At 41.7% G+C, this 65,706-nt stretch overlaps 2 protein-coding genes across 2 annotated transcripts; both read right to left on the bottom strand.

Annotated features, from left to right (window-relative positions):
* Positions 1-13,845: 13,845 nt before the first annotated feature.
* On the bottom strand, positions 13,846-14,739 carry LOC121766844. The gene has a single exon (XM_042163080.1). It carries the CDS (start codon positions 14,737-14,739, stop codon positions 13,846-13,848), a length of 894 nt encoding a protein of 297 aa, XP_042019014.1.
* Positions 14,740-29,365: 14,626 nt separating this feature from the next.
* On the bottom strand, positions 29,366-41,541 carry LOC121766843. The gene is made up of 8 exons (XM_042163079.1): positions 41,199-41,541; positions 40,777-40,856; positions 40,300-40,677; positions 32,887-33,047; positions 32,177-32,439; positions 31,550-31,606; positions 30,522-31,090; positions 29,366-29,380 (listed from the first exon to the last, which is right to left on the bottom strand). The coding sequence occupies exons 1-8, from the start codon at positions 41,539-41,541 to the stop codon at positions 29,366-29,368; spliced, it is 1,866 nt and encodes a 621-aa protein (XP_042019013.1).
* Positions 41,542-65,706: the final 24,165 nt, after the last annotated feature.

Here is a 65,706-nt window from a genome sequence, read left to right as displayed (position 1 = left end):
AATGTATTTGGCTTGAGTGTAAAATTAGAGTTGTCTATTGTTAGGTAGGTCTAAAAATGCCACCTAACTTGTTTGTATAGGCTATATTAATAGTACGTATCTAGTGAGTACATCTTTTATTTTTTTGCTAGTCAATTTAAAAGATACTAGTACTACGTAGGATAGTTATGGTAAGGCCATCTGCAGCGCTGTCTCTTATCCGTCCCTTAATCGCCTCTTAAATTATTATTCTTGGGCCCCACTGTTCTTTTTTACTCCATCTCTTAACTAAGGGACGAAACCTGCAACCCTCCATCTCTTATCCGTCCCTTAACCGTCTCTTAAATTACTATTCATTCAATTTCATTTTTTATTTTTATTTCCAACAAATTCAATTAATAAAAACACACTTCATTAAATAAAATAAAATTACAACATAAAATAAAAATACAATTTAAAATTCAAAAAAATAAAAAAATACATAATTACAATTCTAAAAAAATAAAAATTACATAATTTAAAATACAATTTTATAGAAAATAAAAAAAAACTACTCCACCGGCGAATCATCCCCCGAAGGCGGTGGAGGTGCACTAAAGCCACCTGGAGGCGGAATACCAAGTTGTCTTGTCATAAACTCAATTCCGGCAAGATATACTTGGTATTGGAGAGGCGTCATGCGGGAAGTGTCTGCCATTGTGGCGGTCATGTACATGGACATTAGGGAGTTCGAGGGTTCCCCCGAGCCTGCCTGGCTTGATTCGGCTCGGCCCCTCCTCCATCTAGCCGCCTTCGCTTCATTTCTCCCTTGCGGCCGACGGCGCCCACGGGAGGACCCCCCGGCATCATCTGCCGTGCCCTCAACCTCTTGCGAGGCAAACTCTTGTGTGGCGCTGCCCGAACCGCCCTCACTAGACGAGTATTGGCCACCCTCCGTGTGCTTCGTGCGCTTCGAGGTCGAGCCCGAGCTGGACCGGACACCGCCGGCACACCTTTCCTCGTCTTTGACGACCTCCCAAACATCGACATGTTTGAATTGTTTGCCGGTGTCGTCGAAGTAGACTCGCAAAGTCGACCTCAGAATGTCAGCTCCCGTGGCTCTGCTTTGGTAATGAGCCGCTTCACTCTTGTAGATGGCGCAGAATTTTTTGACCTCTCTGTCGACTCGGTTAAAGTGAGCGCGGAGCATCTTAAATGTGCGGCAGCGGGACCCCTTCGGCTTAATCTCGTGGTAGGCCTCGATGACCTTTTCCCAGAAGCACTTCCGGGATTGTTGATTCCCGACGATGGGATCGTACGAGACGTTGATCCAGGCATTGTACACAACCAGCGTTTCCTTGGGGATGTACGGATGCCGGCCTAGATCCTCCTCCTCCTCCTTGTCCGCCTCCGCTTCCGCCCTAGAGCTTCCACCGCCTCGGTTGCCTCCACCGCCTCGGCGGAGTGGGTTCAGCCGAATAATCCTCCCGAATCTGGGATAATCCCTGAGAATACCTCGGGGCGGAGGGACAGGCGTATGCATCCACATCAAAATGGGGTGGTTGGTACCTCCTCGGCGTCGACGAACCCTAGACATTGTACATGTCCCCCAGTCGCCGAACGCGTTGATGTCAAACCCGCCGGAGCTGCCACCGCCAGAGTTTCCTTCGCCGAACATTTTGTGATAAGAGGTTAGATGAAAATTGGAGAGGAAACGGAGATGATTTGGGAAGAATAGATGTGTATTTGTGTGTGAAATGAGGATGAATTAGGAGTATTTATAGAGTAAAAAATTAAATAATAAAAAAATGGTAATAATAACGGTAATATTACCGTTTTTCAATTTTTTATTTATTATTTATTTTTTAAAATTCAAATTTAAAAAAAATGATTTATTGCGTCAGCGTGACGATGCCCACTCGCGGGCCGGCGAGTGGGCGTCACTCATGGCGCCGGAGCGTGCCACATCGCGCTAGCGCGTGGCGAGACGATTCGCCATCCGTCTCGGCAGAACGGGACGCTCGGCGGGCTGGGGACGAGACGGGACGCTGCAACACGTCTCGCCGCCGTCTCGTCCCGACATGACGGGTTACGAGCCACCCACGTGACGCGTTGCAGGTGGCCTAAGAGAGTTCTTTTAACGGTGAAAAAATGAAAATACAATAATGTACGTACTCTCAAAATGCTAGTACCTTAATATTATCATAAGATTGGTGCAAATCGGTTTCATATTTTCGATTAAAGAAAGTTTTCATTTGAATTTTCCAGTCATATATACTTCCTCTATCCCATAAAAATATGTATATTTAAAATATTATAAAAATTAATACATAATTAATAAAGTAATAGAGATGAAGAGAAGGGTAATTAAAGTAGTGTTAATTGATAATAAGACTCAAATTATTATAAGTGTTTAATGAGTTGTAATAGTGGATCATAGTGGTATAATTTGTAAATAAATTAATGTATATTAGTAATAAGTTGGGATATTTTTTACAAATGAAATATCCATATTTTTATGAGATCGGACCAAAAATGGAAAGTGTATCTATTTTTATAGGAAGGAGCGATTAATATATAACTATAAACTATATATATATAGAGTTATATATAGTTTTATACTATATTTTAATTACTCCTTAATGATGTCATGCATAAAATTATTTATTGAGGTCATGTAGGTGAAGTGTAACCCCTCAATGATGGCACTCAAGTTGTTTCTGTTCATTGAATCGGGTAGATGACATTTTAAGTGTTAGAAACTGTTTTCAGCATAAATCAGAATCTTACGACAAAGCAATAGTAAAATTTAATCATAAAGGATTTCATGATGATGCCAACTTTAGTGACAAAACCAATTTAATCATTTAATAATACCTAATCAAGAATAAATACACTTTAATTTGTGATGATTCACAAGAGATGATTGAGATCTGAATTTGTTATATTTCGGATAGAAAATTAATATCAAAGTGACAAAACTTAAGTTATCGATAATTAATTAAGTAATAGTTCCAAGTTTATTGATTCATACTCATTTTCAGGATGACCTAGATTAATTAATTCACCTTTTTAATAAAAAATTATATCTCTTCTTTTCTAGTATATTTTATTTTTTACTTTCTCTCATTTTATTTTCTCTTTAATTTATATGCTCAAATAAACCTCTTCAATTAATCCGAAATGGAGAGAGTAACTTATTTATATGAGTAATTATTTTTTGTATGACAAGTTTATCGTTTCAAACTTAGCTGAAGCATCTGAATCGAGTTTGTCATATATAATTATCCATAATAATTAACTCACTCGTAATTTTTTCAACTTTTGTACGATGAATATGAACATAGTTCAATGCATATGTATGACTTATGAATATAGATTTTTCTGATATATTTGAAAAACCAGAGGTAACACTTGGTTAATGATGGATCCGCGAATTTTTGATGTTTGTAAATGCAGGTAGAGAATAAAGATCACGACACAATGAATTTACGTGGTTCGATTTACTGAGGTAAATCTACGTCCACGGGAAGAAAAGAGGGCAGAGTTGTATTGCTTGATCTGTTTTCTACAGCTTACAATACAGACTTGCTATTTTACATTTGATCTCTAGAGAGCGAGAGAGTCCAACCCTATCTATCTGATCTAGGATCTATTTATACAAAGGACCAAGATCGTGGCATGCAGCACCATTTACTAGGTAGTGGATGTCGTGGAGATCGTGGCGATCTTGCATGGGTCCACTATCCTGCATGAGTTAATGACTGCTTGACACCACTAAATAGATCGTGGGTGTAGTGGAGGTGGAAATCCTGCATGAGTCCACTATCTCCTAGTTCGGTCGAATACTGAGACCGAACTGCTGAATTATTGCCGAGCAGCTTTTGCCGATCTGAGAGTAGAGCTTGATGCCGACCTGAGAGCAGAGTTTGATTGGTTGGCTTTTACCGAGCTGTAGGCTGGGGCCGAACTCTTTGGTTGTGCCGAACTGAACTCTTTAGTCATGCCGGACTGATACTCTTTAGTCATGCCGAACTGATACTCTTTCTTGGGCTTTAGGCTGATGGGCTTTACTGCTGTTGGGCTTGTTTAGTACGTACTCCATCACTACCCCCCCCCGGAAAGCGAAGTGAATTACTTCGGCATTCTGGATAAAGGTACGGGGTAAGTTGATGTTTGTCCTCGGTCTTATGAAGTGAACTCTTCTTTGACCGGACTCGTCTTTGGTCTGATGAAATAAACATCTTTGACCGGACTTGTCTTTGGTCTGATGAAATAAACATCTTTGACCGGACTCGTCTTTGGTCTGATGAAATAAACATCTTTGACCGGACTCGTCTTGTGTCCTAATTTGGCGAGTTTTATCGCTCGGATCGGACTTTCCGTTGTCCTAATTTGGGGATCGGACTTTCCCTTGTCCTAATTCGGCGAGTTTTATCGCGTGGATCGGACTTTCCCTTGTCCTAATTCAGGCAAGTTTTATCGCGTGAATCGGACTTTTGTTGCAGTTCGTTTCAGACGAAGTGCTTGATTCTTAAGCTGAATTGTGGTCTTGTATCCTCTTTAGAAGCTTGGACTTCACAATCGTTGGCTTATTGCAGTTCGTTTCAGACGAAGTGCTTGTTTAAGCTGAATTGTGGTCTTGTATCCTCTTTAGAAGCTTTGACTCACAATCGTTGGCTTATTGCAGCTCGTTTTAGACGAACTGCTTGTTTAAGCTGAATTGTGGTCTTGTATCCTCTTTAGAAGCTTTGACTCACAATCGTTGGCTTATTGCAGCTCGTTTTAGACGAACTGCTTGTTTAAGCTGAATTGTGGTCTTGTATCCTCTTTAGAAGCTTTGACTCACAATCGTTGGCTTGTATATGTTCTAAGAAGGGGATCAGCCTTCGAAGAACAAGATACCTCAGTAACATTTGTAAGAGACGACACGCACAGAGACAGACAAAACACACATAGACAAAACGCACATAGACAAACAAAGACCAAGCAAACCAAAGAAAGCACATTGACCGAACAGGACTCAAGACTGACTGACCGGACTGTCTCTTACAAATGGAACTTCTTGAGGTTGGAAATGTGCCATGTTCGGGGTACCTGTTCTCCTGACATGTAAGCCAATTTGTAAGACCCTTTGCCGAGGACTTCTGACACCCGATACGGACCTTCCCATGTGGGTTCGAACTTGCCCAGCTTTTCTGCTCGGCTTACTTCGTTGTTTCTCAAGACGAGATCTCCCACTTGAAATTGCAGCTTCTTCACCCTTTGGTTGTAATACCGGGCTACTTGCTCCTTGTACTTGGCTGCTTTTATGCATGCCAATTCTCTTCTTTCTTCGGCAAGATCTAGCTCGGCTCTCAGTCCGTCGTCATTCATTTCTGCTGAGAAATTTAGAGTTCGGGGACTGGGTATGCCGATCTCCACCGGAATCACGGCTTCAGTGCCGTACACAAGACTGTACGGAGTTTCACCGTTGGAGGTTGTGGGTGTAGTTCGGTAGGACCATAGGACTTGAGGGAGATTTTCTACCCATTGTCCTTTGGCTTGTTCTAACCGAGCTTTTAACCCTTTCACCAGGATACGATTTGTTACCTCCGTTTGTCCGTTTGCTTGTGGATGAGAGACCGAAGTGAACCGCTGTTGAATATTCAGCTCTTGGCACCAATTCTTGAACGTCTTGTCGGTGAACTGAGTCCCGTTATCCGAGATGAGGATGTGGGGTATGCCAAATCGGCACACTATGTTCTTCCAGACGAAGTCCAATGCCTTTGAGCTCGTTATCGTAGCTAATGGTTCAGCCTCCACCCACTTCGTGAAGTAGTCCACGGCAACGATAAGGAATTTCATTTGCCGAGGAGCTTGAGGAAGTGGTCCCACTATGTCTATGCCCCATTGCATGAAAGGCCAAGGGCTTTGCATAGTGTATAGATCGGTCTGCGGCATCCTTGGGACATTTGCATGAATTTGGCACTTCGTACACTTCTTGACGAGCTGCACTGCCTCTTGTACCATGGTTGGCCAATAATATCCCCATCTCAGAACTTTTTTAGCTAAAGCTCTGGCTCCGATGTGGCTACCGCACGATCCTTCATGAACTTCTCTGAGGATGTAGTCCGTCTCTTCTGGTCCTACGCACCGCAATAACGGCTGGAGGTAAGACTTTCTAAAGAGGACTCCTTTATGAAGTTCGTACCGAAGTGCTCGGCACGTGATCTTCCGAGCTTCTCTCTTATCCTCGGGCAATTGTCCTTGATCCAGATACTGCAAGATCGGCGTCATCCAGTTCGGCGAGCTGGATACTGAATGTACCTCGGCTTCATCAATGCTTCGATGCATTAATTCTTCCACCTTTGAGCTCGGATCTGAGGCCAACTTACTTAAGGTATCTGCTCGGCTATTTTCCGCTCTGGGAATGCGGATTATCCGAAAATAGGAGAAACTTCGGCTGATGCTTTGCGCTTTGTCCAAATACTTCTTCATTCTCTCGTCACGAGCTTCACTTGTACCCAACATGTGATTTACTATGACTTTTGAATCACAATGGACTTTGAGAGATTTGACGAGCAGACTTTGCGCTAACTGGAGTCCGGCCAGGAGGGCTTCGTACTCGGCTTCATTATTAGTAGTGGGGAATAGGAACCAAAGTGAGTAGGTTACCTCGTGTCCGTCGGGAGCGACAAGTAAAATACCAGCTCCACTTCCCATCTTGTTTGAAGCTCCATCTACGAATCCGCTCCAGCAGTCCGGCGGCTCTTCTTCGGATTCCAAGGGCTGTGCTAGTTCGGCATTGGCAGAATTTTTCTGTTCGGCAATGACAGGGATTGCTTGATCGAACTTGGCCTCTGCAAGAAAATCTGCCAAGGCTTGTCCCTTGATGGCTTTTCGAGGTAGGTACTCGATTGAGTGTTCTCCCAGCTCTATGGCCCATTTGGCGATTCTGCCTGATGCTTCTGGCTTGGTCAAAACTTGCCGAAGTGGCAGATCAGTTAAGACGCATACCTTGTGAGCATAGAAGTATGGCCGCAGTCTCCTTGCTGCATTTACTAATGCCAGAGCAATTTTTTCCAGAGGTTGATACCTTGTTTCTGGACCTCTTAATGCTCGGCTTGTAAAGTAGATGGGAAACTGCTTTAGGCCTTCTTCTCGTACAAGCACCGCGCTAATGGTTTGATCGGATGCCGCTAAGTATAAGAAAATCACTTCGGCATCTGTTGGAGCAGAGAGAATTGGAAGCTCGGCTAAATAACTTTTGAGCTCGTCAAAAGCCTTTTTCTGCTCTATGACTTCAGAGACGATTTAGTCTTCCCGGCAGGGAGAGCGTCAATAGTTAGGATTACTCCATCATATTGCGGCTCGTTATCGTCTTCGGGATCCTGTTGCCTTTTCGGATCCTGAGGGGCGCAGTTCGCACCTCCCTGCTTTTTGTTCTTTTTCGGCTGCTTGCTTTGGTATTTTTTTAACGTCCCTGCTTTCACAAGGGCATCAATACCTGCAGCCAAATGTCGGCACTCCTCGGTATCGTGACCGTAGTCTTGATGGAAGGAGCAATATTGATCCTGAGGTCGGCGCGCGGCCGATTTCGTCATCCGCCTTGGCTTTTCGAACATATCGGAATGCAGTTCGAAAATTTCCGCTCTTGACTTGTTCAATGGTACGAACTGAGCGGGCGGCTTCTCAGGATTGAGACGTGGTCCCAATCTGCCTTGTACCGGTGCCCTTTGAATTCTTTCAAAAGGAGTTCGGCGAGGAATCCTCTGATCGCTATGATCGGGCTTCTTTTCGTCTCCTCTAGATGAGCTGTCTAAAGACCGTTTTCGACGGTCTGCCTCATTGGCACGGGAGAACTGGTCCGCAATGTCCCACATCTCTTGAGCTGTTTGCGGACTGCATTCCACGAGCTTTCTGTAGAGAGCTCCGGGCAGGATTCCATTTTGGAATGCCGAAATGACAAGTAGATCGTTGAGATCATCTACTTGTAGGCATTCCTTGTGGAATCTCGTCATGAAGTCGCTGATCTTTTCGTCGCGACCTTGACGTATAGAAAGCAGCTGAGCCGAAGTGATCCGGGCTTCCGCTTTCTGAAAGAACCTCCTGTGGAAAGCATCCATTAGATCTCGGTAGGATCTAATGCTGCCTTGAGGAAGGCTGTCGAACCACCTTCTGGCGTTCCCGATGAGCAGCTCGGGGAACAGCTTGCACATATGGACCTCATTGAGACCCTGGTTCGCCATATTATACTGATAGCGTCCCAAGAAGTCATGAGGATCCACTAGCCCGTCATAAGTCATTGACGGTGTCTGGTAGTTCCGCGGCAAAGGAGTTCGGGTGATATCGTCCGAGAACGGAGTCTTTAATGCTCCGTACATGGCGAACCCGATATTTCTTCGGTACGGAGGAGATGGAGTTCTCCTGTGGTTCCGGTACCGAGGAGGAACAGGAACATGTCGGGGTTGAGGATTCTTTCTCCTGGAAGACACGTCACTACTGCGGTAGTGACTTTCATGTCTGGATGAGGAGGGAGAATCCGCCGTTGTCTTCTCCGGCTGTTGGCTCTTTTGCAGGAAGGTTAAGAACTCCTCCTGCTTCTCGGCTAAGAACAGCTTGACAGCTTCATTTAAATCGGGCTGCTGGGAAGACTCGGTGCGATGACTCCTGGAGTGGCTTGTTCCTTTTTCGTGAGAACCGGAGGTAGATGTCTCCCGAGGCCGTTTTTCAGACCTGCGAGCTGGACTAGCTTCCTCACGGTTTTCATGAACGGTATTACGGGTAGTGTGTGATCTGGTATGCATTTTTTTTGGGGTGGAAAAAAGGTCAAAAATTCGCTTTATCACAAATTTGGTTCTCTGTTTCCCACAGACGGCGCCAGTGATGGATCCGCGAATTTTTGATGTTTGTAAATGCAGGTAGAGAATAAAGATCACGACACAATGAATTTACGTGGTTCGATTTACTGAGGTAAATCTACGTCCACGGGAAGAAAAGAGGGCAGAGTTGTATTGCTTGATCTGTTTTCTACAGCTTACAATACAGACTTGCTATTTTACATTTGATCTCTAGAGAGCGAGAGAGTCCAACCCTATCTATCTGATCTAGGTTCTATTTATACAAAGGACCAAGATCGTGGCATGCAGCACCATTTACTAGGTAGTGGATGTCGTGGAGATCGTGGCGATCTTGCATGGGTCCACTATCCTGCATGAGTTAATGACTGCTTGACACCACTAAATAGATCGTGGGTGTAGTGGAGGTGGAAATCCTGCATGAGTCCACTATCTCCTAGTTCGGTCGAATACTGAGACCGAACTGCTGAATTATTGCCGAGCAGCTTTTGCCGATCTGAGAGTAGAGCTTGATGCCGACCTGAGAGCAGAGTTTGATTGGTTGGCTTTTACCGAGCTGTAGGCTGGGGCCGAACTCTTTGGTTGTGCCGAACTGAACTCTTTAGTCATGCCGGACTGATACTCTTTAGTCATGCCGAACTGATACTCTTTCTTGGGCTTTAGGCTGATGGGCTTTACTGCTGTTGGGCTTGTTTAGTACGTACTCCATCACTCCAGTGATGGATCCGCGAATTTTTGATGTTTGTAAATGCAGGTAGAGAATAAAGATCACGACACAATGAATTTACGTGGTTCGATTTACTGAGGTAAATCTACGTCCACGGGAAGAAAAGAGGGCAGAGTTGTATTGCTTGATCTGTTTTCTACAGCTTACAATACAGACTTGCTATTTTACATTTGATCTCTAGAGAGCGAGAGAGTCCAACCCTATCTATCTGATCTAGGTTCTATTTATACAAAGGACCAAGATCGTGGCATGCAGCACCATTTACTAGGTAGTGGATGTCGTGGAGATCGTGGCGATCTTGCATGGGTCCACTATCCTGCATGAGTTAATGACTGCTTGACACCACTAAATAGATCGTGGGTGTAGTGGAGGTGGAAATCCTGCATGAGTCCACTATCTCCTAGTTCGGTCGAATACTGAGACCGAACTGCTGAATTATTGCCGAGCAGCTTTTGCCGATCTGAGAGTAGAGCTTGATGCCGACCTGAGAGCAGAGTTTGATTGGTTGGCTTTTACCGAGCTGTAGGCTGGGGCCGAACTCTTTGGTTGTGCCGAACTGAACTCTTTAGTCATGCCGGACTGATACTCTTTAGTCATGCCGAACTGATACTCTTTCTTGGGCTTTAGGCTGATGGGCTTTACTGCTGTTGGGCTTGTTTAGTACGTACTCCATCACTCCAGTGATGGATCCGCGAATTTTTGATGTTTGTAAATGCAGGTAGAGAATAAAGATCACGACACAATGAATTTACGTGGTTCGATTTACTGAGGTAAATCTACGTCCACGGGAAGAAAAGAGGGCAGAGTTGTATTGCTTGATCTGTTTTCTACAGCTTACAATACAGACTTGCTATTTTACATTTGATCTCTAGAGAGCGAGAGAGTCCAACCCTATCTATCTGATCTAGGTTCTATTTATACAAAGGACCAAGATCGTGGCATGCAGCACCATTTACTAGGTAGTGGATGTCGTGGAGATCGTGGCGATCTTGCATGGGTCCACTATCCTGCATGAGTTAATGACTGCTTGACACCACTAAATAGATCGTGGGTGTAGTGGAGGTGGAAATCCTGCATGAGTCCACTATCTCCTAGTTCGGTCGAATACTGAGACCGAACTGCTGAATTATTGCCGAGCAGCTTTTGCCGATCTGAGAGTAGAGCTTGATGCCGACCTGAGAGCAGAGTTTGATTGGTTGGCTTTTACCGAGCTGTAGGCTGGGGCCGAACTCTTTGGTTGTGCCGAACTGAACTCTTTAGTCATGCCGGACTGATACTCTTTAGTCATGCCGAACTGATACTCTTTCTTGGGCTTTAGGCTGATGGGCTTTACTGCTGTTGGGCTTGTTTAGTACGTACTCCATCAGTTAAATAAATAGTTGGATCTACATCTTAGAAACGAATAAAAAATATCCTAGAGTATAAGAAAAGAAAATAAAGAAAATAAAGAACTTTGATGGATGAAATATTGAGCAGAAAAAGACAAGAAAATAGCTCCTTTTGGTGTGACAAAAGGTTTCCCCATGGTAATCATAGCATACAATTAAAAAGATCATAAAAAAAGAATTGATCATAAAGTATCTATCTTTTGTAACCCTTTTTTTCACTTTTTAATGATCACATTTAAAATTTAAAATTGAGGGAACAGAAATTTAAAAACTTGAGAGAGAAAAATGAAAACAGAAATTTAAAAACTTGAGAGAGAAAAATGAAACTTTAAAATTATCATGCATCAATCAATGGTATAGAAAAGATGACTACCTTTCAGAACAATATCACTAGCAAAGATTGACATTCATCTTTTCATTGGGTGGTTGCCTTTTGCTGCCTCACTCATTTCTTTTCTGTATTACTTTTGCTTAATTTTTTAATCAAATTACAGTGCTTTATTTGATTCCATATAAGTTGTCATGTGAAAAATAAAATCAAAACATAATAAAATAGAGAATAATTTACATTCTAAATGAACTACATAGTGGTAATAAATGTACAAATATAGATTTGAAAATGAGGACAACAATATTGTTGCTGTGAATCTTGATTAATATACACATGTTCTTTTTTTTGAAAAGTTCTTCCATTATTCAACTTCCATTAAGTGAATCTCGACAAATCTACATATTCATATAGATTGCACACAATCATAATAGTACTATATATGCATTCAATTCCGAAAATGTAATTGCACACTGTGTAATAGTACTTGTATGGAATTGGACATATCATTTTTACTACTACTAATTTAATTCAAATACCTAAAAATAACTTTAATTATAGTATCAATAAGAATATAAGATAACTATAATAGAAATTATTTTTAGGTTATACTCCATATTAGCATTTTAAATGGACGGTAGTCCAAATATAATTATGATTAATAGCATAATTATTAACTGCTGCAATTTGAAAAAAAAAGGGCCATCCTTTGCTGGAATACACATTTATGACAACCTTCTGACCATCATCCTACTATAGACTTCACATATTAAAGAGACATTATTTTTCCTGTATATTTTTAAAACTAATTTGGTTAGCAAGATAACCATGCAAATTGAAATTATTTTTCATTGTTATGGTTGTTTTGTGTTGGGTGAGCTGTATTATCAACTAATTAAGATTTCCCCTAAAAAGTAAAAACCAAATGCATCCCCTACAATATCGGTATTAAACAAGATTGCTCCACTAATAATTAAATAGTGTGAAATGTTAGAAATAAGTAGTATTCAAACGATTAATCAAAGTCAAATCTTAGTACTTCATTTAGTAGTAGCCATTAATTACATATTTATCGAACCACAAAAAGTTAGAGATAAACATTGTTGATTGTAATTGTCGATTAATTTTAGTATCTACGCCTACAATGGTGATGGATCAATCCTAAATTACACCAAACACATTTATTCACATTATTATAGTAAATGGCTACATAAATAGAAGTAGTAGAAATTAAAATGGTAAACCATTTCATTAAGTTGCCCCTAATCCCTGATTAGGTAGTTAAGCTATATTTGTCCAAACCTAGCTAGTTTATAAGGCTATCACTTTGCCCAACTCTATTTCATAGTTTATTGTTTTCTTTATTGTGGAAGATTAATTTAATTGGTAATTAAAGAATCATTCTTAAAGTTTTTGACGTATATAATTTAAATGACATTTTAACTGTTTACTCGAACTAAAATATTTTATATAGTTACCATATTCACTTACATCATTTTTTATGAATATTGATGAAAATTAATTATAATAATGTCGTCAATTCAACTGTTGGAAAGAGCCAAATAAAGTAGATAAATTGTAATGCAAGAAATGTACTATGCCATAAATGATGCTCATGTTCGGAAACATTTATTGGGATTTGAAAAATGTCAAAAAATAAGTATAGAAATCTCAAATATAAGTATTTATATATTTTTATTTTTATTTAGTTACGTAAGATCATTGTGTAGTGTCATCATATATGAAAAGAAGGGCTGAAGTGAAAATCAAAGAAATTCCTAACTAAGAATAACATCTAAAAAAATGGAAAAGATAAGTAGATGTAGATGATTTTTCCCTGGAAATAATTAATTATTTACCTCTATAAATATAAATATCACCAGACAAACCATTTTCACCCCCTTTGCACTTAAAGTGATGATTTGCCCTCAACACAAAATCATCGCCAAATCTCAATAAATTTTGCCTTTTAACCTTTTGCAATATAAAAATGATTTCACAGATTCAAATCAATCAGTCAAGAACATTCAAATAATAAAGATTAATCAATATTCTCCCCTAACAAAAAAAGGAATATAATATAAAAAAGATGAAGAAGAAACTAAGAAAAGAATCAATATTGACATCATACATATATATAATGAATAATCACAAATAAAAATCATAGGAGTATTTTATTTTTTAACATTTCAATAACTATACCAGAATTTTATTTTTTAACATTTCAATAACTATACCAGAATTAAGCCAAGAAATTGATCAATTTTTCTTCAAGCATGGTTTAGTATGAACCGAATAACAATAAAGAATAATTGTGGGGTTGAAGGTATGAGTAAAAATATTTTTCTGATTCTAATTTCTTTTATATATTCATATTAAACCCCAAATGTGAACACAATCAGCAAATACTATATTATGTACACATAATTTAAAGTTTAAAAAATACCACTAATACTCCCCCCAGTTTTTTTAAAAAAAGAAGGTTAAAAATGATGATGAAATATCACTCTATTCTCTTTCATTATTTGAATCATCATCATCATCATCATCATAATATTTCATCATTGCTCCACCACCACATTTTCTACACTACAATCATGCCTACTACTCCGATGAGCAAATCCACGATTCCACCATACCTTCTCCCCTTGTCGCCGCCGCGGCGATGTTGCTCTCCGGCGTGCTGATTTTCCCTCCAATTTCGCTTCTCTCGAAATCGTAGCTGATTTTCCCTCCAATTTCCCACTTCGCCACGCCGCCGCTGTGGATGTGGCTGTGATTGGAGGGGATGAGGCTGGGAAGAAGGCCAGGGAGGGTTTCCGATGCCTGATTGTGAAGGCTAACGCCGAATTGATCGTCGTTTTGGATAAGATCAAATGAGTTTTGGGGTTTTGCTGACGTGGAAAACGGAAATTTGGGGCTTGTTTGGAGGAGAGACGTGAGATTGTTTTGGTTTTGATTTTGATTTTGATTTGGAATGTTGAAGAGATTTGGGAGGTGGTTGTTGATTGTGGTGGTGGAGGAGTGACGGCGGAGGTAGGGCGGAGGCTGGGCGGATCTGGAGGTGAAGAAATCGAGGCGGCTCCTCGGGAAAGAAGAGGAAGTGTTGAAAGGAGGCGACGGAATTCCGGTGAATTCCTGCACCATGGCTCTGAAATTGGTGGTGTCCGTGGTGAGCACGGTGGTCGGCGCTCGCCTCGACGCCCGGGACCGCTTCTTCGGGTTCCGCGCCGCCGATTGCTGGACGATCGGCTGCGCGGCGGAGCCGCCCTCCGCCGCCGCGAAGGGGAAAATAGAGTGGGGCCCGATCAGGTTGGGCCACGGCAGATTGGTAGAAAATGGAATCGAATTTTGGTGCAGCTGCTGGAGATCTATCTCCAACAGCTGCGCCGCCACGTTGTTGTTGCTGGTGATGAAGACGGAGTCGGCGGCGCGTGAGTCGTACTCGTCGTCGCCGCCGCTGGATGATTGTAGGCTTCCACTATTTGCTGATTCCATTGGATTTTTTCTCTTACTTAACAAAACAACAAAAAACGGAAAAATCCAACAACAAAAACTCCAAAATAGTTGGCTTCGATGGGAGGAAGAAATTAGGGTTTGTAGGGAGAACAAAAGTGGAGAGAGCGGAAAAGAAGGGCAGAAGGATGGAGGTCAGTTTTTGGCACTAGAAAAAGGAAAAAGGAAAAAGGAGAGAGTAGGGTCTCCATGAAAGGATGCTACTGTGTTTTTGAGAGAGGAATTGATCTACTTTTGGTAAACATGTCAAACTTATAGAGTCAGTTTTTGTTTTTATTTTTATTTTTAATTGTATGAGGTGTGTGAGAGAATTTTCTATTAATAAAAAAAAGAATACGTCTCACCAAATTTAAAAATACATTTCAACGGGATGTATATATAGGAACGAAAAAAAAATATTTAATACATTAAACGGGAATTCCGCGGGCGTCAACGCAATGACGGACGTCCGCACAGAATTCCCCGCGAAATTCCGTATCCGTGGAAGGGACGCATAGTGACGGACGTCCGCCACGGAATTCCCACACGCCGGTGAGAATTCTGCGTGGACGTCCGTCATTGCTGATGCTCTAAGAAAGATGGAAGAACAATTCATCTGTATTAATTTCTTGGGATAAAGTGGTAGAATAGAAAGTGCCAAATTGGAGAAGGATGGTTGTTGAATGGCTACGAAAGAAACACGGTCTAACATCATACTGTACTGTTGTACTACAAATACACAATATAGATATTTATTGATATTGATTTATTCCATCCATAATCAATAATCACGTTAACACAATTAATACTCCCTCCGTCCCGGACTACTTGCACTTATTTCTTTTTTGGGCGTCCCAAGTAATTTGCACTCTTTCCATTTTTAGTAAAAATTTTCACCTACAGCCGTAATATTTGACTTTGCTATACATTCATTCCTTAATCTCCGTGCCGAAAAGGAAACGTACGAGTAGTGCGGGACGGAGGGAGTATCTTTTTATAATTGACGAATGAAATAGGACGCATATTACTCCATCCGTCCCTCATTAATTATTCATTTTTCCTATTTTTATTCGTTTCCCATAAATTATCTTCTTTTCCAAAAATGATAAATAGACCATATATTTCACTAATTTATTCAACTCACATTTTATTATAAAATAAATAAATAAAATGAGACTCATATTCCACTAACTTTTTAACCTATTTTTTTTACATTTCTTAAAATCGGTGTCGGAACCAAAATGAATAATTAATTGAGGAATCAGGGAATAGTTCTTCGGAGTACTATTCTTTTAAATGTAAATAATTCAAAAACAAAACTATCTTACTTAGAGTACTATTCTTTTAAATGTAAATAATTCAAAAACAAAACTATCTTACTTAAGTCAAATACATGAAGTCATGAACTCACTTTTCTTTTCTTTTTTCATAAATAAATCATCTACTAGAGTGTACATATGCTCATCAGAATATTCACAATAGGGGGAGCGATCTATCATTAATTGATCGGCGATTTGATTGTTCCCCATTGCAGCACAACCGTCGATCAACGACCACTCCCCAATTCCCAACATCTCGTCCGCCCTGACAACGATCAGTGCCTATTGCAACACTGACCGCCGATTGCGGTTTTATCTTTTTTAAAATTTAATTTTTAATTTCTAAATTAACACTATAAATACAACTTTTCTCATTTCATTTCATCCACACTCACACCCACTTCACTCTCACAACACACTTCTCTATCTTTTTCCAACTCTCTCTAATCGAAATGAACACAGACGACAGTTGCGACGAGAAAATACACTTGCTCTTAGAGCCAGCCATCCTGGAGTACACATTGTGCGTAGAGGAACGACAACAGGAAAAATAGTTACCGTTGTATCTCCTTAGGCCTATCGAGCTTTGACAACGGGTCTTCCGCTAGGACACCGTTGCGGCCTAATGGTTGTACTCGAACTACTTTTCCGGGGAGCCACGATGGGAGCCGACGATTTTCAACCAGCGTTTTAGAATATGTCGAGATATTTTCTTGCGCATTGCTAACATGTTGGCGGCACGTAAACTTTTAGCAGCGCCCCGACGCCAGCGGCAGATCCGGACTGTCGAGGCTGCAGAAGTGCGCAATTGTACTTAGACAGTTGGCTTATGGAGAAGCGGCAAATTGTTGAAAGAGATAACAAAGTTGGTCAAGCCGCTGCATGCCAAGTTGATCAAGTTGAAAGAGATAACAAAGTTGGTCAAGCAGCTGCTAGCCAAGTTGATCAAGCCGCTGCTAACCAAGTTGACAAGCCGCCATCTGCCGAGTTGATCAACAAGCCGCGATCCGTGATCTCAAGCTGCAGTGCGTTGTGCGCAAGACAGAACAAACACGAACTCCATGAGAGCTGATGCTGAGAATGAGACAAAGAAGAGTAAGGAGTGTGCGGCACAAAAGGAGCCAATGATCAAACTCGCACGTGTTGAAACCGCGGATAAACCCGCTAAGATGGAGGACCACATGTGTACTTGGCGCGACGTGGTGTTGCGCAGTTTAAAGAGGAAACATGTCTTGCAGAGTTTGTTAAAGTAGATTAGTACAATGTTTTAGGTCTTTTGAATGTAGTATATATGTATTGCATCTGGTTACATTTGAAGTAATGAAAAATGTCGATTTGAGAGAACTCTCTAAATATATCTCCAGTGTGTGTGTTCATTGCTTCCGCAGCTTTCTTTCATGGTATCAGAGCAGGATTTCTCTGATCCTGGCTCTTGATCTTGTTTTTTGTTCCTTTTTCTTTACTACTCAAAAATGGCAGAAGCCAATGGAACTATTCTGGTGGTAACACTGCTACCAATCTTCTCTCAGTTGCCCCCCATCTCGGTTAAACTAACTGATAGAAATTTTCTTATGTGGCAGCAACAAGTTGATGTTGTGGTGTATGGCTACGGCCTTGAAGGATTTATCACAGGGGACACTGATCCCCCTCCACAATTGATTCCAGATCGAGATGGAGAGTCTATGGTTTCAAATCCAGTTTACATAAGTTGGCAAAGACAAGATAGGAGAGTGGTTGGATGGCTCTTGTCTTCCTTATCCGAAAATGCTCTAACCTTAGTGGTAGGGCTCAGATCTGCTAGAGACATATGGTGTGCTATAGAGATAAATTTTGCAAGCCGTTCCACGGCTAAGGTGATGCAATATCGACAACAAATGCAGAATTTGAAGAAAGATGGAACGTCAATGACTGACTATCTAGGCAAGATGAGAACATATTTTGATTTGCTTGGTTCAGTGGGGTGTAGAATCTCAGAAGCTGAACAAGTGCTCTACATTCTTGGAGGACTTGGGCAGGATTATGATGGTGCTGTATGTGTGCAGTGACTTCCAGATCCGATCCTTGGAGTCTTGGAGATGTTAGTGCATTTCTGCTCAGCTTTGAGTCAAGAATGGAGTCAACTAGAGCCAATTTCGTTAGCTCAGATGGATCACAACCATCATTAAATCTTGTCCAGCAGCAGTCTGGGCAGAAGAGGGAATCTCCAAATTTCAACAACAACAGATTTGAAGCAGGGAATGGAAGAGGTTTTGGAGGAAGATTTCAGAGAGGAGGAAGAGGTGGCAGAGGTTTTGGCCGAGGAAACAACAAGATTGTCTGTCAGCTATGTGAGAAACCTGACCATTCAGCAGCAAAATGTTGGCATAGGTTCGAGCAAAACTTCACACCACCTCAAATCCAGTTCAGGGGAAGTTCTCCACAACAACACAATCAAGGATTCTTCAATCCTTCAGCTCATCTTGTGCAGTCAGTGCCTAGGTCCCCTTCAGCATCATTCTCTGTTGGGACTCCATCAGAATTCAGCTATGGATCAAATGCGTCATCCAGCTGGTATCCAGACTCAGGAGCAACGCACCATGTGTCCAATGACTTGAGCAATCTCAACATAAGCACTGAATACACATGAGGTAAGAATCTCTTGCTTGGTAATGGATCTGCTGTTAATATTGCAAATATTGGAGAAAGTGCATTTAAATCTCACTCAACTAAATTCTCTAGAAAGCTTCATTTCAAAATTTTTTTGCATGTACCTAATATCACCAAGAATCTACTGAGTGTTTCCAAATTTGCTCAAGACAATTATGTCTTTTTTGAATTTCATCCAAGTTTCTGTTTTGTCAAAGACCTGAGCACGGGGAGGTAGTGGTCAAAGGAACTCTTGAAAGGGGCCTATATCATTTCCTAGTAGATCATACTCCAATCAAGCGTGGCCCTGTCCCCTTTTCTTCCTCCACTCCAGAAAGTCCAGCTGTGCATTCCCTGAGCTTGAGCAAACAATCCAACAGTAGTTCTAGTCAAGTTTCTAGTTCAGTCTTGTCTTTATGGCATAGTAGACTAGGACATCCTACTCTAGATGTTGTTAAACATGCTCTCAACAGCTGTAATATTCCTTATAATTCAATGGAAACTACTTCACTTTGCTATCCTTGTTGTGTGTCTAAAGCTCACAGATTACCATATCCACACTCTGCCTCACAACACAATGCACCTATGGAACTTGTCCATAGTGATCTTTGGGGGCCTTCTCCAGTTAAATCTAGAAATGGATATTCTTACTATATCTCATTCGTTGACCATTTTTCTAGATTCACCTGGATTTACTTACTCAAAAATAAAAGTGATCTCACTGTTGTTTTCAAACAGTTCAAGCTTATGAGTGAAAACCTCATAGGATAAAGAATTAAGATTCTTCAATCAGACTAGGGAGGTGAGTATCAGAGATTAGTTCATTTTCTGAAAGAGAGTGGGGTAGTTCATAGAGTATCCTGTCCATACACACCACAGCAAAACAGTTTGGCTGAGAGAAAGCACAGACACATTGTGGAAATTGGTCTAGCCTTGTTAGCTTAATCTTATCTTCCACAGAAATTCTGGGATGATTCATTTGTCACAGTTGTTTATCTCATTTATCTTATGTCATCCAAAATCATCAATAACATTTCCCTATATGAGGCTCTTTTTCACTCCAAACCTGACTACTTAGCACTCAAAGTCTGGCTGTTTGTGTTTTCATTATATTAGACCCTATAACAACCACAAACTTCAATTTATGTCTGTTAAAGGGATTTTCCTAGGATATAGCTCCTCTCACAAACGATACAAAGTTCTTCTGCCTGAAGGGAAGGTCATGGTGACTAGGGATGTCATCTTTGATGAAACTGTTTTTCCATTTCAAAATTCTCCATCTCCTACTGCCACTGTTGCTCCACCACCATCATCATGTGATCATTCTTCTTCCTTGTCTCCAATCCTTGCACCTATTGTTTCCCCTCATAGAGAAAATACTGCACCAGATCACTCATCTGGTACAAATTCTGTCAGCAGTCCCTCATCACTGTTATCACCTGATGTTCAGTCACCTGATTCCTCACCTCATGATGTCCCAACAATCATTCCAGCAGTCACTCAGGCAAGTCACTCAATGACAACCAGATCAAAATCTGGAATCTTTAAACCCAAAGTCTTCACTCTTTCTGTGTCATCTCATCTTCCTAAATCAGCTCTAGAAGCCTTACTTATTCCCTACTGGAAATCTGCTATGTTGAGGGAATTCAATGCATTTCTTAACAATAAAACTTGGATATTAACAACACTTCCTCCAGGCAAGAATCTTATAGGCTGCACTTGGGTTTTCAAGATTAAGCTTTACTTGTCTGGTGTTATTGCTAGATATAAAGCAAGATTAGTGGCTCAAGGATTCTCTTAACAGTCTGGTTTTGATTTTAATGAGACTTTCAGCCCTGTGGTGAAGCCTACTACAATAAGAATTATCCTTTGTCTTGTTGTGTCTCTCGGCTGGACAGTGACTCACCTTGATGTGAATGATGCCTTTCTTAATGGTGAGCTTAAGGAGGACATCTACATGAAGCAACCAGTTGGTTTTGAACAAGGGGGTCCTCACTTGGTATGCAAACTCAACAAAGCAATCTAAGGACTAAAACAAGCTTCCAGAGCATGGTTCTTCACAGTTCATTCTGTCCTGATCAAGCTTGGCTTCTCCCAGAGTAAATCTGATGCTTCCATGTTCATTAGGCATAGATGTGGGGAGGTTATCTACTTGCTTATATATGTAGATGCTATGCTCATCACAGGGACTTCTCAAGACTCCATTCAGAAGGTGATATTTCAGCTTAACTCTTGCTTTTCATTAAAAGATCTTGGGGAGGTGAGCCTGTTCTTGAGAGTTGAAGTTGTCAAGACTACTGATGGAGGTCTACATCTTTGCCAATCCAACTACATCAAAGATCTTTTAAAGAAAGCTAACATGACAGGAGTTAAAGGCTGTCCAACTCCAATGATTTCCACCTCAGAATTGAGCAAAAACTCTGGAGAACCAGTTTCTGATGCAAAACTCTACAGAAGCATTGTAGGAGCTCTGCAATATGCTTCTATTACCAGACCAGACATCAATTTTGCTGTCAACAAGGTAAGTCAGTACATGGCTGAACCATTAGACACACATTGGAGGGTTATGAAGAGGATCTTAAGATATCTTTCAGGGACTTTAGATTATGGAATTCAAATTAGAAAGTCTACTGGTGAGGTTTGTGCATTCTCTGACTCGGATTGGGCGGCAGACCTAGATGATAGGAGATCCACCACAGGAGTGTGTGCCTATCATGGAAGGAACCTTGTCTCATGGTATGTTAAAAAGCAAACTGTAGTTGCTAGATCCAACACAGAAGCTGAATATAGGAGCCTAGCTCAAGCAGCTGCTGAAGTGAGTTGGTTGTCTTCTATGCTTAGTAAATTGAAGATTAAGAAGAAAGGAAGTCCAGTGATTTGGGTGGACAACTTGAGTGCAATTGCACTAGCTTCTAACCCTGTCTTACATGCAAGAACTAAGCACATTGAGATAGATATCCACTTTGTTCGAGATAAGGTTCTGAGCAGGGAGGTTGAGCTTAGGCATGTTCCAACGGGGGATCAAATAGCAGATATATTCACTAAACCCTTGAGTCTTCAACCCTTCGTGAAGCTGAGAGAAAGGTTGGGAATAATATCTCTAGCCTCACTCGGATTGAGGGGGCGTGTTGAAAGAGATAACAAAGTTGGTCAAGCCACTACATGCCAAGTTGATCAAGTTATTGGTCAAGCCGCTGCATGCCAAGTTGATCAAGTTGAAAGAGATAACAAAGTTGGTCAAGCCGCTGCTAGCCAAGTTGATCAAGCCGCTGCTAGCCAAGTTGATCAAGCCGCCACCTGCCGAGTTGATCAACAAGCCGCGATCCGTGATCTCAAGTCACTGGACCGTCAAGCTGATCAAGCTGCAGTGCGTTGTGCGCAAGCCAGAACAATCACGAACTCCATGAGAGCTGAAGCTGAGAATGAGACAAAGAAGAGTAAGGAGTGTGTGGCACAAAAGAAGCCAATTATCAACCTCGCACATGTTGAAACCGCGGACAAGCCAGCTAAGATGGAGGACCACATGTGTACTTGGCGCGACGTGGTGTTGCGCGGTTTAAAGAGGAAACATGTCTTGCAGGGTTTGTTAAAGTAGATTAGTACAATGTTTTAGGTCTTTTGAATGTAGTATATATGTATTGCATCTGGTTACATTTTTTTAATCAAAAACGCCCTTTGTGGGTGGGGGGTTTAGGCAGACCCCCAACCCGTAAATAAGATCAAAATGTAATGTTCCAAAAACATGATCTTAGCCCAAAAGTGACTAAGATCTAAACAAGAACATGAAGATGCAAAGTAGAGGTCCCACAAGTCGGGATCCTCCATTCTATCAAGTGAAAAAAAGATGACTAAATACACTAAAGGGAGAAACGAAAAAAAGACCAAAACCAACCACCAGAAGTGCTAGATCAACCCACATCTCTACGTCGGAAACGGAAGTTAGGATATCCCAGCTGGTCCATCCTAACTAGCGCCTTCAGGTACTGAGGCACAGAGATTGGATCAAAATATGTAAGGGCAAGGGTCTGGACCCCCCTACCTGCCAGAAAATCAGCAGCCCGGTTTCTTTCTCTGTAGATGTGTGAGAATCGAACCTGCCGTTGAGCTATCATGCTCCGGATCAACGCCATATGATGTCTAAAATCCATGGAGCCAAGGTGTCCAGATGACAACAAACTAACCAGAGCCGCTGAGTCCAGCTCTATCCAAATGTGGGTAGAAAGCTCCATAGCCATCTCCAAACCCCGAATTAGAGACAAAAGCTCCGCTTCAAAGCTCGATGATGCAGCTACCAGAGCACAAAAAGCCCGCAGAAGGCCTCCATCAGAACCACGAACCAATCCTCCCTCCCCCGCCGCTAGTGTCGATGTAGAGAATGCCCCGTCTGTGTTCAGCTTCACCCAAGGTGCATCAGGAGGATGCCACAGGACCATAAGCGACCGCAGAACACGTTGTCTGGAGGAGAAAGGCATGAAATCAACCGACGACGAAAATCCCCTCCAATGAGTTGAGGTGATCCTGCCGGCTAGAACTAGCACATGAAGATGATAGGTGACCTGTCAAGTAACATGTGAATGACGAAAAAGACGACCGCCATGCTTGCAGCCTTTCCTCTCCGTCCAAAGAAACCAAACAATCAAACAAGGAACAAGAAAACTAATATGCATGGCGGGAGCCCTCTGGAAAGAAGACCTCCACCAGTGACTAGTCTAAGTGCAATATCGGTGCTCGTGTGAATCGGTGTGGGCGAGGAAGGAAACAGGCATCGAAATACTCCCATGCAGAAACCGCCGACTGACTCGAAAAAAAGACATGGCTGAGAGACTCGACCGAAGGAGACCTACAACACTGACACCTAGACGCTAACTCAATCCCCCTCCTCTGCAACTTTTCATCCACCGGAAGCCTACCAAACAGTAACCTCCAAATGAACACCCAAATAAGACCAAAAATCTCCCTCTTCGGCAGTCTAGTCCGGATGCTCTCCCAGGCTGAGGTCACAGAGAACTCGCCATGGCTAGTCAGACTCCACCGCCTCACATCCTTCGCCCTCAACTCGATCGGCATGGCTCTGATCTGGTCTATCACATCGAGAGGTATGCCAAACCTAAAAGATAAACTATGCAGCATATCCTCATCCCATGCATGCTCATGCCAATATGATTGGAAGGGGGGAGAGATTCATAGAGAGACGCTCTTTCGTACGTATGCACAGAAATTGATCAATGCAAGCGCTCGGTCAAGACACCATGCTTCTTAAGTCCACTGGAGCACAGGGTCCAGGAACTCAAGAGAACATACAGTGCTTTAGTCGTTGGACACTCTCAACTCCCCTTTCAAAAAATAATATAAATCCCTCAACCCGAATACTATGAATTAGTATAGGGAAGTGGGGTCGATCCCACAGAGATGGACTCGCAAAGTAGTGCTCAGAGGCTTTGGACAAACAAATGGCTGCTGCCACGCAAAAGGGTTGAGAATTTTAAACTAACTCTAGACCTAGGCAGGAAATGTAAATGCTAGACCTAGGACATGTTAACTTGTAAATTCAGACTTCGACAGCAAGAAACATAACCACTTCCTGGACAGTGTAAACAACTACCTAATCTAGCTAAACAGAATATAACTGAAAGTGGGGACCATCATTCAAAAAGTGGCAAGTACAGAAAGGACTGCAGACAACAAACTTTGACGCTAGCTCGTAGCACAATGCATCCTCTCAGCTGGATTAAACTTGCAGATGAACAAAACAGAACACAAAGCGAGATTCGAACAGAATATAGAAATTTGCTCGTCGGAAACTTGCCACAAAATGGAAACACATCAGATCTGCGTACACTAGACGGAATGAAAGAAAAACACGTAAACTAGGCATAAAAATCAGATCGAAACTACTTCAGATTCACGCCAGAATACTTGATCCACTCCGGATCCAAGACATCCGAACTCAACAACAAACAAATTCAGCAGATCAAACACGGATTCCTCTACAATCCAACTCCAATCTCCCAGATCTGACCATTAACCTGCAATGACTCAAAAACAGCTGCGAAACGCATCCAACTCAGACAATTTAAAACACCAGAATCTCAACAACGAAACAATCAAACTAGAAATCAACACAATTGCCATAACAGAAAATCAAACTTGCATTAAAACCAGAGATTCTTCGGTAAAAACAGCGAACCGAGCTTCGAACAACGAAGCTCGGCAGAGTAAGTAAAATCCGGAAAGCGAAAGAGAAATTGTTTCTTCGCCCCAATTAAGAGCGGTGTTACACACTATCGAAAGCTAAGATGAAACCCCGGACGTGTGAACTGAAATCTCCGCAAATTAGTACCAAGTGTGTGTATGGAAAAATGAACTAAGCAACAAGCTGTGGTGAGGTCTCCACCGAGAAGATCCCTCCAGCTTGCATGCTTCTGCCTTTTATAGATGCGGACATAGCCCTCGAGTCTTCGTAGAAATCCCTATTCTACCCTTCAACTCTAGAGCTTCCTCCGTCGAGCAATTCTCTTCATAATCGTTCACTAAATCGCCATTTCCTCGACCCTGTGATTTTTTGGTCTTCTTTCCTGGATCTGGCGAATTCCTTCACACACCTGGCTTAAAACGTGCGTTAGCCCCAATAAAATCACGAATTAAGTCCCTAGACCCATGCATGAAATTAGCCTTATCAAACTGCTCACACTTAAACCATGATTGTCCTCAAGTATGAAAGACAAGAAAAAGAAATAAGGCAAATTTCAATGCACGGCCCCCCCCAAGTACGATTCCACAAACAAAACAGACTCCAAGACCTAGACAACTACAAACTAAAAAAAAAACGAGAACAAACATAACAGACAAGCATGAACTAGTTCGACTTTTAGGCGACCGTCCCCACAAGCTTGAGTCCTATCCGATCGTCTACATTCTCCAAATCTTCCCCATTTTCTCGTCCACTTCAAAACGGTTTGTCGGTTCGTCAAGAAACCCCCTTTGATTTCCCAGCGGTTAGGTTCGCTCGATCACTCATTCCTCACCAGGGATGTTAGGATCAAAACGCTCCTCAGTTAAAATTATACCACTGATGCGTTGGGTTATGAGAGTTCTCCCTTCTTGCTACAATCCTCCTTTTACTTTGAATTCCTGGGTCAGGTGACGATTGCTTCCTGCCTTTTAAGGATAACTTATATCGAATTTTCTCTTTCTTTTTTTTTTTTTTTTTTTTTTTTTAAACCCCTGGACTTCGTCCAGCTTATACCTCCTTTTCCCTGGACTTCGTCCAGCTTATACCTCCTTTCTCCTGGACTTCGTCCAGCTTATACCTCCTTTTCCCATTTTTTTCTCCTTTATTCTCTACTCCCTAAGCATCAAGTGGTAGCCCATTTTTATAAGTTAGCTCACAGTGTTTAGGCTTATAACTCACTCTTAATGTGGGGCTTCACAACTAGGTTATCTGAGGCTTTTTCCATCGTCCCAACTTCATCCAAACCATTCTGAATTTATTAGGAAAAAGGGGCATCAAAGTTGACATATATTCTCTCTTCAATCGCTCTTACTAAGGGAAACTTGCCTTATTATCTTACTAATTCATGCGAAACACGCAACCTAAAGACTCTAAGACACAAAAACAGAAGCTATACTTACTCCCCCCCTCCCACTTCACTCGAGCTTGTCCCCAAGCTTTCCTAGTGAAGGGGGGAAAAGAAGTAAGAACATCAGACAACAAAAACAAACAAACAAACACACAGACAAAACAAAACAAACTTCTTACTTAGACCGAACATCGTGCTAAGCGGGAGAAGAAACAACATACAACACAAAACATGCTATGACATAATACCCCCTTCTCACACTTAGACCAAAGATTGGGCTAAGTGTGGAAGGGTTCAACACATATATACAGAACGTAGCATGTTGGCAGGTAAAAATAAAAAAAAACGAAAGAATTTAAAAAAAAAAACGAAAAACAGAAAAGAAGAAGTTACTTAGGTTGGCGGGGAAATTTAATTCGGGGTCTGGCCCCCGCGGGAGCCAAACTTTGGTGGCACCGTCGGCTGGGTCACCTTTGCTTTCTTCCTAGCCGGCATCTCCGGCTTTTCTGGTCTGTCATCAGTAGGTCGGGGTATGGCTGTCCTTAGGATCACGGGTCTAGCGGAAGAGGGGGTGGTGTGAGGCCTCGGGCCTTGTGATGGCTTTTGCGCAGATACACTTCCTGGACCCGGCGTTGTAATGTCGCCGCTAGACCCAGGAAGAGTTCCCGAAGCGTCTGGGAATTTTCTGCGCAGCCATTTCAGCATGGTCGTCATTAAAGCAACACCTTCCGCCATCCCATTGGTTTGCTGATTTGACGAAGCCACCAAATCGGTGATGCGGCCCTTCAGGATTGCGGCCTCTTCCCTGCTTTTTCCGAATTTCCTTCGGATCTCGGTCATTTCTTTGCGGACCCCGTCTATTCCCTTCCGTACCTCCTCAACTTCTTTCTTAACTTCCATAACCATCAGCCTGACTTCGTCCACAGTGGCTTGATCCGTTACCTCCACCACATCGGGTTCCTGCTTGACTTGTGCCTCTGACTTACCGACCTCATAAAAACACACCTCCTTCCCTCGGGCGATCAGTAACCCCTTGTTGAAAAAAAAATCGAAATTGAAGACTTCCGGGGCTGAGCACATCTTTACTTCACGGCAGGCCTTGCTGATTTTAATCACCACGTTGCGCTTCAAATAGGCCCCGAGAAGATGGCACGTGTACAGATGCCTGGACGGGTTGGAGGTGACCTGATGGCAGGCTTGGGCTAACCAATAACCCAAATGAACTCGTACTCCTGTGGCCATGCACCACGTAAAATATAGGTCGGCGGTCGTCAGGGCGTTGTTGGCAGTGCCCATCAAGTTGTAGCTGACAAAAGTTTGGGCGAATCGCAGGACCCGATTCTCTATATGGTGTGCCTTTGAAAAACTTGTTTTAAATTGACCCACTCTTGGGTGAGTCAAGAACTCCCACGCACTTTGCGCTTTAAATCCTAGCGTCAACTTCGGCGGACCAACCATTCTTTCATTCCACAGGCCCTCATCATCTTCTGTCCTCGTTAGCAAGCCCATCCGCAAGGTCCACTCCCGGATACTCATCCTATGTTCTTCATTAAAAAGCCTGAAAGTTATGGATTCCGTATCCAAGTCGGCAGTGGATTTGAACCGGAATGTGGAGAAGAATTCACGGGCTGCGTCAACTGGAACTTCGAAAGTGCAGTGCTTCAGTAACCAATCAAAACCGATTGCATCTATATACCCCCTGAACTCATCGTTAGAGCTAATATGTTTGAGTTCCGCCGGGTGGTACATCTTTCCAGACTTCGCAACCTTTCCCTCAGCACTCTTCTCCTTGTATATGGCCGCACGTTTCAGATCGTCAAATTTTCTCATATCGTCCAGCAGTTCCTTTGTAATCCAAATTTCCGTCGGCTCAAAGTTCAGTACATCTGCCTCTTGGTCATCCTCTGAATCGCTGGACCTGGCAGGACTCTCGGGCTCTGCGGCGTATGGTACCTTGGCAGGTGGAGGAAGTGGGGAATCAGTAGATATCCCCCTCGCCTTCTCGGTCGAGGAGGAAGCAATTTGTTTTCCTTTCCTTTTCTTAGCCATCGCGCGGCGCCCCTCTTCTTCACTCTCCCTTCCACTCGGTCTGGGGGAGTCTCCCTGCTCAGACACGGCTGTCGCTAGGTCCAACGTTTCCTTATCCTTTTGTTGTGCGGATTCGTCAATGTCATCAAGAATACTTCGACGTGTCCGTCTCCTTGTTCCCCTTAGATTTAGCTGCGAATCGGCCTCCTCAGGGACCTCAGTTAGATCCACTATCATGTTGAGTCCTGCATCAACAGTTTCTTGAGCATCCTCAGAATTGAGTGCTCCACCTTCCTCTGCTAATAATGGGGTTGCCCCCGCGATATAAACAGGGGTTTCTAACCCCTTAAGATTTCCTTCAGGTTGGGCATCAGTGCCCACAGACTTGTCGGGAGTCCTTCCCGCAACAACATCTTCCTCAGCAATTTGGGCTTCATCGCCCCCAACTACTTCTAGGGTTTCCCCTTCCACATCCTTCTCAGAAATTAGGGCGGCTTCGCCCACTTGAACATCGTCACCATCAACAACGGCATCCCTCTCAACAGACGCCTTCAGAACAGGGGTTTCCCCCTCAACAACACTCTCCACTAAGTCCCCAGCAGAAATATCGGGGTTCACTCCCTCTGAAACACTATTACCTCCATCCTTTAAAACAAGGGTTTCCCTCGTAGAATCAGAATCTAACCTGGGTTCGCTTACGGCCAATAAATTCAGTCCCGCGGCCAGATCTGTCTCTACTTCGCGAATCTCCGCAAGGGTTGGTACTGGAACAGCGGGTACTGCATCGTCCTCCGGCTTGGTGGTGATGACTGGGACTGTGTCCTGTGCAGAGGTGGTTTCTTCTGGAATTATGGTAGCAGCCTCCGGTACGAGCTCGGGTACAGCAGTGGGTGGTGTCTCGACAGCCTCCGGTTGTGTCACGGTGGTTGTGGGACCGGCTGGCATGGTTTGTCCCATTGCGAACATCGCGAACGCCTGCATCGCTTTGTCGCCCCTCCAAACTTCTGAAATAGTTCATTCATGAACTCCGCCGCACTCTTCTCGGCGGATCCAGAGGCGCTGCTGGTTCCTTGTTTGTTATCCATGGGTATTCTGCAGAAATTTGTAAAGATCTTGGGCGAAATTTTGCAGATTAGGGTTAGAGAGAGAGAGAGAAATTTGGGGTTTTGATTTGAGAGAGAATATTTGGAGAGAGAATGAGTAAAGAGAAAATAAGAATGCCAAAACCGATCATAGTGTAGGCATGGGAGAGGACATTTTTCTTTTGCAGGCGGGTGCAGGTGGTGACGCTAGCGACCGTACGCCTCCCCATAAAGTGCCTTTTGAAAACCGAACCGGTGTCGACTCCCTCGGGCCTAGGATATGACAGCATCAAAATTCCTTCCCATAATTCTTTTTCCCACAATAAAATTCTTTTTCCCACAATTCCTTGCGCAAGTAAATTCCTTCTGAAAAACTAAAAGAAACATCAAACTAAAAAGAATGAAACGCCAAACCCCCCCGGGCCTAGGATATGACAGCATCAAAATCATTCCCGATGGGTCTGGTGTTTCGAAAATATTTTTGGAAATTTTTTTTAAAAGAAAGCAATTAAATATTTACAAAATTTGTTTTTAAGTGTTCTCAAAATTTCCTGGATTAGGGTATGGTCAAACTTTTAAGTGCTAGACCCAGGAGATATTCTAAGAACACTTCCTTCCTAGACTGGTTAGGTGATATCAAAGAGTGCGCGTAGTGGCACTTCGTCCACTACACACAACTCCGAGCTATCCCTAAAGACCTTTATCCTATGTCCATTGACAAGAAAGGGTATGGAATTTGGTGCACTTCCCTGGATTTCAACTGCTCCGTTTGCTCGAAGTCCCACGATGATGTAAGGCCCAATCCATTTAGACTTTAACTTTCCAGGCATCAACTTGAGCTTGGATTGAAACAAAAGGACTTTCTGTCCTACCCTGAGTTCCTTGCCCCGGAGATTTTTATCATGCCAAAGCTTAGTTTTTTCCTTATACCACATGGCAGATTCATAAGACTCAAGCCGTAACTCTTCCAGTTCCTGGAGCTGCATCTTCCTCTCTTCTTCACAAGCCTGCGGGTTCATGTTGATCTCTTTGACCGCCCAGTATGCTCTGTGTTCGATTCCCACGGGTAAGTGGCACATTTTTCCGAATACCAACCTATATGGTGACATACCAATAGGTGTCTTATAAGCTGTCCTATAAGCCCATAATGCATCATCCAGTCTCTTACTCCAATCCTTCCTAGACGGGTTCACCGTTTTTTCGAGAATGGCCTTTATCTCCCTATTTGATATTTCTGCCTGGCCGTTGGACTGAGGATGATAAGGTGTAGACAACCTATGGTGGACTCCGTATTTCTTCATGAGAGCCTCTATTGTACGGTTCTTAAAATGGGTTCCTTGGTCTGAGATGACAGCCCTAGGGATTCCGTACCTGTTGAAAATGTTAGATCGCAGAAATTTGGCTACTTCTACAGCTTCGCAGGAGGTCGTAGCTTTTGCCTCTATCCATTTCGAAACGTAGTCCACCGCCACAAGTATGTATGTATTCCCATATGAAGATGGAAATGGACCCATAAAGTCCATACCCCAAACATCGAAAATCTCACAAACAATCACCGGAACTTGTGGCATTTCGTCCCTTCTAGAAATTCCTCCGGTCTGCTGACACCTTTCGCAATTCTGGCAGAATTCGAATGCATCCTTGTGTAATATCGGCCAGTAGAAACCACTGTCTAAAACCTTCCTTGCAGTCTTCCTAGGTCCAAAGTGACCCCCACAAGCTAGAGCATGGCAATGATTCAGCACATCCCTTTGCTCCCACTCCGGAATGCATCTCCTAATTACCTGGTCAGCTCCCATTTTCCACAAATACGGATCGTCCCAAAAGTAGTATTTGGCTTCACTTTTTAATTTCATCTTCTGGGCCCGGGAAATTTCGTCGGAGCTGGGCACTTCTTTAGTGACCAAGTAATTTGCTAGGTCAGCGAACCATGGTTCTGCATTCGTCTGGCATTTCCCTTTTTCAGCACCTCCTGGACCTGTCGCTGCCATTACTTCTTCAAAATCGACAGGTCTAGGAGAATCGTTAAGATAATAAAGATGTTCTTCCGGGAACGCATCAGGTATTGCTTCATCCGTCTCACCTTGGTAAATGCGACTCAAGTGATCAGCCACCTTGTTCTCCGTTCCCTTCTTGTCTCTGACTTCCCAGTTAAACTCCTATAACAGTAACACCCAACGGATCAACCTTGGCTTAGACTCCTTTTTTGCCAGTAAGTATTTTATCGCAGCGTGATCTGTGAAGACTATCACCCTCGACCCGAGCAGATATGGTCGGAATTTTTCAAAAGAGTACACGACTGCCAACATTTACTTCTCCGTGGTGTCATAATTTTTCTGGGCTTGATTTAGCGTTTTTGACGCATAGAAAATTACGTAACTTTTTCCGTCAACTCTTTGACCTAGCACCGCCCCTACTGCATAGTCACTCGCATCGCACATGATTTCAAACGGCAAACCCCAATCAGGTGCTCTGATGATGGGGGCAGATACTAATCTGTCCTTCAGCAGCTGAAAAGCCTTAATGCACTCCTCATTAAAAACAAACTCAACATCGTTGTGCAACAGATGAGTGAGTGGCTGAGCAATTTTGGCAAAATCCTTTATGAATCTCCTGTAGAACCCTGCGTGACCTAGGAATCCCCTTACCTCCTTTTGATTTATCGGGTGGGGCAGTTTTGATATCACGTCCACTTTTGCTTGGTCCACCTGTATGCCCTTTTCCGATACTACATGCCCCAGGACAATTCCTTCAGGGACCATGAAGTGGCATTTCTCGAAATTCAAGACCAAGTGCTTCTCTTGACATCTTTTCAGTACTACATCCAAGCTCGCCAGACATGAATCAAATGAATCCCCGTATACAGTGAAGTCATCCATAAAGATCTCAATGCAATCTTCCAGCAGGTCTGAGAAAATACTCATCATACACCGTTGAAAAGTGCCTGGTGCATTGCAAAGGCCAAACGGCATTCTCCGATATGCATACGTTCCGAACGGACACGTGAAAGTTGTCTTCTCCTGGTCCTCGGGGTCCACGTAAATTTGGAAATACCCACTGTATCCGTCCAAGAAACAGAAATATTGCTTGCCTGCTAATCTCTCCAGCATCTGGTCGATGAACGGAAGGGGAAAATGGTCTTTCTTGGTTGCCTCGTTCAATTTTCTGTAGTCAATGCACATCCTCCAACCGGTGACTAGCCTGGTCGGTACCAACTCATTCTTGTCGTTCCTAACAACCTGGATTCCCGACTTTTTGGGTACCATATGTACTGAGCTAACCCATTCACTGTCTGGTATGGAATAAATGATTCCTAGGGATAGCAGCTTCAAGACCTCCTTCAATACCTCTTCCCTCATATTGGGATTCAATTTGCGTTGAGGGTCTCTGCAGGGTTTCGCTCCTTCATTTAGTCGAATGTGATGCATGCACAGATCAGGGCTAATCCCCACCAAGTCAGAAAGTGTCCAACCAATAGCGTTCTTGTTCCTTCGGATGACTTTCAGCAGCTCCTCTTCCTGTTCCTTGATCAAGTTGCTGTTGATAATCACCGGAAAAGTCTCATTCGCCTCAAGGTAAGCATACTTTAGGCCTGGCGGAAGTGTTTTCAACTCCTTCTTGGGAACATCTTTTTCCTGAGGCAAGGGGTTCTTTTCTACTGTTCCAGTCGTCGTCCCCTTAGTCGATCCAGGAAGATCTTCCTTGCTTGCCCCATAAAGTGTCTCCCTCGATCTGGTTAGCTCGGGCTTGGTGCAAAACTCCAGAATTGCTTCTGCTAGCTCTTCATCTGACAACTTGCTCGTATTCATTGCTTGGCACCAACTGGCCACTTCCCTATCAACAGCATGACTCATCTCTGAGTTCTCAATCTGTCCCTGCATTAATTCGGTCTCGAGGTATTCCTGGACCAAGGGGTTAATGACATCTACAGAATGCAAATTTTCAACATCAAGTGGCTTCTTCATTGCCTCATCTATGCTGAATGTATATTTATCCCCATTGTAATCGAGACAGATAGTACCATCAAAGACATCAATGATAGTCTTAGCAGTTCGCAAGAAAGGTCTCCCCAATAATACTCCGCCAGACTCTACAGACTCATTATCGCTCATCTTAATCACATGGAAGTCAGCCGGGTACAGGAAGTCGTGTACCTTGACTATTACGTTCTCGAGCACTCCTTCAGGGCAGATGCATGACCTGTCCGCCAATTGGATCACAACCTTCGTATCCACCATACCTACTCCCACTAACCTCTTGTATATGGACAGGGGTAACACATTTATGGATGCTCCCAAGTCACACATAGCTTGCTCAATTTTTACATCGCCGATAGAAATGGGCAAAGTGAACATACCTGGGTCATTGCATTTCGAGGGCATCCTCCGCTTCTGAATCACCGCGGACACATTCTCGCCTATCAAGATTTTTCCACTAGGTCGAGCCTTCCCAGCTATAAACTCCTTGATGAACTTGCTGAAAACTGGCATTTTCAAAGCCTGTAAGAAGGGTAGATTTATCTCCAGTTTCCCGAAAATATCCATAAGATCCACTGGCTCATCCTTCTTTTTCTTTGCCTCTCCTCGGTTCGGGAAAGGTTTTGGTCGTTTTCCGGTTCCGGAACATTCACCTGCTGAAGATTTATCAACTCCTCTGTTCTCTACCAATTCCGGCTCTGGATCTAGGAAAAAGGGTTCGATTGTCCTGGGCAACTGTTTCTATAAATCTCCTGCCCGAAGTTCATCTCTAACCGCAGGGTTGCTCTCAACCGAGTCCCTTGATTCAGTGGTTGTATCCTCTATTCCCTTATCCTTAATAGGGGTCGTGACCTCTCCGTACCTCATGACCGGCCCTTCGTACTCCTTCCCAGATCTTAGTGTGATCTGGCTAATATTGGCTCTGTCAGGTGGTCTTACCGATGCAGGAATGTTGCCCTCGTTTCCCCGCATATCACTCAAGGAAGTAGCTATTTGAGACAACTGTTTGGCCAACATATCCATTGCCGCCTTCTGTTCTTGCTGCGCATCCTGAAGCTTGTGAACCACATCATTGTTCGACTGTAAATTGTTCTGAATGTGCTGCTGGGAACTGACGAGGTCGTGAACCATCTCATCAAGGTTCCTTGGTCTAGAGCTTGGCTGACTGGGACCTGGCCCTATATTCTGGATTGTTCCACTTCCTTGGCCTGGGCGAATGTGCCCTTGACCTCTTGGATTGTTGTTGAAATTACTTCCTTGACCTGGGTAAGGTGCTTTGGCATTCCTTTGATGTGGTGGTACATAAGAGTTCCCTTGATAATTCTGATTCTTGTCTCCCCAGGTCGAGTGATCTCCTTAGTTACGGTTATTCCAATTTCCTTGCCCCTCATGATTTCTCCAGTTACCCAGCCTCTCGGGCTGCGGTGCGGACTGTATACTCAATTGGGGTGCTGGCTGGCTTTGCTCATTTTCAGCCCATCTAAAGTTCGGGTGATTTCTCCAGGGTGCATCTCTTTGTCTTCCTTGGTTCCAACTTCCATCAGGATTCCAACTTCCCATCGCGTTCGCCTGGGCCTGGTAATCACCTTCATGAGGTCCGTAATATTGCTGGAGTTGATTATCTCCTGGACCTAACATCTTAGCCGTTTCCTTTAGTGCGGTTGTATTAGTCCTTTCGATAGCATTCAGCAAGGCTTTCTCCAGCCTATCAATCCTTGCTTCAACTTTGTCATCCTCCAGCTCCCTCAATGCATTCGCAGAGCCTCTTCTCACAGCATTCCTCGTGCTGTCATACGCCTTCTTGGCGTCGATTAATCTTCCCAAAATCTCTCTTGCCTCGCTTCCTCTCTTCCTTGTAAAATTCCCCCCGCTCGAGGAGTTCATCAAATCCTTAGACTCGGGAGTTGCCCCTTCATAAAACAGAGAGTATGTCTCCGTCTCTATCATCCGATGATTCGGGCACGCGTCCAGCAATCCCTTGAACCTTGACCAGTATTGGCTCAATGACTCATCGTAATCCTGCTTGCATTCCACTATCTCCTTCTTCAGAGCGTTCGTCTTGTTGGATGGAAAGAAGTAATCTAGGAACTCCAATTTAAAGTCCCTCCAGGTGCGGATAGAATCAGGGGGTAATCTCAACAACCATGTATTTGCCTCCCCCTTTAGAGTGAAAGGAATCGCGCGCAAGCGATAGTCCTCTTCTGTCGCATCATTAGGCCTCTTTTGAATGCCACACAACTTGCTAAACTCGTTCAAAAACTCGTACGGGCATTCACTCCTTCGCCCAGAAAATGTTGGCAAGACGCCTAACACATTCGTTTTGATCTCAATAGATTTCTGACGTGGGTTCATCACTATTGCATGCGCTGGCTCTCCATCGAGATGAGCCGTTAGTGACCCTATTTCTGGATCTGGGTCTGCTACGTGCGCCATCTCAACTTCCTCTTCCTCCCCTGTTTCCGACTCTGTTTCTGATTTTGGTGGGGACTCCGGATCCTTTCGTCCTGAAGATTCCCAGGATTCGTCACTCAAAAACTCAGTCGGGAACGGATCTCCCGTCGTGAACCCTGATCTGGTAGTTACGGTGGAGGCTGTATCCTTGATCTTCCAAACGGACTGACCGTGTTTCCAACCAGACGAGTTACTCCGGTAGAAGCTCCTGCTCATGCACTACAAAGAAAACGAAAAAAAAACAGTAAATTAAAATTATTCGTACCAACTACTCTAGGCACTAACACAAAGTACGCCATCCATCCCCGGCAACGGCGCCATTTGGAAGGGGGGGAGAAGATTCAGAGAGACGCTCTTTCGTACGTATGCACAGAAATTGATCAATGCAAGCGCTCGGTCAAGACACCATGCTTCTTAAGTCCACTGGAGCACAGGGTCCAGGAACTCAAGAGAACATACAGTGCTTTAGTCGTTGGACACTCTCAACTCCCCTTTCAAAAAATAATATAAATCCCTCAACCCGAATACTATGAATTAGTATAGGGAAGTGGGGTCGATCCCACAAAGATGGACTCGCAAAGTAGTGCTCAGAGGCTTTGGACAAACAAATGGCTGCTGCCACGCAAAAGGGTTGAGAATTTTAAACTAACTCTAGACCTAGGCAGGAAATGTAAATGCTAGACCTAGGACATGTTAACTTGTAAATTCAGACTTCGACAGCAAGAAACATAACCACTTCCTGGACAGTGTAAACAACTACCTAATCTAGCTAAACAGAATATAACTGAAAGTGGGGACCATCATTCAAAAAGTGGCAAGTACAGAAAGGACTGCAGACAACAAACTTTGACGCTAGCTCGTAGCACAATGCATCCTCTCAGCTGGATTAAACTTGCAGATGAACAAAACAGAACACAAAGCGAGATTCGAACAGAATATAGAAATTTGCTCGTCGGAAACTTGCCACAAAATGGAAACACATCAGATCTGCGTACACTAGACGGAATGAAAGAAAAACACGTAAACTAGGCATAAAAATCAGATCGAAACTACTTCAGATTCACGCCGGAATACTTGATCCACTCCGGATCCAAGACATCCGAACTCAACAACAAACAAATTCAGCAGATCAAACACGGATTCCTCTACAATCCAACTCCAATCTCCCAGATCTGACCATTAACCTGCAATGACTCAAAAACAGCTGCGAAACGCATCCAACTCAGACAATTTAAAACACCAAAATCTCAACAACGAAACAATCAAACTAGAAATCAACACAATTGCCATAACAGAAAATCAAACTTGCATTAAAACCAGAGATTCTTCGGTAAAAACAGCGAACCGAGCTTCGAACAACGAAGCTCGGCAGAGTAAGTAAAATCCGGAAAGCGAAAGAGAAATTGTTTCTTCGCCCCAAATAAGAGCGGTGTTACACACTATCGAAAGCTAAGATGAAACCCCGGACGTGTGAACTGAAATCTCCGGAAATTAGTACCAAGTGTGTGTATGGAAAAATGAACTAAGCAACAGGCTGTGGTGAGGTCTCCACTGAGAAGATCCCTCCAGCTTGCATGCTTCTGCCTTTTATAGATGCGGACATAGCCCTCGAGTCTTCGTAGAAATCCCTATTCTACCCTTCAACTCTAGAGCTTCCTCCGTCGAGCAATTCTCTTCATAATCGTTCACTAAATCGCCATTTCCTCGACCCTGTGATTTTTTGGTCTTCTTTCCTGGATCTGGCGAATTCCTTCACATACCTGGCTTAAAACGTGCGTTAGCCCCAATAAAATCACGAATTAAGTCCCTAGACCCATGCATGAAATTAGCCTTATCAAACTGCTCACACTTAAACCATGCTTGTCCTCAAGTATGAAAGACAAGAAAAAGAAATAAGGCAAATTTCAATGCACGCCCCCCCCCCAAGTACGATTCCACAAACAAAACAGACTCCTAGACCTAGACAACTACAAACTAAAAAAAAACGAGAACAAACATAACAGACAAGCATGAACTAGTTCGACTTTTAGGCGACCGTCCCCACAAGCTTGAGTCCTATCCGATCGTCTACATTCTCCAAATCTTCCCCCTTTTCTCGTCCACTTCAAAACGGTTTGTCGGTTCGTCACGAAACCCCCTTTGATTTCCCAGCGGTTAGGTTCGCTCGATCACTCATTCCTCACCAGGGATGTTAGGATCAAAACGCTCCTCAGTTAAAATTATACCACTGATGCGTTGGGTTATGAGAGTTCTCCCTTCTTGCTACAATCCTCCTTTTACTTTGAATTCCTGGGTCAGGTGACGATTGCTTCCTGCCTTTTAAGGATAACTTATATCGAATTTTCTCTTTCTTTTTTTTTTTTTTTTTTTTTAAACCCCTGGACTTCGTCCAGCTTATACCTCCTTTTCCCTGGACTTCGTCCAGCTTATACCTCATTTCTCCTGGACTTCGTCCAGCTTATACCTCCTTTTCCCATTTTTTTCTCCTTTATTCTCTACTCCCTAAGCATCAAGTGGTAGCCCATTTTTATAAGTTAGCTCACAGTGTTTAGGCTTATAACTCACTCTTAATGTGGGGCTTCACAACTAGGTTATCTGAGGCTTTTTCCATCGTCCCAACTTCATCCAAACCATTCTGAATTTATTAGGAAAAAGGGGCATCAAAGTTGACATATATTCTCTCTTCAATCGCTCTTACTAAGTGAAACTTGCCTTATTATCTTACTAATTCATGCGAAACACGCAACCTAAAGACTCTAAGACACAAAAATAGAAGCTATACTTACTCCCCCCCCCCTCCCACTTCACTCGAGCTTGTCCCCAAGCTTTCCTAGTGAAGGGGGGAAAAGAAGTAAGAACATCAGACAACAAAAACAAACAAACAAACACACAGACAAAACAAAACAAACTTCTTACTTAGACCGAACATCGTGCTAAGCGGGAGAAGAAACAACATACAACACAAAACATGCTATGACATAATACCCTCTTCTCACACTTAGACCAAAGATTGGGCTAAGTGTGGAAGGGTTCAACACATATATACAGAACGTAGCATGTTGGCAGGTAAAATTAAAAAAAACGAAAGAATTTAAAAAAAAAACGAAAAACAGAAAAGAAGAAGTTACTTGGGTACGCGGGGAAATTTAATTCGGGGTCTGGCCCCCGCGGGAGCCAAACTTTGGTGGCACCGTCGGCTGGGTCACCTTTGCTTTCTTCCTGGCCGGCATCTCCGGCTTTTCTGGTCTGTCATCAGTAGGTCGGGGTATGGCTGTCCTTAGGATCACGGGTCTAGCGGAAGAGGGGGTGGTGTGAGGCCTCGGGCCTTGTGATGGCTTTTGCGCAGATACACTTCCTGGACCCGGCGTTGTAATGTCGCCGCTAGACCCAGGAAGAGTTCCCGAAGCGTCTGGGAATTTTCCGCGCAGCCATTTCAGCATGGTCGTCATTAAAGCAACACCTTCCGCCATCCCGTTGGTTTGCTGATTTGAGGAAGCCACCAAATCGGTGATGCGGCCCTTCAGGATTGCGGCCTCTTCCCTGCTTTTTCCGAATTCCCTTCGGATCTCGGTCATTTCTTTGCGGACCCCGTCTATTCCCTTCCGTACCTCCTCAACTTCTTTCTTAACTTCCATAACCATCAGCCTGACTTCGTCCACAGTGGCTTGATCCGTTACCTCCACCACATCGGGTTCCTGCTTGACTTGTGCCTCTGACTTACCGACCTCGTAAAAACACACCTCCTTCCCTCGGGCGATCAGTAACCCCTTGTTGAAAAAAAAGTCGAAATTGAAGACTTCCGGGGCTGAGCACATCTTTACTTCACGGCAGGCCTTGCTGATTTTAATCACCACGTTGCGCTTCAAATAGGCCCCGAGAAGATGGCACGTGTACAGATGCCTGGACGGGTTGGAGGTGACCTGATGGCAGGCTTGGGCTAACCAATAACCCAAATGAACTCGTACTCCTGTGGCCATGCACCACGTAAAATATAGGTCGGCGGTCGTCAGGGCGTTGTTGGCAGTGCCCATCAAGTTGTAGCTGACAAAAGTTTGGGCGAATCGCAGGACCCGATTCTCTATATGGTGTGCCTTTGAAAAACTTGTTTTAAATTGACCCACTCTTGGGTGAGTCAAGACCTCCCACGCACTTTGCGCTTTAAATCCTAGCGTCAACTTCGGCGGACCAACCATTCTTTCGTTCCACAGGCCCTCATCATCTTCTGTCCTCGTTAGCAAGCCCATCCGCAAGGTTCACTCCCGGATACTCATCCTATGTTCTTCATTAAAAAGCCTGAAAGTTATGGATTCCGTATCCAAGTCGGCAGTGGATTTGAACCGGAATGTGGAGAAGAATTCACGGGCCGCGTCAACTGGAACTTCGAAAGGGCAGTGCTTCAGTAACAATCAAAACCGATTGCATCTATATACCCCTTGAACTCATCGTTAGAGCTAATATGTTTGAGTTCCGCCGGGTGGTACATCTTTCCAGACTTCGCAACCTTTCCCTCAGCACTCTTCTCCTTGTATATGGCCGCACGTTTCGGATCGTCAAATTTTCTCATATCGTCCAGCAGTTCCTTTGTAATCCAAATTTCCGTCGGCTCAAAGTTCAGTACATCTGCCTCTTGGTCCTCCTCTGAATCGCTGGACCTGGCAGGACTCTCGGGCTCTGCGGCGTATGGTACCTTGGCAGGTGGAGGAAGTGGGGAATCAGTAGATATCCCCCTCGCCTTCTCGGTCGAGGAGGAAGCAATTTGTTTACCTTTCCTTTTCTTAGCCATCGCGCGGCGCCCCTCTTCTTCACTCTCCCTTCCACTCGGTCTGGGGGAGTCTCCCTGCTCAGACACGGCTGTCGCTAGGTCCAGCGTTTCCTTATCCTTTTGTTGTGCGGATTCGTCAATGTCATCAAGAATACTTCGACGTGTCCGTCTCCTTGTTCCCCTTAGATTTAGCTGCGAATCGGCCTCCTCAGGGACCTCAGTTAGATCCACTATCATGTTGAGTCCTGCATCAACAGTTTCTTGAGCATCCTCAGAATCGAGTGCTCCACCTTCCTCTGCTAATAATGGGGTTGCCCCCGCGATATAAACAGGGGTTTCTAACCCCTTAAGATTTCCTTCAGGTTGGGCATCAGTGCCCACAGACTTGTCGGGAGTCCTTCCCGCAACAACATCTTCCTCAGCAATTTGGGCTTCATCGCCCCCAACTACTTCTAGGGTTTCCCCTTCCACATCCTTCTCAGAAATTAGGGCGGCTTCGCCCACTTGAACATCGTCACCATCAACAACGGCATCCCTCTCAACAGACGCCTTCAGAACAGGGGTTTCCCCCTCAACAACACTCTCCACTAAGTCCCCAGCAGAAATATCGGGGTTCACTCCCTCTGAAACACTATTACCTCCATCCTTTAAAACAGGGGTTTCCCTCGTAGAATCAGAATCTAACCTGGGTTCGCTTACGGCCAATAAATTCAGTCCCGCGGCCAGATCTGTCTCTACTTCGCGAATCTCCGCAAGGGTTGGTACTGGAACAGCGGGTACTGCATCGTCCTCCGGCTTGGTGGTGATGACTGGGACTGTGTCCTGTGCAGAGGTGGTTTCTTCTGGAATTATGGTAGCAGCCTCCGGTACGAGCTCGGGTACAGCAGTGGGTGGTGTCTCGACAGCCTCCGGTTGTGTCACGGTGGTTGTGGGACCGGCTGGCATGGTTTGTCCCATTGCGAACATCGCGAACGCCTGCATCGCTTTGTCGGCCCCTCCAAACTTCTGAAATAGTTCATTCATGAACTCCGCCGCACTCTTCTCGGCGGATCCAGAGGCACTGCTGGTTCCTTGTTTGTTATCCATGGGTATTCTGCAGAAATTTGTAAAGATCTTGGGCGAAATTTTGCAGATTAGGGTTAGAGAGAGAGAGAGAAATTTGGGGTTTTGATTTGAGAGAGAATATTTGGAGAGAGAATGAGTAAAGAGAAAATAAGAATGCCAAAACCGATCATAATGTAGGCATGGGAGAGGACGCCATTTGGAAGGGGGGGAGAGATTCATAGAGAGACGCTCTTTCGTACGTATGCACAGAAATTGATCAATGCAAGCGCTCGGTCAAGACACCATGCTTCTTAAGTCCACTGGAGCACAGGGTCCAGGAACTCAAGAGAACATACAGTGCTTTAGTCGTTGGACACTCTCAACTCCCCTTTCAAAAAATAATATAAATCCCTCAACCCGAATACTATGAATTAGTATAGGGAAGTGGGGTCGATCCCACAGAGATGGACTCGCAAAGTAGTGCTCAGAGGCTTTGGACAAACAAATGGCTGCTGCCACGCAAAAGGGTTGAGAATTTTAAACTAACTCTAGACCTAGGCAGGAAATGTAAATGCTAGACCTAGGACATGTTAACTTGTAAATTCAGACTTCGACAGCAAGAAACATAACCACTTCCTGGACAGTGTAAACAACTACCTAATCTAGCTAAACAGAATATAACTGAAAGTGGGGACCATCATTCAAAAAGTGGCAAGTACAGAAAGGACTGCAGACAACAAACTTTGACGCTAGCTCGTAGCACAATGCATCCTCTCAGCTGGATTAAACTTGCAGATGAACAAAACAGAACACAAAGCGAGATTCGAACAGAATATAGAAATTTGCTCGTCGGAAACTTGCCACAAAATGGAAACACATCAGATCTGCGTACACTAGACGGAATGAAAGAAAAACACGTAAACTAGGCATAAAAATCAGATCGAAACTACTTCAGATTCACGCCGGAATACTTGATCCACTCCGGATCCAAGACATCCGAACTCAACAACAAACAAATTCAGCAGATCAAACACGGATTCCTCTACAATCCAACTCCAATCTCCCAGATCTGACCATTAACCTGCAATGACTCAAAAACAGCTGCGAAACGCATCCAACTCAGACAATTTAAAACACCAGAATCTCAACAACGAAACAATCAAACTAGAAATCAACACAATTGCCATAACAGAAAATCAAACTTGCATTAAAACCAGAGATTCTTCGGTAAAAACAGCAAACCGAGCTTCGAACAACGAAGCTCGGCAGAGTAAGTAAAATCCGGAAAGCGAAAGAGAAATTGTTTCTTCGCCCCAATTAAGAGCGGTGTTACACACTATCGAAAGCTAAGATGAAACCCCGGACCTGTGAACTGAAATCTCCGCAAATTAGTACCAAGTGTGTGTATGGAAAAATGAACTAAGCAACAGGCTGTGGTGAGGTCTCCACCGAGAAGATCCCTCCAGCTTGCATGCTTCTGCCTTTTATAGATGCGGACATAGCCCTCGAGTCTTCGTAGAAATCCCTATTCTACCCTTCAACTCTAGAGCTTCCTCCGTCGAGCAATTCTCTTCATAATCGTTCACTAAATCGCCATTTCCTCGACCCTGTGATTTTTTGGTCTTCTTTCCTGGATCTGGCAAATTCCTTCACACACCTGGCTTAAAACGTGCGTTAGCCCCAATAAAATCACGAATTAAGTCCCTAGACCCATGCATGAAATTAGCCTTATCAATGATGCAACGGCCTGAGATTGGGGAGGATCATTTCCCGGGACGCACAGACTCCGGATGGAGCTAGCCCCAAGCCAGACATCATCCCAGAAGCTGATCTTCCCCTCACCCAAGGACCAACGAATATACTCATGCATGCATGACCAAATACGACGCAAATGACGCCAAGTAGGACTATCATGTGACCAACAAGGGGATGTATGCAAATGACAATAGAGGATACTGTACTTCTGGGTCATGAACTGGGCCCAGAGAGAGTCCTGAGCTAGCAGTCGCCATTCGCCAAATAGAAGTGCGTCTTCCCATTGTTCACCAGCTGCCCAGACACGGCTATGTAATGATCCAGGCATCCAACCAACTTCTCCACCGCTTCTCTATGAGCCCTCCAGAAAATGATGATGTCATCCGCATAGGAGAGGTGAGTGATAACGGGGGCCTTTTTCCGACATCTATAGACCATCTCTCTATCCCCCTTGATCAATCTGTCAAGACATCTCGATAAGTAGTCTGCCGCCAACACAAAAAGGGAAGGTGATAAGGGGTCTCCTTGCCTCAGCCCCCTGGATGACTGAAAGAAGCCTACCGGGCCACCGTTCACCAGGACAGAAAACCAACATGACGAGATGCATCTCCTGATCATATCCACCCAGGTATGTGAGAATCCCATTGTTTCCAAAACCTTGAGTAGGAACGGCCATTGGACTCTATCATATGCCTTTGCCATGTCCAGCTTGAGAGCCTGATTGGGCGATCTCCCTCTACTCGAGAGCTCCTTCCCCATGTCATGTATCAACTCTTGAGCCAGAAGAGCATTGTTGCTAAGCAGGCGGCCCTTGATGAACCCACTCTGATTCGGTGCATGACAAGGGGTAGTAGAGGTGCAAGTCTCAAGGTAAGGATCTTTGTGATGATCTTGTTCGTAACATTGCAGAGGCTGATCGGTTTAAAATCTCCCCACGTGACCGGCTTAGGCTTCTTCGGAATAAGGACGACCATGGACGCCGTGATGTTTCGAGGCATATAAGCCCCACTGAAGAAGTCTCCCACAGCTGCAATCACATCCCTCCTAACAGTGTCCCAGCATAACTGAAAGAACAACGAAGTGAACCCATCCGGCCCGGACACACTATCACCACTGATCCCAAACACTGCATCTTTAACCTCCTTATCTTGCAGCGGCGAACACAGCGCCTCATGATCAACTAAGTCTGGAAGTGTATGGATAAGAGATAAGTCGGGCTTTGCATGGCCCCCCATGTCCGATGTCAGAAGCTGCTGAAAGAAGGCTGCCGCCGACTCCCTTATCTCTGTCTCTTCCGTCAGTGCCTGCCCCCCAAACTTGACCATATGTATACTCGACTTCACTCTCTTCTGTCTGACCCATCCATGAAAGAATTTGGAGTTCCTTTCCCCATCAACAGCCCATCTAATCGCAGCCTTTTGCCTCCAAAATTGTTCCTCCATCTACGCCGTGATGATGAGCTCTGCAGACACTCTACTGAATTCAGCTCTATGTGCAGGATCGGGTCAGTATCATATAGAATCTGTACCTCAAGAACTGTCTACTCTGCCTTCTTTAGGTTCTGGATGATGTTGCCAAAAACCTCTCTGTTCCAAACATTTAAGAACTTCTTGGCCTTGATAAGCTTGAGCTGGAGGTTCATCATGCCATTGTATCCTGTCTCTGCCTCCCAGATTCTGGCAATCTCGCCCCTAAAAGTCTCATGTCTCACCCACATATTCTGAAATCTGAAAGCCGGTCTAGTGGTCTGGACAGAAAACTGACATCTCACCAAAAGTGGTGCGTGATCAGAGCTGAATCTCGCCAAATGTGTCACTCGGGTCGTGGCAAAAACTGGTGTCCAATGCTCTGCAGTCAAGATGCGGTTCAGTCTCTCCCAAAGCCCCCCTTTTGCCATGTGAAGATCGGACCATCAAAACCCGGGTCAATGAGCTGGCACTCGGCAAACTCCATCATATCTCTGTGTCTGTCTGTGTCACTCCCCTGCCTCTCTTCATTGGTCAGGAACATGTTGAAGTCTCATCCCACTAGCCACAGTCTGCCCTCCACAGCCAGCGAGATGTCCCCCAACTTTTCCCAAAGTGTGTGTCTTATCTCTCTCGTATGCCGCCCATAGACTATGGTGATGTAGATCGGGAATGGAAAGACTGCGGCAGAGACCTTAACGTGTAAAGCCTGTCTGGAGTCATCAACCACTTCCACTGTCCAATCTTCATAGGCAAGAATTCAAATGTGACCACTTTCATTAGATCCTACAAACCGAAGGCCTTGGAAGTTCCTTCCTAAAGCTGGCGGTGTCCTTTGTGGTTCAATCACTGCTGCAAACAAAATCTTGTGTTCCCGAATTAGGTATCTCAGATGTCTCTTAGTGCGGGCATTCGCCACACCCTGCGCGTTCCACACTAGAAACTGGCTCGTCATGAGGAAACAAATCAGTTTGTGCGCGAGGTAGAAGCCCTCGCTTTCTTCATCGGTGCTTTAATCACAGGGCGTCAATCCCCATTGCTGGTGATCTCCATCGGCAGGCTCCCATTTCTGGCAGCCTCAATCTGTACACCCTTTGCCCTTCTAGCCTAGTGAATAATCTGAGCATCCGCGGTCCCATCGTGCAGGACCAAGGCCATAGACGACTCTGTATCAAGCTCATCATCCTCCAGAATGTTGAAACTGTTATTATGAACGCTGAGTCCCATATAAGTCTCCAGGTTAGGGCTACGGCTCCCTCTAAAGGTGGGTGAGAGTGATCTCGGTTTGCTCTGTGACTTCCCCCATAATAAGTCTCAAACTCCGAGCCCTCGGTCTCTGACATGGCTCGACCCTCAATCACCTCTAGCCTCCTCAACCTTCTTCTCTCTCTGTATCTGGCTCTGCTCTCTGGACTTCTCTTCTTCTTTTTCTTCCCTTTTTCAGATGGATGCTGGTCAACCATGCCCGAGTTTGGAGCAAGAAGAGGCTCACGAATCTGTAGGCTGGTGTCAGGGTTGTTTCCATTTCGGTTGCTACTGCCCTGTATTCATACCTTGGTGCCAAAACTCCCTTATTCTGTCATTGTACCGCTGGGTCCCTCAGAACACTGCCTTTCTTACCTACACGATTCCAACCTGACTCTGTCTCTCTTTGCACGACTGGTTGCTTTCCCCGGGGCTGATCCCCTTGCTCTCCTCTCATCTCATTCTGCTTTTGTTGTGCCGGTCTGGAGAAGTCTTTCTTGGGTGGGGCTGGTTTCTTTCCATTAGCATAGCAATGTTCCCATTTGAAGTAATGAAAAATGCCGATTTGAGAGAACTCTCCAAATATATCTCAGTGTGTGTGTTCATGGCTTCCGCAACTTTCTTTCACAAATATGTTTGATGAGTATCTCCACGTCACTGACACTATTGGCCGCGAATTTTGGAAGAAATCCTGTAAGGGAGTTGTGGAGGCTTTCGGCTACACTTATAACCGGAAGTCGAATGCCGCCGATTGCCAGTTCCTGCTGGATTTGCTCGGATTTCCTAGACACGCTGGTAAGCATAGATTGTATTCACTGACAATGAGAGAATTGTCCGACTGCGTGGAGAGGCCATTTCACTTGTGGGTTCAAAGGCACGCACCCAATGATGATCATCGAAGCCACTGCTGACCATAATCGTTAGCTCGTTCATTATAATACCTAGATTAAATCCAATTTATCCATCCAAAAAAAAGCTTTTGATACAAAAACACTTGAACTAGCTCCGGAATATGAGCAAAAACTGTTATTCTTAATATACTAGTTCAAACTGTCTGAATTAGCTTATAATTATGAATAAAAAAATGATTTAGCTTTTCTACACAAGTCAAAACTATCAATAGTGAAATGAAAAATCTCTTTAATACGAACATGCGCTTTCAATAAAAATTGAAGAACTCACGTATACAACTATAAATATTTTATCAAATTAAAGATTATTGCAAGTTAAAGTATTGAAATTTAATACTCAACTGAAGTGGGTATTGGATTGAAGAAAAAATTGATATATAAAGTAAATAATCAAGACTATAATTAGAGTGCAACTCAAGTGGGTGTCCGTATTGGAATGAAGAAAATATTGACATATAAAGTAAATAATCAAGACTACAATTAGAGTCAATTTAATAAAGAAATAAGTAAATAATCAAGACTACAATTAGAGTCAATTTAATAAAGAAATAAATCTAGTTCATTTAAACATTATATAGTGAAATATAAACTTGTTACTTTCCTTGTTAATATAGAATATAACTTACATAAAGAGTTTAAATGTAATAGAATTGATTCCTGGATGGTGATCAATTGAGATTTTTAGTCTAATTGAGAATTGAGATACATTATTAGCCACTCATTTTTATTAAATGAGTGGTTCAGAATTTGCCACATGGAAAATATGTTTAGATTAATTAATTATGAAAGGGCAGAATGATAATTTCGTGGTACATATTATTCAATAAATACTTTTTTAATTTTAATTTTTTTTAATTTGTTTTAAATTTTTTTAGATTTTTTTTAATTTTCTTTTTTTGCCAACTACATATAAAATTCATGTCAACTACAAACATATAACGTCAACTTCATATACAATTCATGTCAACTACACATAAAATGTCAACTATATATACGATTCATGTCAACTACACGCATATAATGTCAACTACATATACGATTAATGTCAACTATATGTCAACTATACACATATAATGTCAACTATAAGTTGTTGACATTTGATGTGCAAGCTATTGACATTTGATGTGCAGACTATTGACGATAATACCCCCGGATTGACATAATCTACTTGCAGTTGACATTTCAAAAATGTTGTGGATGAGTCACTCAAAATTAATCTCAATTCTCAATTAAGCTAAAAAATCTCAACTAACAGTACCATAATATATTGCTTACAATTCTTTATCTTTTATTTTCTACATTAATATTTTATTTCGATCAAATTAGTAAGTGTAATTCTTCATTATTTGAGGTCAGTAAATTTTAGTTATTTAGATACGAAATCTATGGCTAGGGAAGCTTATACATTTGGCGGACTCAAACATTTTAATAACGGTTTTAACTCTTAACTGATATGGTGCTACATAAAATAATTGGATTAGTTGTACTATAGCGAAATTCCAATATATATAATGGTTAAATTAATTTTTTAAAAAGGATTAATAATAATTCTTCATTTATCTACTTGATATCTCAAATATCGATCTGTTAAAAAGAAAAAAAAAATTGTCTTTATCGTCTTAACAACTAAGTTTCACTTTATATAATTTAACATAGTTGATTCAGTTTGGATTTAGCCAAATTGATTGGGATGGGTTCAAATGTCTCGGAGTGCAATAATTTTGATAGGCATTTGTTACTTGTTTTTCTAGATATGGTGAAATCCTCTCCTCAATTTATGATATTTTTATCTTGAATCGTTCTTGGAACTTTGTTTTCTTATTAGTTATTTTCTGGTTGTCTATTAATAATAATGAAGTTGATAAATGGACCGATAAATTTGGTAATATATGATAGGAGATGTATAAATTATGATAGAGACTGTCTGGAAGAGAGTGTGTGCTTAATTGCATGTAATATGTCACATGAAATCACATAAAATATATAATGATGGATTTCACAGCATGTGTAGACTCCACATGTTTACTTGGTCATGCATTATAGTAGTAATTAGGAGTACTACCTCCGTCATTGAAAAATAATTTTTTTTAAAACAATTCAGATTTAATGCGTAATTAATAAAATAAAAGAGAAGAATTAATAATGTAAAAGAGAGAGGAGAAAAATGAGTAAAGTAAGAAAGAGGAAGAAAAAAAATAGTAGAAATATAGTCAGTTGATTGTGAGGTCCACTTCTTAAAGTAGAAAGTTTCTATTTTTCAGGCATGGCCCAAAATTAAAATAATTTCTATTTTCAAGGGACGGAGGTAGTAGAACTTTACATGAATTATTTATATGGTTATTGTGAGATATAATGGACCACAATTGTTTGGGCTTGATATTAATTAGCTGGGCTAAATTAATTCATGTGGCCCGTTCTAGTATTGGTGACCCAAGATGGTTTGGCCCAATACTTAAATTGGGATGCTCCGATGGCTACCACGTAGCCATCTCACGCGGATCAGTGTGTGGACCGTTGGATGTAGGGTTGTGTTTGTTGGGTGAGATAAACTCAACTCATTCCCTTATCCGCCTTATTTTTCTATTCACTTCTGCTCTCTCTCTCTCTCTCTCTCTCTCTCTCTCTCTCTCTCTCTTCGATTGATGCTCTGCATTCTCTCTAGAACTTTCTCCTCTCTCACTTCTGAAATGGATCCAATCTTCTTCTCCGGCTACTCTCTTCTCTATTTTAGTGAGATCTAATAAGGCTAATCTCTCAACTCCTGTGTTGATCTGGAGATTTCCTTTGAGATTCGAATGGTTGTGTTCGAGTCAGTTCCTCCGGTGTAAGATCCTCGGTTGATTTCTTAGATCTGTGAGATTCCTGTGTTCTTGAGGCCTTTTGGCAGTGATTGTGAGACGTGTGGTGATTGTGTGTTGAGGTGGCCTCTGTGTTGTAGTAATCGAAGTATCCCTAGGGTTTGGGGGTACGATTGTTTCACTGTGCTCCCTTGTGACTTGTTGGTGAAGATTGAGGAGGTCCTTGGCCCGGTGTAGTCGTGTGTGCGACCTGAGCCATATCTCAAATCTTCTGACTCCTTTTGCTTTGTTATATCCGGTTTAGATCCGAAAGGATCTTACTCTTGTGTTACTAACTAGTGTACTTAAGTGTGCAGGTGATTCTATAGAGTGTTAGCTTGAAGTATTAGATAGGTTAACGATCTTATATAAGCTAGGGTTTAGAGTGTTAGCTTGAAGTATTAGATAGGTTAATGATCTGATATAAGCTAGGGTTTGTTTGTAGTTTTGTACTTAGTCACAAATTAAAATAGTTGTAACTTCTTTTGTATTTCTTGGCTTGTTTCCTACTGAGATTGGCCATCTCAGTGTTGACCTAATACAAAGAGGTCCCGGTAATTAGTGAATCCCGAGTGATCTGATCCCTACAGTTATTATATAAATACTCTCTCCGTCCCTAATAATTCGTCACCATTTGACTCGGCACGGGTTTTAAGAAATATAATAGAAAGTGAGTTGAAAAAGTTGATGGCATGTGGGTCCTACTTTTATATATTAGTTTTACAATAAAATGTGAGTGTAAAAGAGTTACTGGAATATAGGGTCCACTACCAAAATGGTAAAAGTGATATGTGACAAATTTTTAGGGACGGACGAAAAAGGAAATATGTGACAAATTTTCAGGGACGGAGAAAGTATTATTTTACATGAATTATTTAAATGACTATATATCATTATTTGATCATGCATTATAATTTTACATGAATTATTTAAATGATCATAATGTTAATATTAATTTCTAAGATGTTAGAGTCAAACAAAATGCATGCAAAAACATAATACTAATATGGATTAAATAAGAGCGATATTCACATATGATACTCACATACTATTATACTATGTATATCATTTAGGTGTATATACTCTCTTGAATATTATTTCTCTGAATTAGAAGGGCTTCCAAATCTATAATTCTATTCTATATCCTCTACCCAACTTATTTCTTCGAAGGAAAAAAAGCTTTGTCGAAAAATGGAAACGTCATTCAAATATTCAATCAATATGGTTATGATAATAGCTATATATGTATTATGTTTCGAACTTCTATATGTTTCATAATCAACCTAAGATTATTCTTCACATGAACTATACGGTGTGTACCAAAACCAGGCCTGGCCCAGCCCAGCCCGTTTCAGACGTGAGTCTGGGCCGGGCTGGGCCCAAATGTCACAAGTCCTCACCGGGCCCAGGCTGGACTGGGCTGGGCCGGCCCACGTGACACCTCTAGGTGTGATAGTATATGTGTATATATATATATACACGTACACACGGACGAATCCCATTTACATTCAATACACTGACTTTTTTTGTTTTTGCAATACACTTTCGCTTGGTTTTTTTGTTGACACCTTTTTAGCAAATTCTATTGCTTTTTTTAAGTTATTTTTCCAGTATTTGTATTTTATTTAGACTAAAGTCCAAATATGATAATTTACATTTGCTCTAAAAAACTTTTAGATCATTTACATTATGTTCGTTATCTTTTGGTCTCAAACAATATATTTTGCTCCAAAGTTAACTTTTTATGTTAAATTTAATGGTCAAATGTGATTTGACCAAATTATGACTTAATTATAATCTAATTAGTCAGATTAACCTAGTTATTTTAATAGGATTATTAAAATTTATAAATATTTTTTTTATCTATAATAAAAATTAACTTACAATACATAAAATATTTTTAAAATATTAAATTAAATTAAAATTTATAAAATATCTTACCTATATTTTTTATCTATAATAAAAATTAAAATAAAATTAAACTATTCACAAATTTAATTTTTCTTATAGGTAAAAAAATATTTTATAATTTTTTATATCATTAAATTTTGAATATTTTATAAAATTTAATTGAATTTATTTTAATTATAAGTAAAAAATATATTATAATTTTTAATATTTTTTATTATATGTAGTAAAATAATTTATGTATATTAATATATTTTGATATAGGTTAAAAAATATTTTATAAATTTTAATATTGAATTAGTTAGTTAATCATTTAATTAGATTTATAATTAAGTCACAAATTTGATCAAATCATGTTTGACCATTAAATTTAACGAAAAATGTTAACTTTGGACAAACAGATTGTGTGAGACCAAAAGGTAACAAACTTAATATAGTGGACCAAAAAATTTTAGAGCAAATATCAAAGACCAAATTTGGACTTTAATGTTTTGTTTATTTCAAAGTTTCCCAATAAATATTACTGTATATCTACTTCAAAATTTTCCATGGTGGCTACTTTACGAAACTTTTTACTTACAATTTGTATCATTCATAGTTATTTTTACATATCCATTAATTAATTTAATTTTAATATTACTCATTATTTGTATTAATTCACCTTGGAACTTTTGATATTTAAATAGTAATGAATATTTGCATAGTTATCGAATAAAAATGTTTGGACTTCAATAATACTATTATTCTATTTATTCCACAAGATTATGTACTCTTTTTTAGTTCATTCCACAAGAATGTACACTTTCTAATTTTAAAATCTTTTTTTTCGCTCTAATGTGATGTGACTCATTCTCCAATATCAATAGTTTAAACTTTTTCTATCTCTTTATTACTCCACCAATTATGCGTTAAAGCTCGTGCCCAACTAAAAGTGCATATTCATATAAGACGAAGAGAGTATTAAGTATATAAATATATTATATACTAATTTCTTAATTTAAACTCTATCCTTTGATGTAAAAAAATATAGTTTTTAATTTAACACTCACATTCAAGATTAATAGATAAATTAATGAATATATATTGTTAAATTTTGAATCATTAATACTAGTAACCAAAAAAAAAAAGAAAATACTTTATTTGATCATAATATACTTAGTTATCAATGAAAAATACTTGGGCCCTGAAGATAATAATCCTGGCTTCGTGCGTACACACGTATTTGTCAAAAAATTATTGAAGGCAATTTCTTCTTTTATAATTAAATTTAGTTCTTGCTTATGAAATTTCATTTGTTTTTTATGAGGTAGCCAATGCATGCAAATTGTGAAATGATTTATTCTCTCCGTCTGCCATTAGAATCTTATTTGAGTTCGACACGAGTTTAAAGAAATATAAAGGAAAATGGATGAGAAAAAATAGTGGAATGTGAAGTCCATTTTTATACAATTGTTTTATGATGGAATGTGAGTGAAATGAGTTAGCGGAAAGTGAGGTTGAAGAGCTAGCCTTCGTGAATGCGCGCTTGTAAAATAAATATAAAATCGCAGACTGATCAAGCAGACTGACTAAACCAAACTGATCATTCAGACTGACTAGACCTATCTACGTGTCGCCAGACGCGCAGTCCGAAGCTACTTTCAAAGCCTTAACTCACAAATACTATTAGTTAGTATAGGGAAGTAATGATCGAATCCTACAAGGATGGGGGCGTAAAAGCATGTGTTAGGGACATTTTGGAAGGGGGTTTGCCTGCTGCCACGCAACTAAAGTGGGTTGAGTATTATCTACTTGACTTGGAAGATGAAAACAGGGAATTCTACCTAGCTGATCAACTAGACTGGAACGTGCGGAAACATGCATGAACGATTAAACATGAAGCAAACATTTGAATCTGAAATCAAACAACTAGGAACACCTGCATCTAAAAGATCATGCTGAAAACTTTCCTAAAATAGGCAGACAATACGAAAAAGTAAGTGGGGACCATATTTCATAAACTGGCTGGGTTGGCAGAAAAGCTGTTAAAGTAAAAAGCATAAAGCAGATTTCAGTTCTTATCTATAACTACCTCCTACTTCTTCTTCATGTAACTAAGCAAAACGGAGCAAAAACATAGCATTGAGACACCATTGATGTAGGAAATAGAGCATGCTTCAAACGAGACGTGAAGGAGAAATTTAAGCTTCGAACTACTGGATCTACGCTAACTGATCAACTAAAACGACGAACAAGCAGAAACAAGCCATAATCATGCAGATTTAAAACAGAACAGACCAGATCTACGAAATCGAACTCTAACTAGCATGGATCTACGAAATCAGGCATTAACAAGCGTGGATCTACGAAATCAGATGTTAATAAACTAGATCTAAGAGATTCTAACGCTACCAATGGCGAAAAGCATCCAAATGAACGTAAATAAACTCAACATCTCAAGATCTAACTACCAATTGCAAAAAGCATCCAACATTAACGTAAATAAACTCAACACTACCAGATCTAACAAAAACTCCAACAAAAACTTCCATAACTTCATAATAAAACCAGATTAAAGGCACCAAACGACAATATTCAGAACAAGGAGCAAAATAACTATGAGATTTAACAGCTAAGATATTCGAAACACTAAAACTTCTCAAAGCACAAAAGTTTAACGACTAAAACAGAAAATACAGATTGTATCTTTACTCCGTAGAGCGGCGGAACACGATTTCAAAGCTAAGAACGGCTGGAACTAAGGCGCTCCCCCCTCCGAGCTAGGAGGTAGAGAGCATTCTAGAGTGGAGTGGACTTGCAGCTAAGAACTCATCCTAAGGGTGTGTTTTTCTCTCTGTGTGTAGAATGGTGTGCTCCCAAAAGCTTCAATGTTGCTCCCCTTTTATAGGACGGCTCAAGGCTCAAATCCCTAGGGTATGCCTTTCATGATTTGACATTTGCAGTAAAGAGTGACTTCAAATTCTCTCTCTTCTGTCCTACTCCTTGCACTGCCTGCTTCTTTGGATAATTCGTCTTGATCAATTAGGAGGCTTTTCGGCATTTGCAATCCATTTTTGCTCAATCTGCATCTGCTCGGCTAGTTTGCACAATCTACTCGATCCAGTAGAAACTTGCACACTTAAACTCATTGTTTGCGCATTATCTCCCCCCAAAAGCATGTAAAATCAACCAAAAACCGATGCATGAAACAAGCCTTATCAGGGGTCTATCCCCATTTATAGTAAAAGTGAACTAGACTCCTAATGACGGACGAACTAAACTGATAGAACGAGACTCCTAATGGTGGACGGAGGGAGTACAATTCTCTATGGGTACTATTGTGTGTGCCTGCATGGATTGATTGGACTTGGCATAATTTCATTTGTTCTGTTCCTCACCACTTGCATCATGATCTCGGCCGTTGGATTTTATCATAAGATTCGTCTCATTGGTAGGTCATAGTTAGGGATGTCAATCGGATTAGCTCAATATTTTTCGGGTCAACCTCGAGTTGTGAGTTAATCAGGTATGAGCTAATCAGATTGTGATTTTATCGGGTTAAAAATATACTACCCTAACCCTAAAAGTTTGGATTTTGAATAGTCCATCGGGCTAATCGGGTTGCTACCGATAAAATTAACATTTGGTCAATCTAATACATAATGATGAAAATTAGTCATATTTATAGGATGTAAAAAATTAATTATGATAATTTTGAGATATACTATCTTTAAACTTAACAAATTATGCTAATTTAAAATTTGTATGAATAAAATAAAAATTAAACATATTTTGAGAAATTTTAAAGTATATTTTAGAATTAGAATATTTCTTATAGTTAATAAGAATTTTTAAATTTATCTATCCAGTATTATATTAATAAAAATATACCTTCTCTGTCCCACATTAAGAGCCACATTTTGCCATTTCGGTCTGTTCCACAATAAGAGTCACATTTCACTTTTACCATAAATGGTAAGTAGGTCCTACATTCCACTAACTCACTTTACTCACATTTGATTATAAAATCAATATAAAAAAGTGGGTCTCATATTCCACTAACTTTTTCAAGTCACTGTTATTTACATTTCTTAAAGCCCGTACCCACACTAAATATGACTTATATTTGTGGGACGGAGGGAGAAACATATATGTATATTATGTTTAAAAATTAATATTTTTTTATAGTTATTTATATTATAAAAAAATTAATGAAAAGTCGAATTATGTGTCGAACATGAAAAAATAATAAACAATAGTTGTACCTATGTACAACCTACTGGGCCAGCCTGTCGGCTTTCATGTCTGGCCCACTCTAGTTGCGGGCTAATCAGGCGCAAACTATCAGATTGTAATATTTTCCAGGTTGATAATTTTAACTCTAATCTTCTAAATTTAGAGGGATATTCGAGCTGCACTGACATCCCTAGTCATAATCCATACTCTTGTATATCAACTTTACACCCCTCTATAAATTTCCACACTATTGATTTGTTCAGATTTGTATTAAATCAAAATTTGGATACTAATATAACTTCAGAATTATAAGACAAAAGATATTATTTTTTCACGTATAATACTCAATCCGTCTCATAGAAATAAACCATATCTCTTTTCTCGTCCGTCCCATACAAATAGTACATATCCATTTATGACAACCTTTTTCTCATTTCCTTTTAATGGTCCCACCATTCACTACACAATTTCAACTATTTTTTCTCATTCTCTCTTACTTTACCAATCACGCATTAAAATCTGTGCCTACCCTAAATGACCTATTTCTATGTATGAGTTAGATGTTTGATAATGTCAAGTTGTCAAATTATAATATTATTGTAATATTGATTGGTTTTAAAATAAGATGATATCATTAATTTGTTTACAAAATAATCAATATTTTTGATAATTTATAACTCGTTTTAATGCTGCTATAAAAGTTAAAATTTGATAAAAAAAATCAAGTATTATCGGCTAACTCTAAATATAATTATGCCTTTTGTGGAAGTGCCGCCAAAAAGGTTTAATTATACTCCTAACCCAAATCACTAATCACTAATTCTCAGAGATTGCTTAATTATTACTTAAACCGTGGCCTACGTTTCTTATTGTGGAAATTCTGAGATAATTATAATTATTTTAGTGAATAGGACATGATTTGTGCGGACTAATTGGTTAATGAATTACACTATTTTATTATTTTTCCACGGGTCTATACAGGGAGAAAAAAAGTATATGATCATATGCAGATATAAAGATGTCTACTTATTCTAGTAGTACATCATTGTAACACAATGTCACAGATATTCTTATATTCTTCGTGATTCGCATCCTGCAACTTATTTATATGAATACGATTAACTAGGATTGTATGTTGAGTAATTGAATTAAAAGAGAAATTACTAATTTCATTAAAAATGATATGCTAGGTATATTATGTGAGCACTATTCTCTTTAATGGGGTTTAATTTAATTAGTTAATGCTAAATAGGTGTGGCCTCTTTAATGGGGTTTAATTTAATTAGTTAATGCTAAATAGGTGTGGCCTGCATTAAAAATATTTCTGACTGATCCCAGTATATAACTTAAAAAATAAGAGAATAAAGGAGAGACAGTTTGAACACAATGCAATTTTCATCTCCCTCTCTCTCCGGGCGACGCATACTTCCTTTCCAACTTCATGTGGGATTTCTATCTCTTCTTTATTTAAGTCCTATATATTTTAATAAGATCAGCTCACTCTGATATGACAATACTGTTTGGGAACCAGTCAGAAGATATGTTGTTAGAATGAAGAAAAGATTTGAAGAGAATAAATCAAGGATCAATTCTCTAAATTAAGGGATTGATCAAATCAAGTATTAACTAGGGATGATTTAGTTACCATATGAAACATATTGTACTCCTATTTAATGTAATGATTGTAATGAGAATAATATTATACATTACACCCAAAACCTTCTCCTCTTTGTCGTTTGTCATGGCATCAGAGCAGGCGACGACTCTGGGAGCTCAGAATCGATCTCATCATCGCTCCTAAACCTTTCCCAACCCCTTGGCCAAGAACCTGTAAAAGGCAGACATGTCAGAAACCGATAAGGTGATAACCGGCGGCCCGAACACATCCGAAGCGGATGAGTTTGCACGCCTCTTTTCAAATTTCATGCGTAAAAGCCTTATGCACAACCAAACACCAGAAAATCCAGACAAACCAGAAAAACCAATATACAAAACCGATTCTCAGCCCTTGACTGTAGGGTTTAAACTCAACGGAGAGAACTATCCGGTTTGGTCTATCCTGATGCACAATGCGATTAGCGGAAGGGGGATGGTATCTCACATCACTGGAGTCCCATCCCCACCAACAAGAACAGATCCAACGTTTACACAGTGGCAGGAAGCCGACCACTGTGTATTTACGTGGCTAGTTCAAAATATCGAGACCAAATTGGTCAGCCGAGTGGCTCAGCAACCGACGGCGAAGCACATATGGGATAGTCTTGCCGTAACATACAAAAGCGGCGGAGATTCATTACAAATATACGATCTTCAATGTAGGGCAACCACCCTAAAACAAGGGAACACCACACTGGAGGAAGTATGGAACGAACTCAATGAGATCTGGACAGCAATTGACCAAAAGAGGCCCAACCGGATGAAATGCCCATATGATATCCAGATCCACAATGAAGAAACTGAAAAAATAGGCTATATCAGTTTCTTATTGCATTGGATGACAAGTATGAAATCGTAAAGAGAGAGGTGTTGAAGATGGAACCACTTCCCTCAGCCGAGCAAGCGTACAACATAGCAGAGCGGGAGGATGCCCGATCGGAAATCCTTCGTCCTACAGACGGAAAACCCCTAGGAGACGGAATCGGAGCAGGGCTATTCACGGCGAGGAGGCCGAATCACTCCACCGCTCCACGCCGCGGCGGCAGTAGCGGAAATGGGGCATGGAACCAACGGACATCCGAGGAACGACGAATGGATGACGATCAGTCCAAATTGGTTTGTACCAATTGTGGAAAACGCAAGCACACCAGAGAACAATGCTTCGAATTGGTGGGGTATCCGAAATGGTGGGAGTCGAAGCACAAATCGGCGACTACTCGGCCACTGTGGAGCAAAGGCCACGCCGCCGCAGCTGTTGGAACGGATGGAGGAATCGCAACTCTCGCCGCCACCGAGGGCAGCCGTGACACATCCGCTCATACCCGGGGCAACGAACAGCTGACCGGCGCACCACCGAGAACAGCCGGAGTCGCGCAATTCGCCGCTGGAGGAACACAATCCGAAGGCGAAGAAATGAGGGAGACGGCGGGAGGTAACGCAGTATTAGGGTTGGGTTTGCAACCTAACCCTCAGCCTTCCTTATCTTTAGAAATTTTACCCCATGCTGAAAATATATTTGATTCGGCCCCAAATTAATTCCAAAATTCTAAAGTAAACCCCCACATGTTTGAAAACTATAAATCGACCCCCATTGAGTGTAAAAATAGTTTTCAAGTCCTACAAAATTTTGGGACAGCATGCGCTATGTCTGCAGGTATCGAAAAAATCAATAGGTGGATTTTCGATTGCGGGGCCACTGACACGATGACTTATGATGAGTCGGATATTACTAAAATTCACAAGCCTCACCTATCTCATATTCAAACTGCTAGTGGGGAATTTACGGTTGTAAAGGGGGCAGGGACTGTGAAGATTTCTCCAACTTAGAATTATCTAATTGTTTACATGTTCCCTCACTTTCCCATAAATTACTGTCAATCAGTCATGTGACTCGGGAGTTAAATTGCACACTGCTAATGCAACCGAATTTCTGTCTACTGCAGGATATCAGGACCGGAGAGATTATTGGGTGTGGCACTGAAAGTAACGGGTTGTACTACGTGGATGAGATAGCCCAAAAAGGAGCTGCCATGCTAACTCACGGGTCTGCCGATAGGGAAGCTTGGCTTTGGCACCGACTCTTAGTACATCCTTCTCCGGGTTATTTAAAAATGTTATTTCCTAATATTACTCCAAAATTAAACATGTACTGTGAAACTTGTGTTTTGGCTAAAAGCCATAGGAACTCCTATCCTTTGAGTAATTCTCGTACTGAATCTATTTTTGATTTAATACATTCTGATGTTTGGGGGCCCGCACCAGTAGTTGGGGGACAAGGCTTTAGATACTTTCTTATCTTTGTAGACGATTGTACCCGTATGACTTGGGTATACTTTATAAAGCATAAATCTGAAGTTTTCGAACACTTTGTCCACTTCTATAATCTTGTACAAACACAATACCAAAAACCCATCAAAATCCTTCAATCTGATAATGGGGGGGAGTTTGTCAATTCCAAAATGAAACAGTTCATCATAGAATATGGAATGATACATCAAACCACCTGTGCCCACACTCCAGAACAAAATGGGGTAGCCGAAAGGAAAAACAGAATCCTACTAGAAATGACCCGTGCCATACTCATAGAATCACAAGTTCCAAAGACCTTCTGGCCTGAAGCCCTCGCCACTTCCGCTTACCTTCTAAATCGGCTGCCTACCCATATCCTAAAATTCCAAACATCAATCGATACCCTAGCACTACACACAACTATTCCTCAACATCTTTCCCTAAACCTCGAATCTTTGGCTGCTCCGTCTTTGTCCATATACCGAAACATGAACGAACAAAATTATCCCCATGCGCTATTAAATGCGTATTTGTGGGTTACGGGGTGAGCCAAAAAGGGTATAGATGCTTTGATCCTAAGTCTAATCGTATGTACACGACCATGAATTGTGATTTTCTTGAATCCGAGTACTTTTATACCCATCTTAGCGGTCAGGGGGAGAGTGATACTAGGAAAACTATTAGTGACCCACTAAGCTGGGTGTCAATGCCAAGTGTACCAGAAGTGGACCTACCAGAGGAAGCAGTACGCAACTCCGCTGGGCAGGTCTCTGACGTGATACAGACTGAAGCGGCAGGTGACACAAGTCCTAATATTGACTCTCCGCTTCTGATATCGAATGTAAGTACTCTTGCCCCTGTCAATGAGATTACTGGAACTAATGTAGTGGATGAGGCTCAGGGGGAGAATAGTGATCAACCGGAAGAAGTAGTAACAGATGAAGTCGAGGGAGTTGATCCTGACACTGGGATATACATACTACCTCTACAGGCAAACAGGGGAGTACCACCATAGAGGTACAGTCCAGAGAAAATCAACAGAAATGCAATGTACTCTATTGCGAACTTGGCAAAAGGGCACTTGACTGAGATGGCTCAAGCATTTGAGGAAGCACTCTACGACGAGGAGGAGATCCCACAGTCAGCCGATGAGGCGATGAGGAACAAGCATTGGAGAGAAGCCATGAAGAAGGAGATAGATGCTTTAATGCTTAACCACACATGGGATAAGTGTATACTTCCCGAAGGAAAGAAGCCAGTTGGATGTAGATGGGTGTTCACCATTAAGCGAAGACCGGATGGAAGTATCAAGCGGTATAAAGCTCGGCTAGTGGCTAAAGGGTACACTCAGACTTATGGAATAGACTACTCAGAAACTTTCTCTCCTGTAGCCAAGATGGACACAGTTCGAGTACTACTTTCCATTGCCGCCAATCGAGAATGGCCACTGTACCAGTTCGACGTCACAAACGTCTTTCTTCATGGGGAGTTGAAAAGGGAAATATACATGGAGGCGCCACCAGGCTTCTCTGACGAGTTCAAGGCAGGTGAAGGATGCCGATTAAGGAATACTCTGTATGGGCTGAAGCAGTCACCGAGAGTCTGGTTTGGTAGATTTGCAGACGCAATGAAGAGCTATGGATACAGACAAAGCAATTCAGATCATACACTGTTCCTGAAAAGGCACGAGGAAAAGACTACCTGTTTAATTGTGTACGTTGATGACATGATTATTACAGGCGATGATGCAAAGGAAATTGAGAGTTTGAAGGAGAAGCTCTTCAAAGAATTTGAGATGAAGGATTTAGGTGATCTCAAGTACTTCTTGGGAATTGAAGTCCTTCGCTCACCACGGGGGATATTCTTGAGACAGAAGAAGTACATCTTGGACATCTTGGCGGAGACATGCCTACTAGAGTGTAAGCCAGCCGAGACCCCGATCGTACAAAACTAAGGCTTGAAGATACGAGATGGAGCTGAGGCCGCAGATCGAGGGCAATATCAGCGACTAGTTGGGAGACTCATCTATCTATCTCACACTAGACCTGACATTGCTTATGCTGTAGGGGTGATAAGTCAATTTATGCATCAACCCCAGGCCGAACACTTAGAAGCTGCATTGAGGATAGTTCGATATTTGAAGGGAACCGTTGGACACGGAATAGTGTTTAAGAAAATGGAGACTTGGACATCCATGGGTATACTGATGCAGATTGGGCAGGTAATCCAGTGGATAGAAGGTCGACTTCAGGCTACTTTACATCAGTTGGAGGAAACTTAGTAATGTGGAAGAGTAAGAAGCAGAAGGTGGTAGCCCTATCTAGTGCGGATGCAGAATTCAGAGGAATTAAGAGTGGTCTGGCCGAGATCATGTGGTTGAGGAAATTGATGACAGAGATTGATTCTAGTCCAAGTAAGAGTCAGTTATACTGCGACAACAAAGCCGCCATAAGCATTTCAGAGAATCCAGTCCAACATGACCGAACCAAGCACGTTGAGGTGGATAGGCACTTCATCAAGGAAAAGATTGAAGAAGGAGTGGTCGAATTCCCTTTTGTACGTTCTGAAGATCAACTGGCGGATATATTGACCAAAGCAGTTAGCTCAAGGAGCCTTGAAGAAGTTCTTGACAAATTGAGTATCGGGGATCTCACTACTCAATTTGAGGGGGAGTGTTAGAATGAAGAAAAGATTTGAAGAGAATAAATCAAGGATCAATTCCCTAAATTAAGGGATTGATCAAATCATGTATTAACTAGGGATGATTTAGTTACCATATGAAACATATTGTACTCCTATTTAACGGAATGATTGTAATGAGAATAATATTATGCATTACACCAAAAACCTTCTCCTCTTTGTCGTTTGTCATATGTGGCCTAATATTGAAGTTCATCACGTGGAAAAGTAGTCAGCCATCTAAGTTTCTTTGAAGAATAAAAAAGGTGATTAATTCTATCCATAAAAATCATACTTGAAGTTTCAATTAATCAAAAACATGATTTAATTCAAGTTTTATGCATGATACATGTGATAACTGCGCGAATATAATTAGTCTAAATAATCTGCTAAATAGATCTAGAACTCTGATTTATTTGTTTTTCCGCTATAGACCACATCAGACAATTGAAATTACGAAGACGGTCATTTATGTATTCTAAACCTCCTCATGGGCAATCTCGATTTGTTGATTACATTCGATGGCCGATAAAAAACCTAATATGTTGTAACTCCAAAAAAATCTTAGGTTCTCCCTCGTCCTCAGTAGTTAGTCTCAAACGTCTTGGTACTAGTATTTATCTATTTTCTAGCATGCTACTCCTCTTTTAAAATACATAGCATACCACTTGATAATCCCATAATTTGTGAGAAATTCAGACACTAATTCCCACGATAATGGATAAAATAAAACTAGGTCCCGATATCAAACATAAAAAATTAAATAATGTAAGTGTAGCTACAATAATATCCTAGAATTCTATAATTTAGTTTTCTATAGACAGGTGCACAAAAATCATTGTTAAAAACAATAACATAAATAAATACTAGACAAATCCCGTCGGTTTTATCTTGAACTTTTCACTCTTATTCTTATTGCCTTGAAACTTCGTCATTGATTGCTCTTTGATAATTGATATCTGATTTTTAACAATGGTCTTGAATGGGGAATGTAGGGTTGGAATTCGTCCTATTTGAATTGGGATAAACTTGGAGTGCAAAGGATATGATAACTTCGAAACGAGAAATTGGATGAACATGTCAATTTTAGCGGACCATTGAGTTCACCCTGCGTCCAACTTGGCGGACCGCTTCTTCTTTGACCGCTGAGTTCGACATTCGTCCTACTCGAAGGACCGCTAACCGGTGTACGGTTGTCACTTTCCATGTTTATTAGTTCTTGCTCATTGCAGCAAAAAAGACGATTCCGTCGCCTTGGCGGCCCCCACACTCCGGCCCGACATCATGTAAGGGGTTCAATCAGAGTACGTAGTAGCCCGTTAAGTGGATGCATTAACCCACTGGGTACCAGAAGCCCATCTTCCAAGGCCTCACACTTGTGCCTGAGAGATGGAAGCAACTACACGACAGCAGTGGCGAACCCAGACTCATTGCAGCAAGATCTGCCCCTCCGTTGCCAACTGCGCCCCTACGGGCTATTAGTTCTTGCTCATTGGAACGGATGTTGCGGTGAAGATATTGTTTAGTACTATTATCTTTATTATTTATTTCAATAGATTGTTAAAATTTGATTTGAGTTATTTCGATTTATTTCCATGTCCGAGGGATATCGTATTGGATTTTCATTTATTATAAATATATGTGAAGTAAGTATTTATTAAGAATCAAGAATGAAGAAATAATTTTTTTTTTGTCGTTCTCTCATTTACGATTTCTCATAAACTATCTTTCTCCTTTTACCAAAATCGTCGCCACTTCCCTCTTGGAAGATGAATATTTCTTTTCATTATTTTATGATTACTTTATATGTTAATTTCTAAGTTAATACGTATCAATTATTAGTTTCATCCATGTTCTCATTCTTCTTCTCCAATCTTGGAATCAACATCTTCGCTTCAATGCCCCCCGTGACCCGTCACTCCAAAGGAGCCATAAAGAATCTTGCGGCGATAACGTGCACACAAACATTTATACTCTCTCCGTCTCAAAATAGGAGTCACTCTTATTGTGGTAACGAGTTTTAAGAAATGTGAAAAACAGTGAGTTGGAAAAGTTGCTGGAATATGAGACTCACTTTATTATATTAATTTTATAATAAAATACGAGTGAAGTGAATTAGTGGAATGTGTGACCTACTTATCATTTATGATAAAAATGAAGTGTGACTCTTATTGTGGGACGAACCAAAGTGACAAAGTGTGACTTTTATTGTGGACGAAGGGAGTATTTGAGTCCATTGCCGTTCCTGTCAATGGTTTTGCTCTTTCTGTAGTCTCGACAAGCGTCAATATTCGCTTGCAAAATTGTTGACTGAATTATAGTATGCAGAATTGGTAATGGTTAGTACTAGTAGAATTAATTAAGGAAGCCTTGTTGCCTCTATTCATCTTCTTCATGAATAAAAATTCTAAGAAATGGAAGAAAAATAAGTAGGTCGTCTCTATGGACGCCCAAGTTACATAAAGAAAGGTTAAAAAGGTGTTTGTTTAAACAGTTATGGACAAATGCTTTAATTATGGCAAGAAGGAACATTGAAAGACAGGGCATTCAGGTATGCCTCAAACTTTTATATTCTAAATATGTCTAAATGATTGTTTTATCTCTTTTGTAAGTGATTGGTACATGAAATAGATACTTATGTATGCTTTAATTCTTGTTTCTTTTAAGAACAAAGAAGAATATTTATAAAAAGTTTATATCAAGTTGGGAAAGTAGAAAATTTGGACAATTCGATCTCATTTGAAAATGCAGAAGAATTGATTGTTTCTAGAGGATTTGAGTGGATTTTTATTCCGTAAAACCTAAGAAATATACCCCCCTCTGTCCGCGAATAGGAGTCTCATTTTTCCATTTTAGTCCGTCCGCGAATAGGAGTCCCGGTTCACTTTTACCATAAATGATAATAGGGTCCAACCTTCCACTAACTCATTCAACTCATATTTCTTTTAAAACTAATATATATACAAGCTGAACTTCTATTCCGCTAACTCTTTTCCACTCACTTTTCTTAACATTTCTTAAACCTGTGCCGTCCATAAGCGGACGGAGGGAGTATACTTTAAGGGTGTGTTCACCTTCCTTGTTATAGCCAGATAAGGGTTTATTTCTGTCCAGAGTGTTCACCTTCCTTGTATTAATTCT

This window comes from Salvia splendens, chromosome 15, assembly GCF_004379255.2.
Source record: "Salvia splendens isolate huo1 chromosome 15, SspV2, whole genome shotgun sequence".
NCBI lineage: Eukaryota > Viridiplantae > Streptophyta > Magnoliopsida > Lamiales > Lamiaceae > Salvia > Salvia splendens.
Note: the sequence above shows the minus strand (reverse complement) of the source record. Positions and strands in the feature narration are given on the sequence as shown.

Excerpts from the sequence above, each read along its gene's own strand:
- LOC121766844 (XM_042163080.1), bottom strand. The coding sequence starts at position 14,739 with ATGGAATCAGCAAATAGTGGAAGCCTACAATCATCCAGCGGCGGCGAC.
- LOC121766843 (XM_042163079.1), bottom strand. The coding sequence starts at position 41,541 with ATGCAGGCGTTCGCGATGTTCGCAATGGGACAAACCATGCCAGCCGGT. Across the intron at positions 40,678-40,776 it reads TGATAGTGGATCTAACTGAG|GATAAGGAAACGCTGGACCT; the intron begins GTCCCTGAGGAG and ends GCACAACAAAAG. Across the intron at positions 32,440-32,886 it reads AACTTGATCAAGGAACAGGA|GGACGGATACAGTGGGTATT; the intron begins AGAGGAGCTGCT and ends TTTCTGTTTCTT.